General features: G+C 36.9%; 5 protein-coding genes across 6 annotated transcripts; 4 read left to right on the top strand and 1 right to left on the bottom strand.

Moving 5' to 3' along the window:
- The first annotated feature begins 12,618 nt into the window (after positions 1 to 12,618).
- LOC137822488 (expansin-A11) lies at positions 12,619 to 14,661 on the top strand. The gene is made up of 3 exons (XM_068627385.2): positions 12,619 to 12,863; positions 13,089 to 13,410; positions 13,971 to 14,661. Exons 1-3 carry the CDS (start codon positions 12,722 to 12,724, stop codon positions 14,275 to 14,277), a joined length of 771 nt encoding a protein of 256 aa, XP_068483486.1. The 5' UTR covers positions 12,619 to 12,721; the 3' UTR covers positions 14,278 to 14,661.
- An 880-nt stretch (positions 14,662 to 15,541) lies between these two features.
- LOC137821931 (Single hybrid motif superfamily protein) lies at positions 15,542 to 19,962 on the top strand. The gene is made up of 6 exons (XM_068626739.2): positions 15,542 to 17,252; positions 17,336 to 17,384; positions 17,486 to 17,612; positions 17,801 to 17,871; positions 17,982 to 18,054; positions 19,486 to 19,962. The coding sequence occupies exons 1-6, from the start codon at positions 17,066 to 17,068 to the stop codon at positions 19,597 to 19,599; spliced, it is 621 nt and encodes a 206-aa protein (XP_068482840.1). The 5' UTR covers positions 15,542 to 17,065; the 3' UTR covers positions 19,600 to 19,962.
- An 11,361-nt stretch (positions 19,963 to 31,323) lies between these two features.
- LOC137822993 (la-related protein 1C) lies at positions 31,324 to 36,297 on the top strand. 2 transcript variants are annotated; one of them, XM_068628057.2, is made up of 6 exons: positions 31,324 to 32,438; positions 32,649 to 33,222; positions 33,299 to 33,443; positions 33,536 to 33,626; positions 35,332 to 35,403; positions 35,641 to 36,297. In XM_068628057.2, the coding sequence occupies exons 1-6, from the start codon at positions 32,064 to 32,066 to the stop codon at positions 35,677 to 35,679; spliced, it is 1,296 nt and encodes a 431-aa protein (XP_068484158.1). In that variant the 5' UTR covers positions 31,324 to 32,063; the 3' UTR covers positions 35,680 to 36,297. The 2 variants fall into 2 exon arrangements, with proteins under 2 accessions (XP_068484158.1, XP_068484159.1); XM_068628058.2 differs by having other exon boundaries at positions 31,651 to 32,438; positions 35,529 to 35,735.
- A 24,463-nt stretch (positions 36,298 to 60,760) lies between these two features.
- Positions 60,761 to 61,300, bottom strand: LOC137822105 (uncharacterized). Its single transcript, XM_068627006.2, has one exon. The coding sequence runs from the start codon at positions 61,298 to 61,300 to the stop codon at positions 60,761 to 60,763; it is 540 nt and encodes a 179-aa protein (XP_068483107.2).
- Positions 61,301 to 69,240: 7,940 nt separating this feature from the next.
- On the top strand, positions 69,241 to 70,005 carry LOC137822104 (uncharacterized). Its single transcript, XM_068627005.2, has one exon. It carries the CDS (start codon positions 69,241 to 69,243, stop codon positions 70,003 to 70,005), a length of 765 nt encoding a protein of 254 aa, XP_068483106.2.
- Positions 70,006 to 71,856: the final 1,851 nt, after the last annotated feature.

The raw sequence follows: 71,856 nt of genomic DNA, 5'->3' as shown, positions 1-71,856 counted from the left end.
ATTTGTGGCTGCAATGAAAGGTGAGTTTGAAATGTCTATGATGGGAGAACTGTCTTTCTTTCTTGGATTGCAGGTTAAGCAAACAAAGGACGAGATCTCTCTATGTCAATCAAAGTATTGCAAGGAGATTCTCAAAAAATTTGAAATGGAGAGTTGCAAAGAAGCAAGCACTCCAATGCCATCAAGCTGCTACATGGATGTTGATGCTGCTGGAAAGGGTGTAGATCAAACCAAATACAGAGGATTGATTGGCTCTTTGCTATATCTAACAGCTAGTAGGTCGGAAATCATGTTTGTGGTGTGCCTTTATGCAAGATATCAAGCAAATCCTAAAGAGTCACACTTCAAAGCTGCAAAAAGAATTCTGAAATATCTCAAAGGAACATCAACTGTTGGGTTATGGTATCCTTCTCACTCTCCAATTCATTTAATTGGTTATTCAGATTCTGACTTTGCAGGTTACAAGCTAGATAGGAAGAGCACAGGTGGCACTTGCCACCTTCTTGGCTCAAGCCTAATCTCATGGCATAGCAAGAAACAAGCATATGTTGCTCTCTCTACTGCTGAGGCTGAGTATATAGCTGCTGGAAGTTGTTGTGCACAGATTCTGTGGCTCAAACAACAACTTGCAGACTTTGGATTACAAATCCACAAAGTCCCTTTGATGTGTGATAACACAAGTGCCATCAATCTTATCAAAAATCAGATTCAGCACTCAAGGACCAAACATATTGAGATAAGGCATCATTTCATCAGGGATCATGTAAGCAATGGAAACTGTGAAGTGAAGTTTGTGGAGACCAAACTACAGTTAACTGATATCTTCACTAAACCACTACCAAAAGAGAGATTCTTCTTTCTAAGAAATGAGTTAGGTATCCTTGATCTTAATAATGATGGCATTGAGCTCTTCTCTTTTACGGTTTTTGGGTGGTTTGCGGAAGCTTAATGGGTTGTAGGTGGATCAAGGCTCTCCTAGGAGGTTTGGTAGCCTTGGAGGTGCATGATAGGTAGGGAAATAGGAGAGGTTCGGCCAACTCCCTTTGGTTGGTGAAAGGGTTGAAGATTAAAGCCCTAAATCTAGAGAGATTTAGGCAAGGAGTATGAATGGCACCAATTTGGCAGCATATTAATACTGAAAATAATCTTGTGAGAACATGAGGTAGGCTCCTCCTTAAATAGCATTTGGAGGACCAGAAATGTAAATGCAAATGAAGAGGAAATGCTAGCCAAATTACATGCAAGTGTGAGCACATGGAAGCACATGGGAGACATGAGCACATGGGAGAAGTGGCGCCTAAATGGAGGTAGGTTCTAGAATCCTTCCTTGTGTGGTTGGTCTATAACTTATGCCCATTAGGTCTAGTTAAATGGGTCGATCCTAAGTTTACTTAGAAATGGATATTTCTAATTAAACTTAGGTTTAGCCTTTTAAGTACCACTTTGCATGTTTCATCACATTTACAAAATGACTTAAACTATGCTACTTTGACTAGAAAAGTAAGAAGAACTATCACACACTAGAGTCTGTGTAAAAATGTGTCCTCTTGACCCCTCTTTGACCACGACTCTAGTGGTTGCCTCAATGTGGCATTTTAGTGGCCTCTCAAAGGATTGGTGTTGGGGCCTCTTCCATCATCCCCTCCCTCTTGAAAAGGATTTGTCCTCAAATCCAATGCTTCTTCTTCTTCAATGTTAGGGGGTGAATGTGGTTGGATGGTGTCCATCATCTCCTCCTTCTTGAGAAGATCTATCCTCAGATCTACAGATTTGATCTCAGATAGCAGCCTCTTGCTTCTTCAACTAGGCTTGCCCTCTCGGATCAAACATCCACCTATGGGAATCATCAAATAAAGCATAAGTATTAGTTTGAAAATCAATTTGACTATGTTGCCATTTTTTTTCTTTTGTTTTTGGCAACTTTTTACAATATTTCTCTTTTGGTCGTTGTATGTGTTCCCTAATCCTCTTATGCATTTTAAAATTTTCAATTGTTGTTACTTTTTCCTTAGGCATAAATCCTTTAGGAAATGGTAACAACTCAAAAGAGAAAAGAGGATTAAGTCCACATACAACTTCAAATGTAGAAATAGTAGTAGTCTTGTGGACTACTCTATTGTATGCATGCTCAATATGGAAAAGATACTCATCCCAAGAGTTGTGGTTGTCTCTCATGATTACTCTAGGCATAGTAGAAAGAGCTATGTTTTCAATTTTATTTTGACCAGAGGATGATAAGAATTTGAAAAATACAACTTAGTTCCAAGTTTTTCTAAGAGAATCTTCAAATAATGGTTTTCAAATTTTGGAGCTCTATCCAACACTATGCTTGAAGATAAACCATGAAGACTTATCACTTCTCTAAAGAAGAGTTTATCCATATCCATAAGAATGGAATCAAAACCTTTTTGTTGTCCTAGGGAGCCCTAATATTTTTCTAGGCTTATGTCTTCCCATGGATCATTTGCAAAAGGTAAAGGAGTATAGAGTTCATGAGACATTGCCTTAGATGTATTTTTAAAACAAGAAATGTATCTAGGGTAATGTCTTTGAACATCTTTTCTCATGGGTGACAAGAAGCATATTTTCAAAGGTATTTTTAATTCTTTTGTCTTGTTGAATGACCTTGTGGGAAGGAACACTCTTCTCCCACGCCTTTTGTTCCCTAAGACTCCTCTTTTTTTCTATTTTTCTTTTCTCTTCATCCGTCTTTTGTTTCATTTGTATTTTGATGGCATTCTCATGGAGCTCTTCTTGGATGTTGTGAAAAATGGTGCGGAAGCTATGGATTGAGATGTGCAAGATCCTCCTAGGAGCTATGGTGATCTTGAAGGTGCATGATGTGTATGGAAAAAGGGAGGTTCGGCCAGCCCTATGGTAGGTGATGAAGATGAAGATTAGGTCCTAGAATCTAGGCAAAAGCAATGTATGGCACAATGTGGGCAGCATAACATTACTCTCATTAATCTTCCAAATACAAGTGATGGGCTTCTCCTTTTATAAGCTAAGGAGGCCGTAAATCCTAAGCTAAGAGAAGATGAAATGCTTCCTAAATGAAATGGAAATTACTCCACATGGAGCACATGGGCACATGGCCGGCCATGTGAGGCAAAGTTCTAGAATGTGCACAAAATCTAGGGTAAATCACATATAAGACAAGTTTATGCTTTCTAACACTACACTAACTACTAAGCCACCCCTAATGGGCCTCCATGTAGCATGTATAAGTTCTTCTCTCTCCAATCCGTTGCTTGACCCATTTGTGCGTGAAGGTGCTTGGTCATAGACCTAGTGATAGGTCCTAGACGGTCTAGGCTTCCTCCTAGACGCTCCCTTTGTAGCCGCCCCTCTTCTTGTGCTAGACGCTCTCCTCTTGAGTCTAGACGCTCCCCACATGAGTCTAGACGGTCTAAACTTGGAACTTGGCTTTCATAGTGTGGTGAGCTTGGCCCTCCTCCATCATATTTGATCTCTTACCACTTGGGAGTGTGGTAAAGGATTAAGTACAAACTTTTTATGCTTATGGGTGAAGGAAATCTCGTTAGTTAGACCATCATGCAAGGTTTTCTTATCAAATTGTCATGGTCTACCTAATAAGATATGACAAGCTTCCATAGGTACTACATCACATAAAACTTTGTCCTTGTAGTTACCTATAGAAAACTTGATTTCCACTTGTTTATCTACACTTAGTTCCCCATTCTCATTGATCCATTGTAACTTGTAAGGTTTAGGATGAGGAACTACTTGTAGATTTAGTTTCTCAACCATCCTAGTGCTACAACAATTGCAGCATGATCCACTATCCACAATGAGAGAGCATATATTTTCTAAAACATTGCATCTTGTATAAAAGATGTTCTCTCGTTGTGTTTCTATGGATGCACTAGGTTGATTGTTGAGGGTTCTCCTAATCATTAATAAGTCCCCCTCTAAAGGATTTACCCTCTCATCATCTCCCCCTTCCTCTTCTTTTTCACTAGGCTCATCCTCACCACTAGTGTATTCATTTTTATCTTTTAAGAACAAAGATCTTTGGTTTGGACATTGTGCTTACACATGTCCTCTTCCAAAACATTTAAAGCATTTGGTGTCCCTAGCTCAGATGGGTGGGGTGGAGGTATCCTTCACTAAGGGTTTGGTAGTTTCTTTTGGTTGCTCTTTAGATGTGCTACCTTCCCTTTTAAAATCTCTCTTGAGATAGGAGTTAGGATATGAACCTACTCTTTGACTTGAAGCTTTTCTTAAATTTTGTTGTTCAACTTTAATACAAAGTTGAATCAAATCATTCAAGTCTTGATAGGGGAGAAGTTCAACCCTATCTCTTATCTCAAGATTGAGCCCACTTAGGAACCTTGCTGTGGTGGTGACCTCTTCCTCTCTAATAGAGGCTCTCATAATGTAAAGCTCCATTTTTTGCCTATACTCTTCCACACTCATATTTCTTTGTTGGAGTCTTTGGAGCTTGTCCATTAACTCCCTATTGTAGTAGGAAGGTATGTGGCGACGTCTTAGAGCTCCCCTAAGGTCATTCCAATATTCTATGGGAGGCTCCCTATGAAGACGTCTATCTCTCTCTAGAGAGGTCCACCAATACATCGCATTTCCTTGAAAGCTAAAGGTGGCTAAGGGTACTTTCCTTTCTTCACTCACCTTATGGCAAGCAAAAAGTTGTTCTACCTTCATCTCTCAATCTAGGTATACTTCTACATCTTCTTTACCATAGAAATGAGGTAGATCTACCCTATCCTCCCTTGGGCTTTCTTGCTCTCTTCTTCTACTTCTCCTAGGGGGTGGTTGATAGTAATCATTGATTCTAAGACTTTCCTCCCCTAGAGAATCATGATCTTTGGAGTTAGATGCATGAGTATGTGATTTTTTTAAATTTTGAGAATTCTCATCCTTTGCTTTAGTCAATTCATTAATTTTGGCCTCATTCTCCAATTGTCTATATGAAATTAATTGAACATCCTTGGAAAGTTGTCTTAAAAGAGATTTTAAGGACTTCACATCACTTTCAAGAGACTTAGAGGAGTGAGAAGACATGACTAAAACTTTGTGTTTAGAAATGCTTTACTTTAAGAATGAAGAGGAAAGTTAATGAAGGTAGTTTTCCAGGTAAGAGAGGTGAGTCACTAAGGACTACTTAAATACCAAGTCTTGCCTTAGTCAAAAATTATCCCTGAAAATCTTCACACAATTCTTTCTTTAGGTAAATCACTTAGAACACAATGAGGATGTAGAAATCAAATTTTATGCAAGAAAACAATGCAAAGCTATCTAACAATTAAAGCAATTTATCAAAGCTTTAAACAAAGATAAGCATAAGCAAATTAAAGCAAGATTAAACAAAATATTGACGTAAGGAAAAACTAGCTAAAACAATTAAGGCTAACCTAGAAAGCTTAAACTAGTCGTTTCCTAGGTGAGGCTTCTTAGACACTTTGAGCCTTGGAAGACACACTCTCCGTCTAATTCGTGATTAATCCACTAATTAACAAGAGTGAAAAGTAATTACAATTCAAGAAATGCAAAGAACTTAAATTGCACAAATTAAATTTCAGCAAGGCACTCCTTTGACTTGTTGTTACTCTTCTTTGTTGTGTCCTTCAAAGTGTATGGTGTATTTTGGTATTTGTGTTTGTTGCTGCCCCTTGCCTTGATCCTCTTATGATTTAAGCAATTAAATTCTCCAAAACAGTACCTACCAAGTAGAGCTAGACTCTCCTCAAGTCAATTTCCACTCAACAAGCACCAATTGAAATTTATCCTCCAACAATATAGAGATCAAGAAAAGAAAGCAAGAAACAATTAAATTTTAAAAACAACACCACTGCAATTGGAATTAAAGATATGACACAACTAGAAAGAGTTCAGAATGAAATTGTACAAGCAAATAAAATAGGCACTCAATAAAGGATGGCACACAAAAGGAACCTAAAGATTGGCACTAGATTTGATTTGAAAAACCAAAACAGCACCACTGAAAATATTGTGGTTCAGAAAGCGTGACTTCAATTATTTATGCTGAGCTGGCTATTTTGTATTTGCTTCTGAAACTTTAAACACAAACAATTCCGTTTCTTAACAAACTTTTGAAGTTGGTTTCACTCCAATCACATGCACCAACTAATTGTGATTATTTTTCTAAAATCAGTGTCCAATTACCGCCAGTTGTAGCGCCATAATGCACACTTTTTTGTGTGATTTATCTTTTTTTTTCTATTTGTTTTTTTCAACTGATTCTTTTTGTCTTCTTTTGCTAACACTTCAAACCACTGAAATCCATAATCTCATAATTTTCTTTTGACGTATTTAATTTTCATAAAACAAAACAGCCATAACAGAATTTGTTAAAAACAGAGGATTCTAAAATCTGGAATTCAAAACATAATGAGATACTTCAAAAACACAATTGAATGAATGTGATGGAATTTGTATGGATCTAGCATACAAATATGAACTCAAACTAAAAGGAAAAATGCACCAAAGGAACAAATCAATTCAGAATTCAAATTAAGCACTCAAATCAAAACAGGAAACAAATGAATCAAGAAAAGTACTACTAAGATTTGTTGACAAATTTTGGAATTACATGACTAGACAAAACTTATAGATCCAGAAAATAAAATGACTCAAACACATCATATGAACCAAATAGAAATTCAAGCAAGACTCAAATATCCTAAAATAAAAACAACAACACAATTCACCATATATAGAATCCTACACAAAATTGAAAATAAGATGCTCAAGCACAAATTGAACAATTTCTACCGATTGAAATGCTTAGAATAGCATCCAAATCAAATTAAAAAATGTAAAACAGCAAGACAACTTGAACAAAAGATGAACAACATAAAGATAAGAAGAACTCAAGCAGAAAAATGAAAAGAGACACTTATCTCTTGAAGACCATAGCTCTAGATACCAAATGATGGCATTGAGCTCTTCTCTTTTACGGTTTTTGGGTGGTTTGCGGAAGCTTAATGGGTTGTAGGTGGATCAAGGCTCTCCTAGGAGGTGTGGTAGCCTTGGAGGTGCATGATAGGTAGGGAAATAGGAGAGGTTCGGCCAGCTCCCTTTGGTTGGTGAAAGGGTTGAAGATTAAAGCCCTAAATCTAGAGAGATTTAGGCAAGGAGTATGAATGGCACAAATTTGGCAGCATATCAATACTCAAAATAATCTTGTGAGAACATGAGGTAGGCTCCTCCTTAAATAGCATTTGGAGGAACGGAAAAGTAAATGCAAATGAAGAGGAAATGCTAGCCAAATTACATTCAAGTGTGAGCACATGGAAGCACATGGGAGACATGAGCACATGGGAGAAGTGGCGCCTAAATGGAGGTAGGTTCTAGAATCCTTCCTTGTGTGATTGGTCTAGAACTTACGCCCATTAGGTCTAGTTAAATGGACCGATCCTAAGTTTACTTAGAAATGGATATTTCTAATTAAACTTAGGTTTAGCCTTTTAAGTACCACTTTGCATGTTTCATCACATTTACAAAATGACTTAAACTATGTTACTTTGACTAGAAAAGTAAGAAGAACTATCACACACTAGAGTCTATGTAAAAATGTGTCCTCTTAACCCCTCTTTGACCATGACTCTAGTGGTTGCCTCAATGTAGCATTTTAGTGGCCTCTCAAAGGATTGGTGTTGGGGCCTCTTCCATCAAATAATCTCTCCTAAATCTGTTTTGATACATGTTAAATTCTATTTGTGAAGACAAATAGGGGGAGAATTAATTGGTTCTTGCGTATCCTTATTTGAAGCTGTTTAATTCTATTAAAATCTCTTCTATAAAACTGTTTTTTGTTGTTGCTGATAGAAACAACCGATTGTTTCGAGTAAACAACCGATTGTTTTTCAGGATTTATGCTTTCAATATGTGAAAATCTAACATGTTGTTGTAAGAAGCATTGGACTGTATATATGTTATTTTTGCAGGTACTGCTTCAGATTCAATCAGATCAAACACAAGCACCAGGGATTTGTCTTCATCAAATAGCGGGAGATTGTTGAACCAAGTGGTGTTCAAGCTTTGAAGAATCCAAACCCTTTGAAGGATGATGAAGGCTAGGATGTGCTTGTTGTTGCTGTGTTGTGTTTTAGATAGGATCTGGGGTAGATTTAATATGTAATCCACTCTTGATTGAATCCAAAGCATAAGCACTCTTAATCCTTTTAAAAGAAAAGTGTTTTTCAAGAAGTGAAAAACAACCTGTTGTTTTGTCGAAACAACCGATTGTTTTATACTTAGGTGTTTTTAGAAAAGGTTGAAAACTGTTTTTATGGTTGACTTGCTGTCAAAACCAAAACAACTGATTGATTCGTGGAAACAACCGATTGTTTGTTTTGGTACCATAACAGAAAACTGTTTTGTGCTTTGACTGAGCATTAAATGATTTTCCAACTATTTATGATCCTGCCGGTTGACTCGAGTGCAAGAGTCTTGCCACGTCAAAGGTATCTTCTCTCGATCAGCTTCGCACCACGCTAGCCTTCGATCTCCACGTCTCAAATCCTTTCGAGAACCTGAAGAAAACAAAGACACAGAATGGCGCCGCTGCGGCCGATCGCGCTCCGACGCTCAAGTCAGTGACGGAATCACCAAATACTAAGAGAGAAAAGCTAAACTCAAGGAACCGTGCAAGTATTCTCTCAGCGTACTCAAGTGTTCTCAAAAGTGTAAAGAAGTGTTCTAAACGCGCGTACCTCAGAAGTTCGTTAGAGTTCCTTATATACATGAGCACTTTCTCTCTCCTGACGGTTACACCTCTGGACACGTGGCTCACATCCAGCTGTACACGTGTCACCATCTGGAGCCACCTTCTACTTGAGCGTCACCTCTACTCTTCAAGCTTTTTGACTAAGTTACCCATGCAAGGAGTAACTACAGCTTCCTTGGAGCATGACCCCTTAAGCGGCGAGTACGGGGTGTCACCATGTACACCTTCTCTGTGGTCTCGCTTGCTTCTATCACGATCTGCTTCACTTGCACATCGTGCATGTTCTGGTAAACTGTTCCCTTGCCTCGACCTCTGGCCAGGGAATGATCATCTGATAACCTCGTCCTTCGTACTCGTACCCCTTGAAAGCCCTAAGCAAGCCTTTCTGATCTTTCGGCGATGTCCCCCTTTAAGCGGTCTCTGACCACTTGGTCGCCTAAACTCACATACGGCGACTATGACACAAACCTGGTGACCGCCGGTTATACATGCTAGAGATCGGAGAACGCCAACTCAACTATTGGCGACTACACAGACTTCCCGATGTACTTCCCTTCTGTCAGCCAGGTGTTCTGCTCAACACGCCTATATTATCGCTTGCTGCCACGTCATCACTTCCGACTACCTGATCGGTACAGTTTACACTCCAGTTTTTAATGCTTTGACCAATCTTTAAATGCAATGAATAGTTTGTTAAGATTTGATAACAAACAACAACTTTGAATATATACAGAAAAATAGATTTGAGTTTTTCACAACTTTCTGATTTTGAAAGAGTTGAGATTGCTTAGAGATTGAGTTTGATCAAAGAGTGTGAGATAGGATTTTCTCTTGTATTGATTTCATATTTGTTTCTGTAACAAGTGTAATCCTTGTATCTGTTGAAAGAAACCTTGTGTGTTTGCTGAGAAGTGTTGTGTGTTCTTGAGGGGATCAAGATCAGCATTCTTAGTGTTGGTGTGTTTGACCAAGAGAAGTGTGTGTCTTGAGGGGATCAAGGTCACTTTTTTGGTTGTGTTGTAAGTGATCTAGGGTTGATTGCTTAGTGGAATTCCTCAGTGGTTTCTGAGAAGACTGGATGTAGCTCTGGGTTTAGAGTGAACCAGTATAAATCTCTATGTGCATTTTCTCTATCCCTTAACTCTTTAAATTCAGTTTTTATATTTGTAAACTGGTATAAACAACCGATTGTTTCTGCGAAACAACCGATTGTTTTTCTGGTGCTATGCTTTTTGCTTTTTGTTTTGAAAAACTGATTTCTTAATCAAGATATTCTCGAAGTAATTTCATTCAAGGCTTAAAAGTTATTGAAATCCCTCTTTAAACCATTCACCCCCCCCCCTCTAGTTTAAAGCCATACATTCTAACATAATCTACCCCATATCCTATTCTAAAGCACCTCAGCAACATCAAGCACATCCAGCCTTCCATCAAACTCAAAGGATTTGGATTCTTCAAAGCTTGAACACACTTGATTCAACAATTTTTTCCTCTCTCAAAGCCAAGAGATTAGAGAAAATTGCTAAGTCACTCATATCACTGTCTTAGGGCTTGCTTTAGTCCATATAGTCCTTTTTCAGCTTGTGCACATGATTAGAATGTTGCTGATCTTCAAAGCCGAGAGGTTGGGAGACATAGACTTCTTCATTGATGAATCCGTTCAGAAATTCACTCTTCGCATCCATCTAAAAGTGTTTAAAGTCACTCATACAGGCAAATGCAAGCAATAATCTCACAACTTCTAATCTAACCACGGGAATAAAGTTTTCATCATAATCAATACCTTCTTCTTAATTATACCCTTTGGCAATCAACCTAGCTTTGTTTCTAGTTATTACTCTAGATTCATCCAACTTATTTCTAAACACCCAACTTAGTTCCAATGACATTCATGCAATCAAATTTAGGAACAAGAAACCACACATCATTTCTAGTAAATTGATTTAGTTCATCATTCATAACAGCAATCTAATTTTCATCTTTAAGAGCATCACAAATGGTTTTAGGTTCAATTTGAGAGACAAAAGTCATGTGTTTGCATAAATTTGAGATAGAGTTTCGAGTGAAGACTGGTGACTTTTTACGGCAAGTGCACCGTGTTGTTAGAAGTAATAATGTGTCCTTGAGAACGGATATCGAACCCACAAGGAACAGTTGAATAATCAAGTAAAATATTCACTAAATATAAAACAGATTAATAAAAGTTAGTTGAAAGTTGTTATGATGGCAATGATTAATAAGAAAACAAGTAAAAGGGTTTGTTATTTCAATTGGAAAAATAGGGATTGGGTTTCATCTTTCTCACTCTTTTGTATTTTGATTAACATGACAATATTGTGTCCTTTGATTAATATTGATGTTCGTATAAAAATCATTTATATCGATTTCTCGCATATAAAATTATTAAGATGTTTCCTAAATATCGATTTCTCGCATATTTATAAAAATAACTTATCGTTAAGATTAGACATTGATACCAATTAACATTTCAAGTCTATTCCCAGCACTCAAAATTAAGTATTATCGTTTAGGTCAAAATCCTAAAAATACTTTCCAGTCAAATTTAAGATTCTAGATTATGTAAACCAAGCATTTAGAAGCAAAACAATAATAGCAATCATCAATCAAGAATAGAATATTATGTTTAGATATCACCTCATTACATAAGAGTTTGAACAGATTACTCTCAATCCCAAATGGTTGAATTAGCCATACATGATGACTATTACACGCAAGGAGAGCATGAAAAGAAGATTCAGGATGTTTCTCCTTGATGACTGTCTCCTTTAATGTTTCTCACACCTCTTATTCCCCCAATTGGGTTACAACTCACTCAATGGTATTTTTCTCTCAATCTTACACACTAGGGTTGTGCCTCAAGCCCCCTATTTAACCTAAATTATTTGGGCTTAAATGGGTTCTTGCTCAAGAAGGATTAAGCTTGCTTAAGCAAGTAAAACGTCAAAATTGACCAATATTGTTGGAGAATTCTCGCTCAAGCAAGAATGGGCTCGCTTGAGCAAGATGCTCTGATGCTCAGTTGGGTTTTTGTGGGCTTGGTGCGTGCCGGGTCTTCCAGTTTTCCCTTTTTAACTTACATTATTCTCCTTTTGCCCAATCATCTCCATTCTCCCATAGAATCCTGAAATTAACACAAAATTTGAAAATAAATCGTTCATATTTAAATAAAATTTATAAAATATGTAAAAATGTATAAATTCATACGACAATATTACATATGAATTTTTGTTTGTAACTATGATTGACGAAATCAGTTACTAAACACAAGTATTGATCATATATATAAAACAAAATATATATTTTATTTCACAAAATATATATATATATATATATATGTATACATGTGAACGCTGGTATTCTTTGATCGAATCGACGGTGATACGCCTATAGTGTTATAGTGTTGCCCTTCATCACGGCCGTGAGAATCTGAATTGGTCAAAATAGGAGATGTGGATATGGTAACATTAATTATGACATTGCCAAGCATTTGCATGTGATCATCAGAGACATTTGCTCCATTGCATAAAAATACTATCTGTCATTTTATCCGGAAATAGCTACAAACCAACAAGTCAAACGAAACCATGGAACTAAAATTGGGAAAAGTTTGTGAAATGAAAAGAAAAACACGACCAGCTGGGGATGGGTAATTAATTGTTGGTGTTTTTAGATGCCTTCACAGCTCTTGTGGGAGAAAGCATGTGAGCAAAGAGGGAATTGTCAGATAAGAGAACGTGGGAATAATTGAATGACATCTGTTCACACACATAAATTTAATAATGTAATAAATGATAATTCACATGTGCCATCGTTGCCTTAGCCACTCTGGTCCCTTATTTAAAGACTCCTAATTTGGTGCTTAGAGATGATAATAAATGTTCCTTAAACAAATACAAATTCTCTCACTCACTGCACCCTTCTCTTTCAATTTAGTCTTCACCATTCACTGCTTAAGGCAACATACTAATGGCCAGTGTCATGTTTGTTTTGGTCAGCTTCCTCGTATTATTATGTTGTTTCTCAGTTAACATTTGTGCCTTCTCACCTTCTGGATGGACCAGTGCACATGCCACCTTTTATGGAGGTAGCGATGCCTCTGGGACAATGGGTGAGTCAATGTACACTTAACATTTTTTTTCTTCTATATTTTATTCCCTTACGTATGATCCTTGTAACAATATCAGCATGATGCTAGCTAGCATGATTGAGTGTAGTTTAATACACCAATTATATTTGGTGAAAACTGTGCTTTGCCATGTCACTAGAGATATCCCAAAAGAATCTACATTTATTTTTTTCCTTTTACTGAAAGTTTGCATGTGTGAGAGTGCAGGAGGAGCTTGTGGGTATGGGAATCTGTATTCAACAGGGTATGGAACTGATACAGCAGCACTGAGTACTGCCTTATTTAACGATGGAGCTTCATGTGGGGAGTGCTACAAAATCATGTGCAATTATCAAGCAGACCCCAAATGGTGCTTGAAGGGAACATCTGTAACCATAACTGCCACAAACTTTTGCCCTCCCAATTTTGCTCTGCCAAGCAACAACGGTGGGTGGTGCAACCCTCCTCTCAAACACTTTGATATGGCTCAACCCGCATGGGAAAAGATTGGTATCTATAGAGGAGGGATCGTGCCCGTTTTGTTCCAAAGGTTTGAACTTTATTCAACATCTTTGTCTAATAATAGGACAAAACACTTAGATCCAGCTTTTTATAAGTTATTCTTTATTCAAAATTGAAGTTGAATAAACAAAGTTAAAACTATTATACATTTATGACTGGATCGATAATCGGACAGACCGATATAATAATAGTATGATAAATAATTTTATTAATCTATTAAAAAGTAAACTTTTAAACTTAACTCAATTTTATAAAATCAAACTTATAAAGTAAGATTTGCATTCCCTATGAAATGTCAAGAGTTGGGGTGTTCGTCCATTAAAACGGTAAGTGAGCTGGTTGAGAACGAGATCTCTAACAAATATTCACCTTTTATAGCGGTGGTTGTAGGAGTGGTGAGAAAAACTCATTAGATTGAATATATAAAAATGAAAAAAATTTACAAACTTATTAAAATATTTGGTTAAAGGTAATAATATAATGTTAGTTTATATATTAGATCATGAATATTTGTCCAGGAACTTTATAAAGCTGTAAATATATTTAACCTAATTGTTAGATACATGATTAACTTTGTCTTACTTGCAGGGTTCCATGCATGAAGAAGGGAGGGGTTAGGTTCAGTGTGAATGGGAGAGACTACTTTGAGCTTGTGCTGATCAACAATGTGGGAGGAGCTGGATCTGTTCAATCTGTGTCGATCAAAGGTTCAAAAACTGGATGGATGACTATGTCAAGAAATTGGGGAGCTAATTGGCAATCCAATGCCTTTTTGAATGGTCAATCTTTGTCTTTCAGAGTCACAACAACCGATGGTGTAACCAAACTTTTTCAAGATGTTGTTCCATCCAATTGGGCTTTTGGCCAGAGTTTCCCTACCACTGTTCAGTTTTAAGAGTTTTCTCATGGACGAAAGGGCAGAGGCGTGCCTCTTATTTTGCTGGAGCAGCCCGCCACCACTCTTCTCTTCTGCTTTTCAATTTCGTTAATATGGTTAGATCCAAGCCATGAACTTGATGGCCATAATGAAGAAGCCCAAATACACATTCCACTTGCATGAATCATAAGTGTGAGCCAAGTAGAAATAAACATTTTCACAGTTTTAATCATATACTATATATATATATATGAACTGTAAAGTGCTGTGTTGAGAGAATTCGGAACCCTCAAATTCTGTGTTATTATAATAAGTCTAGAAGCAATGTGCTTTTGGCTAATTTGTTCTTCAGTTTCATCACACAATCTATTTTTTATTATAAGACAAAATATTTATACGAAACTTATTATTTTATGTTTACTTTTTACAATAATACTGTTTTTTTATTATGTTATATTTTAGACTATTACTGTTTTTATAATTATGCGGCAACATCTAACATTTTATTTTCTTTTTTCAATATTTTTTTCATCTTGTATCTAGCATATATGTTCTATATGAGATTTATTTAGAGAGTCTCTCATAAGACAAACATGAAGAAAAAGTAAATTGAATTTTCCATAAGTAAAATTAGCATCTTAACAAGTTAAAATATTTTTTTTTTTACAAATGAACTTATATATATAAATTTTAATTTATAAATTAATCAACTTCCTTTTTTTCCGTATTTTCCCCTTTTCGTCTTTCACCATGTTTGAAAGTCTTCTACTGTGGTTCCCTAGTATATCGGTTGCATCTTCTTCTCCTGTTTACTCTTTGTAATTTATATAACAAATTATTTCTCTTTCATTTTCTTTATCTTAAAAATATTTATGAATAAATTTATTCAACCAAGTGCCCTTTGGTGTGATAGCAAGTTCTTAGTTTTCCTTTTCAAAACAAAACTTGTGTAGCAGAAGAGGGATTAAAATAATTTTAAAATGAAATTGAAAGCCCTTTACCTTTTTCTTAATAAATAAAAAAATCCTATTTGGAGTTTTAAGTTTTGAAAAGTCTTGACATTTACCATAGTCTCCTTTTGTGTTTGTGTTCTCTTCCTTCTGGTTGTCCTGTTCTGTGCTACTCTTTGCTTATTTATACTTATAATGCTTTCTTAAATATCAAAGTATATAAGTGATACTGTATCTGGGTAGCAGATTTCATTTCATTTCATTTTTTTAAATGGTTAACTTTAGGATTTATTGTGAGTCTAACAAGTTTTTTGGATCGACAATGTTATTTTCGTGCAAAAAGTATTTTTTCACCATAGTGATGTTGGTAGCAATTTTTTTTAACAGAGTTACTTAATAACAATTACTCCTCATTCACCATGAATTGTAAAAAGGTGCATGATCATGCAGGTTATTTCTGAAAAATGAGAAAAATGTTTATGGGTAAAATACAATGTGATTCTCATTATCATTGTTAACATTTACGAGTTTATTAAAGGAAAGGAAAAAAATATATAAACTACCCCGACAATTTTAAATAAGATATTATTTTTAACAGTGATTAAATTAATTCCAATGTAACTTATTCTTTATTATTAAAATAGTTATTATTTTTAATAGTAATTGAATAAATTATTAGATAAAGTATACTTTTTTTTATAATAAACTAATAATGGAGAAAATAATTATTTTTAAATTTTATCAGAATAAATTTTAAAAAATACTAAAAAATATTAAATGTTTCATTGTTTTAATTATTATTATTATGAATGTTAACTTTTATCGTAATTGATTCAATTTTTTATTAAAAAAATTAACTTTTATCGTACTTGATTAAATTAATGTTAAAAATGATACTATATATGGAATTAATTTAATTTAATTTTAAAAATAATTTATATGGTAAATAATTTAATTAAGTAAAAAAGAAACTTAAAGAAATAAGTTGTATTTGTAGATAAAAAAAAGTGGGAAGTTTTAAAAACAATTTGGGGTGTCAATAGCACCCCCAACTGATTGAAGGCGGTTTCTTCCTCCACTCCTATATTTTTCTTCCTGCATCTCCACAATTTTATAAATTTCAAAACTCACCTTCACCTTTTATTTGAAATCAGGATCTGGAAGAGTGTTACATATGCGTTAATCTGGAAGTGAATCATGTTGCTTTCTAGATGAGGGGGTGTTCCGAAAGCAAAATTTGCTTAAATTGTTGATTTCTGGATTGCTGAATCTAGAAGCCTAATTTCTATTACGGATTGGTAGATCTGAAATATTTTTTTTTCAATTATGGATTTCTGAATCTAAATGCATATTTTAAATTATGGATTGGCGGATCTAGGATGATTTTTTTAATTATGGATGTTCTGCATTTTTTATTTTGGATGAACACTGTCATTCATGTACTACCGGAAGCACCAATCCAAGAAGATACCAGTGTCAATCCAAAATTTTACCAGAAGTGCCAATTCAAAAATTTACCGGATTTCATAATCTGGAATAAAAAAATAAATGTATAGTTTTTATATATGGACGGTTTTGTCTTTGCATAACATTGTGGAGGTGCAGGAAGAAAAATGTTGGGGGTGCAAGAAGAAACTGCCCCGATTGAAGTGTACGAGGCCCATTAAGATTTTGGTGAACAGAAACACAGAATCTGGAATCCTATGTTGTCACTTTGTTGTAAGTAAGTACTAAATGAGGAGTGGTTCTGTAACCTGTGTTACGAATTACGATAGTGTTGCCCTATCTATCTAAGTCTGCTAGTGCAAGGGGATTTTGGAGTACTTTTTGTCACTTAAATTTGAACAAAAATTAAAATGTCAACCATAAACAAGGACAAGATCATCGATGAATCGAACTGTTCAGAAACCGAAGTACTGGATGAGAATAAAGAAGAGGAGGAAGATGAAGACTTACAGAAGCTTCTAGTCCCTGACGTGCAGAATCTTCCCATCACTCCTCCTTCCGCCGTCGAATCTAACTTTGCCACTTTCTTCGCCCTAGGTAATCCTATTCACACTCACGTTACATTCTTTTCATAAACCCTAAACCTCGGTAATTAACTATGTAGTTAATTTGAAGTTCAGATTTTATGAAGCCAGCTCACGATCAGTACGTTTACAGGCACGCCAATGGGTATACTATCCATTCCTTTGAGGTTTTACTTCGAATTGGATTGTGTTGGTATTTTCTTAAAAATATAATCATTCTCTGTAACTGTTGTTGTTACCTTAAAGCTTGTGTGTGATTGGGTTGGCTCCTTCCCACGTTGCTTTCAAGGATGAAGGTGGAATCACAGCCGTTGATTTCAATGTTGGGAAGTCTGATCGCAGCGAGATGAAAGTCACTGGAAAGCGGAAGAAGGTATATTTTCCCAATTTGGAATTTTCACATTTTCTTGCTGTCTGTTTCTGGAAAGTCATATAAAATGTTTCTCGAAAGCAGAAGAACATTGACACTGTTTCGTGAAATTCTGTGCGTTTCAAAATGGTTTACTTTATGGAATAGCTTCTTATCCTTTCATTATTAAATTGGGATATCTTTTCGTGCAGAATGCACAACACTTTGAGTCCAATACTGCTTTGTGTAAAATATCTACCAAGAATGATACTTATATTGTAAGGTAAATTCTCTATTATTTGTATATTCTGTTTGCGGTTGTGTGTTTAGCCAATTCCTCTTCTTCCCGGGTCTCCTTCAAACTCTCTAATAGCATAACTTGTGATTTTTTAGATGTTGCGTCAAAGGCTCCCTCTTGGAAGTGAATCAACAATTGATCAAGCAACCAGAACTGCTTAATGTTTCGGTAAGACTAACTATGCGCTTATCCAGCCTGATTTTTTCATTGCAGATAAACCTTTCTTATAACAGGAGTAATTATTCCGAATATCAAATCCGATAATTATATAGTGTGTATGGCCCCTTACATTTTATATTTTACGACAAGGCCAAATTCTGTTTGATTTGCTAACCTTCTTCATTATCAAATCTGTCTGTTATTATCTTTTCTAATTGAATCCTTCCAATAGGCTTCTAGTGCTTAAATGGGGGGGGGGGGGGGGTTAATTTTTTGTTTGAAGTTTCGGTGTGAAGTATAGGGACTTTCTACAACAACAGTACTGGATATATGTGCCACGTTCAATGCTGTTATCTGTGCTGTGGTTGCCTTTGTATTTGACATAAAAGTGCATTCATTGGTGTAAACGTGTTATATTATCACTAGACTAAACACTATAGCTGATAGTCAGAGCGTAACACTTTATATACAAGAACATATCGGTCCAAGCGTTACTATTTGATTATGACTTAGTGCACTGGCTTATATCATGGTATAATTGATACACCTTACAACAATCTAAGGAAACAACTACTCCTAAAAAAGCTATCCATATTTTTTGAGGTTCCTCCTACTTATAATGTCAATGTATTGAGAGCTGATATGGCTCATATTTGGGTCCCCGGAGGCTTGTAGCCCTCTTGGTTTATTTTTTCTTTCTGTGATTCACCAGGAAAAAATGTGTTAGACCCCTTGTATGTGCTTGTGCTAGAAGAGGGAAAGTTGGGAATAGTGGTCCAGTAAGTCCGCACCTGATTGTTAAAATACACTTAAAGAGTTAATGACCAACGAGAACCTGATCATAGCAGATATGGCAATCGAGAATACAATGTATTAGGATTGGACTATATATAAAGGGAGGTAGTAGGTAGAGTTGTGGGGCATATTGGGATTAATCAAGAAATAGGTGGGAGAGTTCAGGTATCTTGAATACTTCAGAGTAGAAACTAACCCCTTGTTTGGTAGAGAGGAGAGGGAAACAATATTGGCTGTTTGGTTTAAGAGAGATTAAAAATGGTGAGACTTACTCTATTATTTCTCATATGTTTCTATTCATATCTCTCACCTATATCTATACTCTACCAAGCGACTAAATATTCAATTTTATTCCTTACTTTATTCTTTTCTATTTTCATCCTCTCTAATTTCTTTTTCTAAACCAAACACACCCTAATGACAGAAGGAGACAAAATGGTTCCTTTTATCGTATTATTCTTGTCTCTGATTCAGTATTCTTTTGATACTGATTATGACCGTGTTTGTAACATATATCGTACACGACTGTGTTGTAATCTTATCTTCATCCCAATGCGCTGTGCTAATTCTGTGAACTATTTATCTGTTTTTATTTCTTTTATTCTTTTGTCCCTCTTTATGAATTTCTTTTCATCAATACTTCAGGCCGACAGAGAAGGATACATTGCTATTATCATGCCAAAACCTGGCGATTGGCTGAAGATCAAGGCTTCCCTCGTTAGCCTTCAGGAGTACAAGAAATTGAAGGAAGTTAGTTGAATGAGTAGCGTACCCAATAAGAATGGTGCCATATTGAAAGGGCTTGCATGATTTCCCCGCATGATCCTTCATCAGAGGGGTTCCAAATGCCACAAACTGGATGAAATTGAAACATATTTAGGTGCAGAAAATGGTGAGAAACCGCTTTCAGTCCTAAATCCGTGGCATTAGTGCTTACCGAGTGGCTGGACGATTAGATAAATCTCTCAACGCAATGAAAACCAAGAATCTCATTATATTGGAGCTAATGGGCGACCTTTCATTAGGTTTTTGTCTTTTTTTATATATATTTTGTTATTTTATTTTTTCTTTTGAACAATTTAAATTAATAAAAAAAGAGTGATGATGATATGACTTATGCCACTTTCCGACCATTTTTTAAGATAATTACTGGCCAGTTTTCCCTTTTTTTTAATATAAATTGTTATAGCTTTATAAGAAAGAAAGTGATGGGTGAAATTGGCTGATTGTAAAAACTGAGAACAAAAGTAATTGTTTTTAAAGTACATGATTGAGACTAATTTTAACCAAAAATCAAGAGATTTGAAGTATGTTGCGTAAAAAAATATAGAAGAAAAAGAGGGAGATGAACTTCTTTTTTAAATTTTAAATAAATAATCTCAAATAGTTTTACCAATTATAAATTATTGAAGTTGCACATGTATAAATTAAAAGTCAAGCCAAAATTTGTAAGCTTTTTCCTCCGAATCGAAGAAGTATAACAGACTTTCTTGGCAACAAAATTAAGAAAAGTGGAGAAACTGAACAAAATTCTTGTTATTTGATGTGAAACGGGTTTTCCTCTATTTCGTGTTTTTTTTTTTCGTGTTTTTGTTTTCTTCTGGCTGTGGAAATGCTTAGTTTTTGTTTTCTTTTGCATTTAATTTTTTTTTCGTTCACTTTTATGCTCTGTCAACCTTCATTTTAGTTTTTTCGTTTTCTCATTCTGTTCACTTTTTTTCAATCTGTTCATTTGCAGTTTAATCTGTGCTTCCAGTTTTGCGTTTTTTTATCCAAATTTGAAAAGGTTCGTGTTTTTGTTTTCTTATGATTGTGGAAATGTTAAGCTTTCGTTTTCTTTTGCATTTATTTTTTTTCTTTTTCGTTTTTTTTTGTGCTCTGTGAACCTCCATTTTAGTTTTTTTTTTCCATTCCGTTTATCTTATTTTGTTCACTTTTTTTGTAATTTGTTCATTTGCAATTTAATTTGTGCTTCCAGTTTTGCGCTTTTGATCCAAGTTTGAAAAGCTAGTTGTGTTTGTGTAAAAAAAATTCAATTTCAAGATCATTAATTAAGTGTAATGATGTATTTTTTATTAACTAAGCACACTTCATTTACAATTCCAATATCATTATTATTAATTATTAATATATTAATATTAATAATATTAATTAATATTAATATTAGCTTATTATAATATTTCTAATTCTAATTATAATTACTTTTTAAAATTAAAATTACAATTAGAGTATAATGGGTAGTGTTGGATAGAAGGTGAAACACTTCTTTTGCATTTTGATATTTACCCATTCTCTACTTTTGCTTTGTTCTTTCTTTTGCATTCTAACCATTCTCTTTTTTTGTGCGTTATTCTACTATAGCAAACTACCACCACACATCATGCCTCCATTCACAAGCAAGCTCATGGTTATATTTTATCTCTTTTTTTTTATCTTTTAACTCTTTTTTTTTGTCTGCAATGTTTTCCCTTCATCTCTTTTCTGTTCACAGTTTCAAGCTTTTATTTTTTCATTTCATCTATTTTATGATATTTTTGTACACTTTTTTTTATCTTATTTTTGGTTTTGTGCATGTTAATATTATTTGTCAATTGTTATTGGTTTTTTATTTGTGGTTTTTCGTTTTGATAATTATGTTTTCTCTTGCCTTTTTGTCCATTTTTTTTCTATTTTTTATTTAGGTTTTAGGGTTTTTGTTTTTGTTTTGACTAACACATTCATAGTTTTTACAACTATAAAACATGTTGTGGATGATGATGATTGGTGGTATACTACATGTATCTGTAACAAGGCAGTTTACCCCGACTCCAAAAATGTTTTTTTTTTAAAAAGTGCAATAAGCATGTAATGAAGATGTCCCTTAGGTACACGCTTTAACATATGTGTTATTGATTTATTCTCCAATATTGATTGCATTACAGTACTCATGTGTTGGTTTCAACATATTGTATTTGTATGTCAGGTATATATTGCAACTCCGTGTGATTGATGACACTGATTCTACACCATTCATGCTTTTTGACAAAGAAGTCAACTCACTCCTGAATAAATCATGTGCTGAAACTTTTGAAAAACATGAAAAGGTTATCGTTGCACACCTTTAAATGAGAATTATATATATATATATATAGCCATGCATTGTTAATTTGAATTTCATTTTTATTTTAGAATGGAATGTAAGAAATTATGTAAATTAATTTCTATAAAGTGACTCACATGACTTAGAGTTTGGACTTTGGGCTCGAATATGATTTAATAATAATAATAGAATTAAATGGTCCATTGGTTAACGTGAGAAATATATGTATATGATATGCTTAATGAAAATCGACATCTGATGGAGATTGGGAACTAAAGGCTATAGGGTTCCGTCTCTACAAATAATAGTTGTTTCACTGTTAACCATCACGAGAGTGTGTGACAAGAACCAAATTGTTAAGAGATAGATTGGAACAAAGGTGATAAAGTAACTGCTCAAGTAAGATCACTCATGGATCAAGGTTGCGTTCATAATAATGTTTAATCGTGTTTTACCTTACATGTGGTATAAGAGCCTCATTGCTCATTTTTGTGATTCTCCATTAATGCTTTTCCAAAAATCAAAGAACCCTAATTTTAAAATTAGGGTTTATGGATTAAGGTATACATTAACATAACACTAATCTGCACCCAACGCCATTAACGACGTTAGCACCCTGTACCTGAACCCATTATTAAAGTCGCTGCCGGCACGAAACCGCAAGCCACCGTTGCTCGCGTTTTTCTCCGCCGCCGCTCGTCCATCTCTGTTGCTGGTATTGCTTGCAGCGACGACACGGTTGGTCGCGACCTGGTTCGGCGTCAAGGATAAAGATCGAACCCAAGCGTGGCGGTTCGTCGGTTGGTGCAGTGGTTTCTATGCTCTTTGGTGGCGTGGACGACGTCGGGGTTGAAAAAGGAGAGCGTGGTGGCGGTGGCGTCGGGGTTGGAGAGGAAGAGAAACGGCATCGCGCGGTGATCGTTTGGTGGCGCGGTGGTCATCTTCCTAAATGGGATCGAACACCATTGTGCGTGCAGCACGCAGTGGTTCGTGGCTGGAGGCGCACGGTGGTTCGCGCAGCACGGTGCTTGAGGGGTGGTGGTTTTTTATGGTGGAAATGGGAGTGTGCAACGTGGCTTGGCGGCAGGGTGGTTCATGGATCCTTAAAACGTCGTTGTTGGTTCATTAAGTGATTAGGATTTCATGATAAAGTGGAAGGAAATTATATTATAATATAAAATAATGGTAATTGTATTATAATATAAAATAATGAAACAATGTACGAAAAGAATTAGTAAACCATGTACGAGAAATTCTCTGCACCTAACGCCATATTTTTTTTTTATGTAATTTAATTTGCATTAAATTAGAGTTTAATTAAAATTAATTAATTCCACCTTATGTTATAATGGAATTTAATTTGTATTAAATTAGTTTTCATTAAATTAAAGTTTTAAAGAATTTTATTATGTTATAATGTAACTTAATTTTCATTAAATTAAAGTTTTAATGAAATTTTATTATGTTATAATGTAATTTAATTTGTATTAAATTAAAGTTTAATTAATTGATTGAAAGTGAGGGATGAAAAATTATTTTTTCCGCTTTATGTATTATTTTTAAATTTAAATTTTGAAATTATTTGTATGATAGATTTGTAATCATCAAAGTGATCAAATCTTTATGTTTTATTTAATTCGAAATTATGGATGAATTTTATTTCAATTTGTATGATATATTTGTAATCATCAAATCTTTATGTTTTGTTTAATTCCAAATTATAGATGAATTTTATTTCAATTAATGATATAATTTCTGAAATTATTTGTATGATAGATTTGTTAATCACCAAAGTGATCAAATCTTTAAGTTTTATTTAATTTCATATTACTGATAAATTTTATTTCAAGTACCTATAGAATGGATGCTAAATTATTTAAATATGGGTAAATGGAAATTCATTATTATAAGACATTTTTGGATCACCTAAAGGATGATTAGTTGTCCTTATAATTAATGGATATGATTGTTGGTAGTGAGTATGTGTTATTAGTTTTGCTTGTATATCCAAAGATAACAAGTGTTTCTAGTTAATGCATATATCTTGCCAAATAAAGTTAATACTATTAGCATCATTATGTTTTGTGTATTAATGAATCTCCCAAAGGAGAACATTAGTATACATAGAATGTTTTCTGAATCTGTATTGTTTGTTTAGTTTATGACTCAAAGTATTAATGTTAAGCATGTATGATTGCAGTATTTGTTCCTGTAGCCTTACATTCGCAAGCTACGTCTGTTCCAGTCTTTAATGGTCTAAATTTTTCTGACTGGAGTGAAAAAGTCCAAATTCACTTAGGTGTATTGGATCTTGATTTGGCCATTCGAATCGAGAAACCTACTGCTATTGATGATAGTAGTAATGAGGAGAAAGCTCATTATAGGGCTTGGGAAAAGTCAAATAAACTTAGCCTGATGTTTATGCGAATGAGCATAGCAAACAATATTAAGTCTACTCTTCCTAAAACCGAGAATGCAAAAGAATTTATGAAATTTGTGGAATAGCGCTCCCAAAAAGATGATAAGTCTCTTGATGAGACATTAATGAGTACATCAACCACCATGAATGCTTATTATGTATATTTTGAATCAAACTTAACTGAAGTTTCACATAATCTTGGTGGATTGTTTCGGAATGCACAACTCAGGTTTCTAACATGATGCAAGGATTCCTTTCAACCTGAACCATAAAGCCAAATGAAAAGTTTGTCTTCATGGGGAATAGAGAGAAGGTTCCAGTGGAAGCAGTCAAGACTTATCGTTTAATCCTCGACACTGGATTTTATTTAGACTTAATGGATACTTTTTATGTACCTAGTATATCTAGGAATTTAGTTTCATTGTCTAAACTTGATGTTGTCGAATACTCTTTTAAATTTGGGAATGGATGTTTCAGTTTATATCAGCGTACCTATTTGATTGGATCTAGTACTCTTTATGATGGATTATATAGATTGAATCTCGATAATCTATATGCTGAAACTCTTATGACCTCGCATCATAATGTTGGCACTAAATGTAGTTTGGTGAATGAATGTTCTACTTTCTTGTGGCACAAACGTTTGGGACATATTTTCAAAGAAAGGATGGAAAGATTAGTAAAGAATGAAATACTTCCAAGTTTGGATTTTACTGATTTGAATGTATGTGTGGATTGTATTAAAGGCAAACAAACAAAACACACAAAGAAAGGAGCCACTAGAAGTACTCAGCTTCTTGAAATTATACACACTGATATATGTGAACCTTTTGATGCAAGTTTTTTCAATAAAGAAAGGTATTTTATCACCTTTATTGATGATTTTTCACGTTATGGTTATGTTTATTTACTGCATGAAAAATTGCAAGTAGTGAATGCCTTGGAAGTTTATATTAATGAAGTGGAAAGGCAATTAGACAGAAAGGTGAAAATTGTCAGGTCAGACAGAGGTGGTGAATATTATGGAAAGTATGATGAAAGTGGACAACACCCTGGTCCGTTTGCTAAGTTCCTTGAGAGACATGGTATTTGTGCTCAATACACAATGTCAGGTACACCACAACAAAATGGTGTTTCAGAAAGGCGTAATCGAACCTTAATGGATATGGTTAGGAGCATGTTAAGTAAGTCAACTGTACTTGTTTCATTGTGGATGTATGCTTTAAAAACTGCCATGTATCTATTGAACAGGGTTCCTAGTAAGGCAGTTCAAAATACACCTTTTGAATTGTGGACAGGAAGGAAACCCAGTTTGAGACACCTGCATGTTTGAGAATGTCAGGCAGAAGTTAGAATATACAATCCGCAAGAAAAGAAATTGGATGCAAGAACAATCAATGGATATTTCATTGGTTATCCAGCAAAGTCAAAAGGGTATATGTTTTACTGTCCTACCCATAGCACAAGAATTGTTGAATCTGGCATTGAAAATGGTGAAATCAGTGGGAGTGATACTTCACAAAATGTGGAGATTAAGGAAGTCAGAGTACAAGTTCTTTTAACTAGTACTTCAACTTCAAGTATTGTTGTTCCTAATGTAGTTTAACCACTCAACGATGAAGAAAAACAACAAATTAATGATCATGAAGTTAACAATGAACCTGTAGTAGAACAACCACAAGAAATAGTATTAAGAAGATCTCAAAGAGAAAGAAAGTCTGCTATTTTGAATGATTATGTGGTTTATCTACAAGAGTCAGAAAATGACTTAGGTATTGATCCAGTTTCATTTTCATACGCCATCAATGATGATAATATGATAAGTGGTTAGATGCCATGAAAGATGAGCTTAACTCAATGGCACATAATGATGTATGGGACCTAATAGAGTTGCTAGAAGGATGCAAGAGAGTCGGGTGTAAATGGGTCTTTAAGACTAAATGTGACTCTCATGGCAATATCGAACGTTACAAGGCCCGACTTGTTGCCAAAGGTTTTACTCAAAAGGATGGCATTGATTATAAGGAAACATTTTCACCTGTTTTTAAGAAAGATTCCTTTAGAATTATCATGGCATTAGTAGCTCATTATGATCTCGAGTTACATCAGATGGATGTCAAAACTGCCTTTTTGAATGGGGATTTAGAAGAGGATGTTTATATGGACCAACCAGTGGGGTTCATTGAAGAAGGAAAAGAACACATGGTGTGTAAACTTAAGAAATCAATATACGGGCTTAAACAAGCTTCTAGGCAATGGTATCTTAAGTTCAATGATACTATTGTGTCCTTTGGATTTAAGGAAAACATCGTTGATCGATGTATATACCTGAAGGTTAGTGGGAGCAAGTTTATATTCCTGATTCTGTATGTTGATGATATCTTGCTTGCAACTAATGATCTTGGTCTATTGAGTGAGACTAAGAAGTTTTTCTCTTATAACTTTGAGATGAAAGATATGGGTGAGGCATACTATGTGATAGGAATAGAAATATTTCGTGGTAGATCACAATGACTGTTAGGTTTGTCTCAGAAAGCATATATTAATAAAGTTTTAGAGAGATTCAGAATGGATAAATGTTCAACATCTCCTGTTCCAATACAGAAAGGAGACAAATTTAGTCTCATGCAATGTCCAAAGAATGATTTGGAACGGAAACAGATGAAGAATATACCTTATGCATCTATTGTTGGGAGTTTAATGTATGCTCAAACTTGTACACGACCAAATATTAGTTTTGCAGTTGGTATGCTTGGAAGATACCAGAGTAATCCAGGATTGGATCATTGGAAAGCTGCAAAGAAAGTTTTAAGATACTTGCAAGGAACGAAGGATCACATGCTTAATTATAAAAGATCTGATCATCTTGAGGTGATTGGATATACATATTCAGATTTTGTTGGCTGTGTGAATACACGAAAGTCTACATTTGGTTATGTGTATCTGTTAGCTGGAGGAGCGATTTCATGGAAAAGTGCGAAGTAGACAGTCATTATTGCATTCACCATGGAGGCTGAATTTGTGGCATGCTTTGAGGCCACAGTTTAGGCTAATTGGTTGCGGAATTTTGTTTTAGGACTTAAAATTGTTAACAGTATTGCCAAGCCTCTGATAATTTATTGTGATAACTCCGTAGCCGTTTTCTTTTCTAAAAACGACAAGTATTCCAAAGGTGCTAAACATATGGAATTGAAATACTTTGTCGTTAAAGAAGAAGTTCAGAAACATAGAGTGTCAATAGAACATATTAACACTGATCTTATGATTGCTAACCCTTTAACAAAAGGGTTACCGCCCAAAACATTTATTGGTCATGTTGTAAATATGGGCATTATGTCTACTAGTGAATGATGAATGTTGTTATTAATGCTTATTTGACACTCTGAGCTCATAGATAAATAAAGTTTCTGAAATTTATGTTTTCTACTTTATGTATATGCATGTAAATTATGTTGTGGAAAACAAATTATGTTGTTATTGATGAAAATAACATTATGTTTGAACCTATTATGGATTTCACATTATAAAGTCATATTAATGAGAAAGAATGATATAGTAGTACATGGAAGGAAATGTGTTATTTAAATGACATGTAACCGCCATGACTCTTATTATTTTTGTATCCTTGATTTTGATTAATGATAGAACCAATTTATGTAAGACCTTTTAAATGTGCATTTATGTAATTATTAAATCATGAAAGTATTATAACTCATATGAGTCAAGTGAGAGAATGTAAGAAATTATGTAAATTAATTTTTATAAAGTGACTCACATGACTTAGAGTTTGGGCTTTGAGCCCGAATATGATTTAATAATAATAATAGAATTAAAGGGTCTATTGGTTAACGTGAGAAATATATATCTGATGATATACCTAATGAAAACCGACATCTGATGGAGATTGGGAACTAAAGGCTACAAAGTTATGTCTCTGCAAATAATAGTTGTTTCATTGTTAACTATCACGAAAGTGTGTGACAAGAACCGAATTCCTAAGAGATAGATTGAGACAAAGGTGATAAAGTAACTCCTCAAGTAGGATCACTCATGGATCAAGGTAAGTATCTATTCTTTTTTTATTGTATGATTGTGTGAGAATCATGATATGATAAGATCTGTATGTGAACATTATTGTATGCGTTCATAATCATGTTTAATCGTGTTTTAACTTACATGGAACTATTTGAAAAGAATTTGCAGAAATATTGGAGAAAATTTTTTTGTTCAAGGTTGATTCAAAAATGGATAAAGACTTCAGGTTTAAGCAAACCTTTAGGTAGTGTTTGCTTCTTGGGGTGGACGGTGTAGTCGACGACGGATGTCCCAGTCACCCCCTTGTTTGGATCAGCTGATTAATGAAAGTACGGGGGTGAGGGAGTAGATGGCTGGAAGGAGAAGGTTCTTTCTCACAAGTGCAGAGAAAGAAGAGGGAGAAGAAAGAAAACCACCTAGAAATGTGGTAATGACGTATGTGCCCTCATTTCTTTTATAAAATTTCCTATGAATTAGTTATTTTTTATCTATTTTTTCCTTATTAATCAGAATTAATAAAATACGAAATTTTAGGCTTTATAATAATATAATATAATAATATAATAAATAATAATATTATAAATATTTATATATTTAAAACAGTAATTTTTTTATTAATATTAATAATATAAATGTTTAAATATTAAAATAAAAATAATATGTAAAATTAATTTATAAAATAATAATAATAAAAATAAATTTTTAAAATAAAGATAAAAATATAAATTAAATTAATTAATAATAATTAAATAAATGTATTAAATAATGATATTATTAATAATTATTATTTTAATTTTATATTCTTTTATTTATAATTAAAATTTTATATTATTTTAATTAACTAAAATGTACACAAAATTATTTTTTTTATACACCAGGATAAATTTGTAATCTTACAATTTATACCATTAAAAATAATTAAAATGTCCTTACAACCATTACATCATTCACCAATTTCAATAAACTTTTTCACAAATCCACTCTAACATACCTTAATCCAAATAACCTCAACTTTCTTCACACTTCCACTACCCCACACCCTCAACTTTTCACTCCCCCACACCCTTTAATCCAAACAAAGCATTAGAGTTAAAAAAATTTGTGTAGATGAAGACATCATTCAACGTTTCATTAGTGACAATAACAACTCATTAATAAGTTATGATGTCGTGTACTATGTCTGTAATATAAAATAAAATGTTTGTTATGTACTGATTTTTTTATATCCATATTTGTTGGTAAGGAAATATATGATCAAGATGGTAATAATGGAAAAGGAAAGTTGGCATTGACTGGTGCTTCCTTTGAGAACATCGTAGAGGTATAAATAAATTGTTATAAACAATAACATTAGTTAAAAACATTCATTTTGAACGTGTGTATTGAAACAAGATTTGTTCTTAAAGTTTGTGAGTGAATGCAATGAGTCACAATCTCCACTTAAGAGACAATCTCCACCATTGGTGCAAGTTGCAGAGGACAATTTGCCACTAAAGACATTCAAAAGAACTGTTAAAATTGAGAATTGAAATGTTATTTAAAACATTGATTTACTGATTTTACTATTGGATTCTTTATGAGACGACGTGGGGTCATTTGACCATAATTATATTATCATCTCTCTAGTGTTAAATAAGTCTACACTAGAATCATATTAATTTGACAGCAAAACGACAACTATCACCCAATTTAGTTGGTAAACCCGTTGTGGCATAATTTGACCTTTTATACAACCCCAAGTAAAGGTACGTTGTTTCTGAGACTAAAACTGAATACTTTTTGAATTTTAGTAAGCCCTTTACAGACTTGACCGTCAGAGTGCAATCAATAGGTAGGGGTCAATCTGTTTTAGTGGAGTTACGTTCTAGAACAACAAGAGATAAAACAGATTCTTGAAGATACAGGCAGAGTTAGAGCTTGTCACCCAAGTCAATAGGCAAGAAAGTCAATCGATAAAAACATTAATTTATAATTTTATTTATAATTTTTAGGTTTAGATTGTAATTTTATTTTGCATAAACATTATCGTAATTTGATATTAAAATGATAAAGAGTAATAGAGTAAATTATAAATAATTAATTATATATATATACAAATGTTTCCTTGCAAATTTGTTCTCAACTTTAAAAAAAGTTTAAAACTTAAAAACGTTTTCAATTTCCTTGATTCTTTTACCTTTTCTTTTGGTTACCGTGCTTTCTTCATACACACTAAAAGTCTTCATTTCTTTGCTTGGAAACAAACTAGGCGTAAGTTTCTCCTCTAATTTTTTTTTATGTTTAAGATGTAAGCTCAAAACACTTAAAAAAAGCAAGCATAAATCACTTAGAAGACAACATTATTAAAATATTGAAAAGAATGTTTTGTAAACAATATTTTAAAAAGTATCCGTCTTAAAACCATTAAAATACTATAATTGTGAAAATAATTATAGGAGTTATCAATTTTATATATTAATAATGTTCTTAAAAATAATTTCACACACTTGAGTAAATGAGTATTATTATGATACACTAAGATCTTAATTTGTCTATCATTTTCAATCTTTTAGGTCTTCTTAGCTTCTCGATTATGATAATCATACATATGCCAAAGTTAGCTTCTTATACTGTTTTACTTATTTAGGCCAATATCTTCAATAGGCTCGCGATAATGATTCATATAAAAGTTTAATCTTTAATTAGTTTCTATAATCAGAACTTATTTCTAACATTATTTTGTTCACCTCTGAAATTAGTAAAATGAAGTGTTGTGTTTTGACAACATACGGAAAGATAAAAAAGATTGACTTCTATAGATCGAAAGGCTAAAAGTCCGACTGATTAAATATAAGCCAAGAGATCGTCTGGTTCACTAGGCCCAGACTCATATCCAAATGTGACCTTCAATTTTTGTTTGCACATATACCGACTGGTTGGTCGATAAGCTGATAACCCTACTGATTCAAATAACAAAGTTCACAACACATTGCATCTAAAATAAAAAGAAATTTAGTGTGATTTTTTAATTTAATATAAAATATGCTCTTTCTTCCTTGTAATTTTTTTAGAATGTTCGTTCTAATAAAATCAATATTAGAAGGCAAAATAATTTTTACCCAACACTTTTTCTAAAATCGGGTGTGTAAAAAAAGTGAAATATATAAACTCACAGAAGAGTGAGAGAGAAAACGAAACTGAATTTACAATTTAGTACAAAAGAATGAATAGAGTTTTACTACCTACGAGAGGGTAATACAGTAAACAAATACTTAATACTACCTATTAATTTAAAAATAAATGACATAAGGGAATTAGGTTTCGTAACAGCTGGGCAAGCTGCTGCTGCTGCTACACTCCGTTTCCACCGAGTTGTAAAACAGAGAAGAAGAGGAGAGACGGAAGAAATCGCAGGTGCGCGCCGCCGAGAGCCAAAACGAAAACGGACGCACAACGTAAGACTGAAGAGAAGATCCTGCTATCTGGAATTTTATCAGGGCTTCCGTGTTCCACAATCACAAACCCTAACTCATTCTTTCTTTTTAATCTCATTTTCTCGGTTCTTTAATTTATTTTTTTGATCGAATTTTCGTCGATAACCTTCACTGATTTGTTGATTTATCCGTGGATTTATTTATCTACGTTTATGTTTATACACTGATCATTCATCTGTCTATCTACCTCTCTGTGAAACTGCAACCCTAATCGGCAATGGTTACTACCACCGTTGATTCATCCTCTAATCATCACTCACCTTCTGGTGCTGCCGATACCTATAACTTCCCGCGAAAAAACCTGCCATCTCCGTGGGCCCAGGTCGTTCGCGGTGCCGACTCTGAACCTAACCATCAATCACCGCCTTCTTCTTCCTCTTCCTCTTCCCTCGATTCTGTTCATTCTAACGGTCCTGCTTCTGATGCCGTTGATACCGCCGTGAAACCTGTGTGGAAGAGACCGTCTAATGATGCCACGGAAATCGGGCCTGTAATGGGCGCAATATCTTGGCCCGCTTTATCCGAGTCCACCAAGCCCACTCCTAAATCGACATCTGACTCCATCGATGATGAATCACTCACCCATCCTAAGGTTCGGTTTCTGTATCAAAACCTAGTTCTTTGTTTGGTTTATACTCTTCAGGTTCTATTAATTTGACGGAAGAAACAAATTTAATTATTGATATTGCTAGTTTTAGGGTTCATATTGTGGGAATGTAGTTTCTAGGTTGTAGGCATTGTAACCAATTTATGTTTTTTTAGGAAGGACGCGTGTTTACTGAAAATAGTTGTCTCTTTTCAGGGTCTTGTTGTTTCAGACTCTCCTCAGAAACAAGCTTCTGCTAATGTGAAACCTAGTCCTGCAATAAACTATGGTATGGGTAATAGACAGAGGTCAATGAAGCGTGGAGGGGCAAATGGTAATAATGTTGGCTCTGGTCCTGTTCAGAACAACTTCTCTGGCGCTTCCCCTCATCTTCCTCCACCGCCACCCTTTCCCGTGCTTCAGATTCCTCCTAGTACATTTGCACATGGGATACCTGGGGTTCCAGTTCCTTCTCCTAGAGAACCTTACAGAAACAAAAACTGGGAAACGAGGCCTCCGCTCGGAGGGTTTATGCCGCCAATGAATGAGAATCGAAGTCCCTCTCGCCGGGGAAATGCTGGACATCATCCACGTGGAGATGGATCCTATCACAGCAGTTATGGCAACAGGCGCGATCAGGATCGTGGAGGATATGCAAATACTAGAGATAGTCATGTAAATCATCAGAGGATGCCTCCAAGGGGATTAATGAGGCCTCCGCCGCCTAATCCTGCTTCATTTATGGGGCCTCAACCTATGCGACCCTTCGCAAACCCTCCTGGGTTTCCTGGTCAGTTTTTCCTTCTTTTATTTTGATTATATCAGTACAACAAAACGAATCTGATGCACCATCTCTTCCTTTATAGAATTCTATTATTTCCCAACACTACAATTTGAACCCTTTGGGGGCATGCCGTTTTTAACACATGCACCTCCTCCTGCAATGTTCTTCCCGGTTGCGGAAACCCCTCTCACCAATACAATAGTCAACCAAATTGATTATTACTTTAGGTAATTTATTCTGTTCTTCGTTATTTACTATCTTGTTTCCCAACAAGTCCTGGCTGTTGAATTTTATATTCATTGCTGATTTTTTTATGCAGTGATGCTAATTTAGTGAGGGATGAGTATTTAAGGTCCAACATGGATGAACAGGGATGGGTTCCTATTACTTTGATTGCAAGCTTCCCACGTGTAAGTTAATTTTTCTTGATCAAGTAACATTTCAACATATTTTTCTGCTAACTCTTAGTACGTGATACAATGTATAATATATATATATATAATATATATATATATATATATATATATGCATAAACTACCGTTTCATATGTTAAACTTATGTATAGTGGTGATTTTTTATGATCTTGATAATATGTTTCAACGATTTTAGGCACATACTAATAATCTATTTGTTGTGGATTTACTTAATAGATTGTTATTTACCCATAAGGAATTTTTGGCTTTCATGGCTGTTGGTAATGTTTGTTACCTTACAATAAGTAGGTTTGGCAGTTGAAATTGAAGATAAAATATAACAGAATAATAAAGATGAAAAAATGGATCTACATGCCGCTTATAAGAAAATATTCTGTTTTTTTCATGTCCAAATTGGCTAGCTTTTTGTTCGGGTAAATTTGGCTTTCATACTATGCTGCTCTTTAATACCTTGTTGACTATGCTCTAAGCTCTACATCTCATAAGTGAAGATTCACCTTCCTGGGAGTTTTTCATAATAATCACCGTTGTCAGTGCACCCTGTTAGCTTGAAATCATACTGAACATGCACAGTTCATCTCTATAAATGATGGAAAGGAACTGTTCATGAATGGTTTGGATTTCATAAAGCTCTGAATATTGTTTTAAAATATGTTTATTTATAAATAGTTTATTTAGTTATTATTAGTAGTGTCACAATTTTATTGTTCTTTTCCTGAAATTTTTGTTGTCAGCATATACAATGCTATGTAGATGACAGTGCGTGGAAGTTAGATGTTATTAATGTAGCTTTGGAACTTCGTACTTTGTGTTTGTATATTGTTGACCAAAATAAGTTATTGTCTCATTTTCCTGTGCAGTATATTAGCTAATTGAAAAGCCTGCATTTATCTTTCAACTGTCATTTGGTTCTTTGGTTGAACAGATGTTGGGTGGGGCATAATTGTAGTTGTTTGATTTGATTGAGTGGGATAATTTTGTGATTCAGAGCTATATTGTATGAGATTCAATTGAGAAAAAAATTAGATTATGATTACAGTGGGATGAACATTGTCTGGCAGTTTCCTTTCTAAACTGAATCTCATCTGGAAGCATATAGTCGTTGCTCTTTTGCGTTGTTTACAATACTGATGGAAGTGAAAATGTACCTTTTCTTACTGGCATAGATTTGATGCAGTAGAACTGAAAAATGCTTTGTCCATCTAGGCGTACAAGTATGCTTGCATAAATTTCGTCATCTAATTAACAGCTGTGTGCTTGAATGGTTTGTTGGAATACTATTTACTCATTTATGTCCTTAAGCCAACCTCCACTACCTGCCCCGTTGGTCTTTGTGTCATTTATGCCCTTATTTACTCGTTTAGTAGCTTTTCACTAATGGTAAATTATAATATTAATCTATCGTTTGATTCGAAGTTTCAATGGATTAGATGAAGTCTACAGTTCAATTCAAAAGCCAATTAAAGAGAGGGAGAGTTATCTTTGTTTATTCTTATAACTCATGTCAATGTATGCGTGCGCACACAAACATAGATAAAGAGAGAGTAGCTTTGGTGAACTTTCACGGATTTTCTACTGTTAAGATTCATCTATATGTTTTGGAGTGATTGCATTAAGCTTTCATGAATGATAGGTATCCTAAGTTTGTTTTTGCTCTAAATAGATATTATCTTTTGTGCAGGTTAGAAGTTTGACAAGCAACATTAAGTTGATACTGGAATCACTGAGAGCTTCCACTGTCGTCGAAGTGCAGGTGAGTTCTGATTTTATTGTATGGTGTCACTCCTTCAGCTTTCACTGAAAACACTTTCTACGCATCTCATTTCTGTTCATTGCCATATTAGCATTTGTTATATCTGCCCTTCAAATTTGATTTAGGGTGACAAGTTGAGGAGGGTTAGTGAATGGACCAAATGACTTATCTTAATTAAAGCTTTTATTCAATTTGTTATCTTTTTAATGTTATTTTTGCCCTTCAAATTTGCTTTAGGGTGACAAGTTGAGGAGGCGTAGTGAGTGGACCAAGTGACTTACCTCTACTAAACTTCGAGCCAACTCTGGTTCAATGTCCCCCGAGCAGATTAAGTACTAATAACCTAGCATGTAATTTTGAAAAGATTACAGTAGATTGATGAAGCTACTACAGATAAAGTTAATGTTGAGCCTACCGCAAATGATGATGATGATGCAGGAGATTTCTCTACTCAGTTCAAAGTCCCAAATGGCGATGCTACTGTGAGCAACAATTAAAAACTCAACTAAGTTTATCTACTCCATCCCAAAATACTGGGCCAATTCTAGTTTCTGGCCCCGTGTGACCCTTCAATTTGAAAGGGTTTTTTTTTTTTAAGGGGATGATAGGAAGTTTGATTTCTTTTCTACAGTGACGGGTCAGCAGGTGAATGAAATAGGGAAAGAAATATGAATTCTTTGGAATTATTAGTATTATTATTATAGTCTAAAAGAAAAGGAAAAAAAAAAGTTAATGAGACAAGAAATCAAGAATTTTGATGGAGGTAACTTTAAGGATTTATTTTTTTATTTCGGGTTGTACAATTTTATGTTTGTTGCGGCTGAATTATTCTTTATTTTCTGGTGGTATATGTGGGTAAAGGATTTTGAATGAATTGAACTGAGTTGACTTGAACTGGTGCTATTTCTGTCATGTTTGTTCCGTCTCTTTCACATATGCTCGCCCAAATAGGTGACGAATTTTTTATACTTTGCTCGTTCACATATTATTATTAGGTGAATTGCTATCTTTTTTTTTAGTTTCTCCTGAACTTTGATGTAAGAATTTAATAGAGAAATTGAACTTTATGTTTTGATTACGTTGATGTTTTATTTTTTTATTAAATAATACTTGCATCTTTTATCTATATGAAAATTATTTTACAAACTAAACCTTAAAATAAAATAATCACAACTTGAAGAATCTTCTGCAATTAAAAAAACTGATGATTTAGTAATTATGTTATATATATATATATGTATATATATATAATGATTATATATATATATAATGATACAGAATTATGCTGTTATTTAATACTAACCTGTCCTCTAACAATATAAAAGTAATATTTTATAATAATATTTGTACCGTCGGATCCTTCAAGGAAGAAAAGTCAACAGGTCGACCGCTCGTGACGTCGCCCTAAAGTAAGACGTCCCCAAGTAAGACATCGTCCAAGCAAAGACATCGCCTAAAGTAAGACATCGCCCAAGCAAAGACATCGCCCTAAAGTAAGACATCGTCCAAGCAAAGACATCGCCCAAGTAAGACATCGCCCAAGAAAGACATCGGGCCTCGACAGTTCAGAACAGTAGCAAGGAGAAGAGAAAGGTGGCTTCAAGGAGAAGAGAAAGGTGGCTTCAAGGCCATAAGTTCTAGTACCAGTAGGGGGTAAACCTGATTCGTGAAGTATCCACGCCACTGCTGGGAGACCCTGAGACAGATACGACCCATGAGAAGACCATGACCAGGGGAGAACCACGTGCATGATACGAGAGAAAGGTAGATACACCCCCAGGGCGAGTGACTGAATTGGCACCCAAAAAGTCAACCCACGTGACAGAAGCACTTCGTAGAAAAGAGGGCTCACACGATGGAATAACCCTAAGATGGGTGGCGGCGTTGTGGGACCCTCTGCACAGAATAACGATCAAGTCAGAGGGGCACGTATTGCCACGTGCTCGTTAAAGGTTTCAGGGAAAGTTTGCCAAGGTACGCGTTAAGTAAGTTAAGATTCGTATATTCCAAGGAATGTTTTTATACGCTTTCAATGCACTTTAATGCGCTTTAATGATGAGAGGTGTATAAAAAAGGACCTTGGGAGCATTTGAAAGGGGGAGAGTTTTAACCTAATTGATGGAGGAGGGCCAAGCACACCTACCCAAGCAAGCCAAGGAGAGCGTCTAGACCAAGACCAAGACCAAGACCAAGGTGAGCGTCTAGGACGTGAAGGTGAGCGTCTAGGACGTGAAGGTGAGCGTCTAAGACGTGAAGGAGGGAGGCTACCCTTGGAGCTAGACCGTCTAGGTCCCCTTACAAGATCAATGGCCAAACATATTCAAACACAAGCAAATGAGGCCACGGATGGAAGAGAGAAGGCTTTGTATATGTTTGCATAAAGGCCCATTGGGGGTACTTAGTAGATAGGATAGTGTAGGAAGCATTTTGGATGGAAACCTTCTAGAAACTAGGGTTGTGTATGGCCGGTCATTGCACCCTAGAATTTAGATTTAATTTTGGTTTTCTTTTCCTTGTAATGTAGCTTATCATTTACGTCCCAAATTAGCCTATAAATAGGAAGGCTAACTCATTGTATTTGATAAGTTTAATTGAGTAAGGTTATGCTGCCATTTTTGTGCACAAGCTTTACTTCTCCTAGAAATCTAGGCTCTAAACTTCAATCCTTTCACCTTCTCCCTTGAGCTGGCCGAACCACTCAAACACCATACTCATCATGCACCTACAAGGCCAACACAACTCCTAGGAGGGTCTTGATCATCTCACCCATTGCTTCCGCACCTTATTTTCTACTTTGATTCAAGAAGAACACATGAAAATGCCATTATTTGGTATCATGAGCTTTTGGTTCTTCAAGATGAGTAACTTGGTCTTTTAATTTCAGTTCTTCTTTATTTCATCTTTGTCATTTCAATTCCTTACTTGTCTTGCTGTTTTTTATATTTTAAATTGTTCTTGGTGTGCTTATGGAAGATCCAACCAAAGCACAATTGTTCAATTGATCTTGAACAAATTCTGTGCAGCTTGTGATAGGATTCCTTACACCATTGTGTGGCTGTTTTTCTTTTAGGAAATTGAGTCCTTATTGCTTTCTTATAATTGCTCCATTTTATGCTTTGAGTCTTTATTTTCTGAATCTATAAATGTTGTGTCAAGTCATGTGAATCCATATTTGTCAACAATTTTTAGTAGTCCTATTATTGGCTTGATTGTTTCTTGCTTTTGGGTCTCTTTATATTGCTTTAATCTGCTGTTATTTTGATCCTTTGGTGCTTTTTTATTTTTAGTTTGAGTTCATAATTGTGTCTTAGTTCTTACACAATTTCCATTCTTACATTTCCATTGTGTTAATTTTGGTTATCTTGCTGTTTTCTTCCAGTTTTCCAGATTTCCCCTGTATCATCTCTCTGTTCTGGGCTGTTTTGTTTAAAAAAATATTTCCACCCATTAGGAAAATTCTGATTTTCTGGAAAATGCAATTTTAAAGTGTTATAGAAAAGACAAAAAAAGAATGAGGTCAAAAGAAGCAACAGAAAAAAAATGATAAATCTTACAAAATCAGAGTGCAAATCTTGAGCGCTCCAGCTGGCCTAACTGCACACCAAATTTGCAAAAATTATTAAAAAAAAATGGTGCATGCGTTTTAGGTGATTCCAAAGCCAAAATTTAGATAAGATCCTGAATTTTCTTGCATCCAAATTTCAGAAATAAATTTTACAATTACAGCTCAGCATAAATCGGGGAACAAACACGTTTTCTGGCCCACAACATTTTCCAGTGGTGCTGTTTTTTTTATTTGGTCATCTAATCTAGTGTTTTTCTTTAGGAATTCCTTTTGTGTGCCAACTTTTATTGAGTACCTTTAATTGTTTGCTTTAATTTCTTGAATCTCTTTCTAAGTTGTCATATTATAAATCCTTTTGGTGGTACTGTTTTCTTTCAATTAAATTTGTTTCTTGCTTTTGTTCCTTGACCTCTCTTTTTGGGTGCTGGAATTTAATTCTCTCGTGGTGCTTATGTGCATGGAAATTGACTTGGTTTAAGGTTAAGCCCTTGTGAATAGGTGCTGGAAATTGGAGAATTAAAGCCAACTTTCTAAGGAGGAGTCAAAGCTAAGGCGAAACAAGCTTCTTGAAACAAACACTACAAACACCTAGAAGATCAACAATCAAGACAACAAAGAAAGTGCACTAACCAAAAAGAGGAACAACAAAGGGGGTTTTCTTATCTCCTTTACAACTTGGTTTATTGTTAATTACCTCTTTTAAATTACGTTTTAGACGGTGAGTGTGTCATCAAGGGCTCAAAGTGTCCAAGAAGCCTCACCTAGGGCCGAATAGCATAGTAATTTTGCTTAGTAATTTGTTGCTTGTTTGAACTTGTTTTTCTTTTGTTTCGGTAGAAACGTTTTGCATGCTTAGTATTGTTTAATTTTGTGCTATACCGACTAGCTTTGCTGCATATTTAGTTTACATAGTTTTCTTGCTTTTTGATTTCTCAACTTTTTGTGTTCTAAGTGTATTACTAAGAGAAAATTTTGTGTGAAGTCATTGGAGGAAAGTTTTTGGCAAGGAAAAGGCTTGGTACTTAAGTAGTCCATTGTGACTCACCTCCCTTACCTGGAAAACTCCCTTCTCTAACTTTCCTAAACTTTCTCCAAGTAAAACACCTATATACACAAAGTTTTAGCCATGTCTTCTTCTTCTCACTCTCCAAAGTCTATAGAAAGTGAAGTAAAATCTTTGAAAACTCTTTTAAAAGAAGTATCCCAAGCGGTACAATTGATATCTTTTAGACAATTGGAGAATGAGAACAAAATCAATGAGTTGGCTAAAGCTCAAGAAGAGAAGTCACAAAAATCACAAAAATAAAAAAAACTCATGCATTCCATTCTCAAAGTATTGAGTCTCTAGGGGAGGGAAGCCATAGAATCAATGATTATTACCAACCACCCCCTAGAAGAACTAGGCAAAGGGAACAAGAGGTGCCAAGGGAAACAAGAGTAGACTTACCTCATTTTCATGGAAAGGAAAATGTAGAAGTATATCTAGATTGGGAGATGAAGGTAGAGCAACTTTTTGCTTGCCATAGGATAAGTGAGGAACGAAAAGTACCCTTAGCCACCCTTAGTTTCCAAGGGAATGCCATGTATTGGTGGACCTCTCTTGAAAGAGATAGACGTCTTCATAGGGAACCTTCCATTACATATTGGAATGATCTTAGGGGAGCCCTAAGACGTCGACATATACCCTCTTACTACCATAGGGAGTTGATGGACAAGCTCCAAAGACTCCAACAAAGAAATATGAGCGTAGAGGAGTATAGACAAAAGATGGAGCTCTATATGATGAGAGCCTCTATTAGAGAGGAAGAGGAAACCACCATAGCTAGGTTCCTTAGTGGCCTATCACTTGAGATAAGAGATAGAGTAGAGCTCTTACCTTATCAAGACTTGAATGATTTGGTTCAACTTTGCATAAAAGTTGAGCAACAAAACTTGCGCAAAACCTCAAGTCAAAAGGTGAGCCCCTATTCTAGCTTTTATCCCAAGAAAGAGTTTAGAAGGGAGGGTAGTACATCCAAGGAAAAACCAAAAGAGCCTACCAAGCCCTTCACCAAAGAAACCTCAACCCCACCCATCCGAGCTAGAGATGTCAAGTGTTTTAAGTGCTATGGTAGGGGGCATGTGCAAGCACAATGTCCAAACCAAAGGACTTTGTTTTTAAAAGGTGTAGACGAGTACACTAGTGGCGAGGATGAGCCTAGTGAGAAAGAGGAAGGGGGAGAGGATGAGAGGGTAGCTCCACTAGAGGGAGAATTGCTTATGATTAGGAGAACCCTCAACAATCACCCTAGCACATCCATGGAAACACAAAGGGAGAACATCTTTCATACAAGATGCAATGTTTTAGAAAATATATGTTCCCTCATTGTGGATAGTGGATCTAGTTGTAATTGTTGTAGTGCTAGGATGGTTGAAAAGCTTAAGCTACAAGTAGTTCCTCACCCAAAACCTTACAAACTTCAATGGCTTAACGAAAATGGGGAACTACATGTAGACAAGCAAGTGGAAATCAAGTTTTCCATAGGGAACTACAAAGACAAAGTTTTATGTGATGTAGTGCCTATGGAAGCTTGCCATATCTTATTAGGGAGACCATGGCAATTTGATAAGAAAACCTTGCATGATGGTCTCACTAACGAGATTTCCTTCACCCATAAGTATAAAAAGTTTGTACTTAGTCCTTTACCACATTCTCAAGTGGTGAAAGACCAAATACAAATGAAACAAAAGAGGGATGAGGAAAACAAAAAAAAAAAGAGAGCTAGAAAAAGAGAAAATCCTTAGGGATAGAAAGGCGTGGGAGAAGAGTGTTCCTTCCCACAAGGTTGGTCAACAAGAAAAACCTCTTGAAAATGTTTTTGAAAACTTGCTTCTTGTTGAACAACCAAGCCTTATCTTTTGTAAAGGAGCACTTACATGCACTGCCACAAGTAGTGAACTCATGGTTTTACCTCCTCAAGTAGAAAACCTTTTGAGTGAATTTGAAGATCTATTCTCCCAAGAAGGACCCATTGGGCTTCCTCCTCTTAGGGGGATAGAACATCAAATTGACTTTATACCGGGGGCAAGCCTACCAAATAGGCCTGCTTATAGAACCAACCCCGAGGAAACAAAGGAGATAGAATCACAAGTTCAAGACTTGTTGGAGAAGGGTTGGGTTCAAAAGAGTCTAAGCCCTTGTGCTGTACCTGTCTTGTTGGTGTCAAAAAAAGATGGAAAATGGCGTATGTGTTGTGATTGTAGAGCAATCAACAACATCACCATCAAGTATAGGCATCCAATCCCGAGGCTTGATGATATGCTTGATGAATTGCATGGGTCAACTCTATTCTCCAAGATTGACCTTAAAAGTGGATATCACCAAATTCGAATCAAGGAGGGTGATGAGTGGAAAACCGCTTTTAAGACCAAATTTGGATTATACGAGTGGTTGGTGATGCCCTTTGGGCTTACTAATGCTCCAAGCACATTCATGAGGCTTATGAATCACACCTTGAGGGATTGTATAGGTAAATATGTAGTAGTTTACTTTGATGATATCTTAGTCTATAGTAAAAGCCTAGAAGACCATCTAAGTCACCTTAGGGAAGTTCTTCTAGTTCTTAGGAAAAATAGTCTTTTTGCCAATAGGGATAAGTGTACCTTTTGTGTAGATAGTGTAGTTTTCTTAGGTTTCATAGTTAACAAAAAGGGGGTGCATGTAGATCCCGAGAAAATCAAAGCCATCCGCGAGTGGCCAACTCCACAAAATGTAAGTGATGTAAGAAGTTTTCATGGGTTAGCTAGCTTCTATAGAAGGTTTGTACATAATTTTTCTAGTCTAGCTTCTCCTTTGAATGAACTTGTGAAAAAAGATGTTGCATTTTGTTGGAATGAAAAGCATGAGCAAGCCTTTCAAAGGCTCAAAGCTCAACTCACCAATGCACCCATTCTATCTCTTCCAAATTTTTCCAAAACTTTTGAGATAGAGTGTGATGCATCGGGGGTAGGCATAGGTGCGGTTTTGTTGCAAGGTGGACACCCCATTGCTTATTTTAGTGAAAAACTCCATGGTGCCACCCTCAACTACCCCACCTATGACAAAGAGCTCTATGCTCTTGTGAGAGCCCTAAAGACTTGGGAACACTACCTTGTGTCCAAAGAATTTGTTATCCATAGTGATCACGAGTCTTTAAAATATTTAAAGGGCCAACACAAGCTCAACAAGAGACATGCTAAATGGATGGAATTTCTTGAACAATTTCCTTATGTAATCAAATACAAGAAAGGGAGCACCAATATAGTGGCCGATGCTCTTTCAAGACGGCACACACTCTTTTCAAAACTAGGTGCCCAAATTCTTGGATTTGACCACATAAGAGAGCTTTACCAAGAAGACCAAGAACTTTCATCCATCTATGCTCAATGTCTACATAGAGCACAAGGAGGTTACTATGTGTCCGAGGGATATCTTTTTAAAGAAGGAAAACTTTGCATTCCCCAAGGAACACATAGAAAACTCCTTGTCAAAGAATCACATGAAGGGGGACTCATGGGCCATTTTGGAGTTGATAAGACTCTAGATCTTTTAAAAGCAAAATTTTGTTGGCCACACATGAGGAAAGATGTCCAACGACATTGTTCTAGATGTATCTCATGTTTAAAAGCAAAGTCTAGAACAATGCCGCATGGACTCTACACCCCTTTGCCGATTGCAAATGCTCCTTGGGAAGACATTAGCATGGATTTCATTTTAGGACTTCCTAGGACTGCAAGAGGCCATGACTCTATTTTTGTGGTAGTGGACCGTTTTAGCAAAATGTCCCACTTTATTCCATGCCACAAAGTAGATGATGCTCAAAATATTTCTAAACTCTTCTTTAGAGAAGTGGTGAGACTCCATGGTATCCCTAGAAGTATAGTGTCCGATAGAGATCCCAAGTTTATAAGCCACTTTTGGAAAACTCTTTGGGGTAAACTTGGAACAAGACTACAATTTTCAACTTCTTGTCATCCTCAAACGGATGGTCAAACCGAAGTAGTCAATAGATCTCTTGGAACTATGCTTAGGGCTATCATGAAGGGAAGCCACAAATCTTGGGATGAGTACCTTCCCCACATTGAATTTGCTTACAATAGAGTAGTTCACAAAACTACTAATACTTCTCCTTTTGAGGTCGTATATGGTTTTAATCCTCTCACGCCTGTGGATTTAATACCCCTTCCTAATCCACAAGATTTTGTGCATAAGGAAGGAGTAATCAAAGCTGATTTTGTCAAGAAAATGCATGAGAAGATTAAAATCCAAATACAACAACAAAATGAGAAGTACACAAAATACAACAACAAAGGGAAGAGAGAAATAATTTTTGAGGAAGGAGACTTAGTTTGGCTTCATCTTCGAAAAGATAGATTTCCAAATCAAAGGAAGTCCAAACTACGTCCCCGAGGTGATGGACCTTTCCAAGTTCTCAAGCGCGTCAACAACAATGCATATAAGTTGGACCTACCTCGTGAATATGGAGTACATGACACTTTTAATGTAATTGATCTTTCTCCATTTGTAGGTACCAATGACGATGACGAGCTGGATTTGAGGACAAATCCTTTCCAAGGGGGAGGGGATGATGGAGGAGGGCCAAGCACACCTACCCAAGCAAGCCAAGGAGAGCGTCTAGACCAAGACCAAGACCAAGGTGAGCGTCTAGGACGTGAAGGTGAGCGTCTAGGACGTGAAGGTGAGCGTCTAGGACGTGAAGGTGAGCGTCTAGGACGTGAAGGTGAGCGTCTAGGACGTGAAGGAGGGAGGCTACCCTTGGAGCTAGACCGTCTAGGTCCCCTTACAAGATCAATGGCCAAACATATTCAAACACAAGCAAATGAGGCCACGGATGGAAGAGAGAAGGCTTTGTATATGTTTGCATAAAGGCCCATTGGGGGTACTTAGTAGATAGGATAGTGTAGGAAGCATTTTGGATGGAAACCTTCTAGAAACTAGGGTTGTGTATGGCCGGTCATTGCACCCTAGAATTTAGATTTAATTTTGGTTTTCTTTTCCTTGTAATGTAGCTTATCATTTACGTCCCAAACTAGCCTATAAATAGGAAGGCTAACTCATTGTATTTGACAAGTTTAATTGAGTAAGGTTATGCTGCCATTTTTGTGCACAAGCTTTACTTCTCCTAGAAATCTAGGCTCTAAACTTCAATCCTTTCACCTTCTCCCTTGAGCTAGCCGAACCACTCAAACACCATACTCATCATGCACCTACAAGGCCAACACAACTCCTAGGAGGGTCTTGATCATCTCACCCATTGCTTCCGCACCTTATTTTCTACTTTGATTCAAGAAGAACACATGAAAATGCCATCACTAATTCTCACAGTTACATAGAGCATAGACACACAGAGCACAAACCCTAATTGTTCTTGACGACGCACCCTGTGAGCACAAGGCAATTAGGGCAACACAGTTTTAGCCCTTCAGTACAGTTTTCGACCACCCTCAGTTCAAGTGTTTTGATACGGGGGTGAGTCACCTTTTGATGTTTCTCGCTAGCTGACTTGATCGTCGGAGTGCAAACGGCCGCGAGGGCGTCCCTTTGTTCACTTCTTTTCAGGTACTCACAGACGAAACAAAACGAAGGTGCCCTAACTCGCGAGGACAAGCCACGCGCGAAGACGATTCCAGTCGACCGACGGGAACAATATTGTTTGATGTAAACAAATAAATCGTTATAAAGCAAACTAAAGTTTATAATTTTATTATTATATTTGTGTCCTTTTAATAGTGGTGAGCATGGATAAAATAAGAATAAATATTATTTTAATAATATTACGAAAAATGTGAATATTTATTTTAAAGCTAGAAAGTATATAAATATCAAGAAAATTTAAGAAGTGAGTATAATTTATTTTATTTGCAAATGTCTTCTATAACAAGTCTGGAAAGTTCCTGAGAAGGAGAAATTTTGAAAATGCAAAGTGGAAAAAGGATGTGATAAAGCCAAAACCACGACTTTTCATAAACTAACCACAAGTAGCCATGTGCTCAGAATATTAAAATGGCATTTGTGGAATAATTCCGCTGTCCTGCATTCACACGTAAGATGATAGGTGCTATGTGGTCCACTATCTGAGCAAAATCAAGTACAATTCAGATTTATTAATGTTTTAAATTAGGGTGATGATATTTTTGCATCCACTAAATAGAAAACATTTATTTAATAATTCAAAAATAATAATACTATACTAATATTTGTTTTAATTTAAATTGAAAATTTTAGTATATATTCTTATATTATCAGAATGGGTTATGAAGTGGATATATTTTTTTTAAAGAATTTCAAAATATTATTTTTCTTTAAAATAAATTACACTATATAAAAATTAATTGAAAATTAAATAAGAATTACTTATTTTTGTATAAAATCCGTTCGGATTAAAGTATAATTCTCATTTAGATAGAAAAAATATAAATTATTTGATTTTGTCAATATATAAAAGTTAATAGATAAAAATAAATAAAATTAGTTATAAAAAAATTAACTTAAGTTATTTTTATATTAAATTTAAATAGTAATATTTTTCTATTTATTTTTTATAATTAATATTAATATTATATAAAAAAAATTATTATATTTTTATTAATAATATCATTTAATATTTTTACTTTTTTAATATTATTTTATTTTACTATATCATATTATATAATTAATTATATTATATACGTTACAACTATATATAATCAATTATATATTATATGTTAGATTTGTAACACATAATCGATTATATAATAATATTTAAGTTAATATATTTTAAAATTAATTTAATATTTAAAACACATTTTTAAAATAAAATTACTATATTTTAAAAAATATTATAAAATTTAAATTAATAACATAAATGATTTATTTTATATTTATAAATAATTTATTTATTTATTTAAAAATAGAAATAGAAAAAATAATAACTTTAAAAAAATTGAAATCGATTTCAATAGTTATAATTATTTATTTATAAAATAATAGTGAATTCAATTACAATCTAGCTTCCTTCATAGTTTTTAATTTCATTTTCAAATCAGTAATGATAAAAAAAGTAAGGATATTATTTACATAATCAATTTCCTCGTATCTCTATAACCAATTATCTGTATAATCGATTAGGCTTAATTTTTTATTATTAGCATAATCTAATATACAAGTCATCCTTCAAATTCATATTCGTATGTTTTCATAAATACATAGAATCAACACTAGTGTCTCTTTCACATTCGTCTAAATAAATAGTATAAATAAACAGTGTAAATTTCTCTAAATTTTTGTCATAGTCAAAATAGTTTGAAAGTGTGAACTGATTTTTTATAATTACGTTAATTAAATATTACCAAAATAATGTGACTAAAGTGATAATATTCACCTACATTAGGTGAGTACAATATCATTTCATCCTATATTTTATTAAATATTCTCTTAAATTTATATATTTACTAGACAATACTTCTCAGCTCATGTTTGGTTATGAGAAAAGAAAAGTGGAGAAGAAAAATATAAAAAAATTACTTAAGATTAAAAAAAATAGAATGTTTAATTGTTTGGTAGAATATAAATATATGAAAAATAAATATAAAATATTTTAAAATGGTGTAATTGCAGTATTTTGAGAAAGAAATGTTTAATTATTTGATAGAATATAAATATATGAAAAATAAAGATAAAATATTTTTAAAATGGTGTATATTTATTATTTTGGTAGAAAATAGTAGATTGACGTTATTAATTTTATAAATCGTCGATGTATTACTCATAAATTTTATTATATAATAGCGAAAACACAGGTGCAACGCTTCTTTATCTGCATTTTTCTTTTTACAGTTGATTGAATATTTTATTAATAATAAAATAAAATAAAATAAAAATATAACTAAATTTAAGAAATATTTAATATATTTTTTATATAAAATATGTTAGTGAGTATATTTCTAGTATATTTCTAGTATTGTTCTTTAGTTAATATTATCATATCTTATTGGACATACACCTTCTGTTAAGACTTTTTATTACCTATTATTATTAAGGGATTATGTGTCATGCATTTAGGAAAACATCTATTATTTAGGAATTAGGTGTCATGCATTTAGGAAATCACCCACAAATTCATATGTGGAGTTGTTCGTGCCGGTGGATTCGCTTTGCCGGTTGACTCAAACGACAACCTTTGACCCTTCTATCTCCGCCTGAGAATCGTACTTCCTTGATCAAAGAATCTCTCACCTGCAAAGACAAAGGGGCACCTTGACGGTCGTTTGCACTCCGACGCTCAAGACAATATAAGGGCAAAGAAACACCAAGTGTATAAGTAGTTTCACTCTTAGAAACCGTGTACCTTGCTAGGGTTATTGGCACCATTTATATAGGTTAAAACTAGGGTTTACCTTTGTGCTATTATCCTTGTCTAGGGTTCCTTAGGGAACGTCCTTGCGCTGCTATTTACATAATCTTAGCGTATTTGGCACATAGAACTTCCCTTAACTGGAGTGCAATGACTAACAGAATGCCCGCCTGGGTACCAACTTGTGCACCTAGTCTCTGGCGCCATCTGTTTCTGCAGGTGCCCTAACGTGCTATGCATGCAACTTTCCTTGGAAACCCTAATCCTAATGGGCCTCAGCGCCTCCAAGGATTATTCTCTCGTGCCACGCCTGTATGCGCTATACACACCACGTGTATGGATCCCTCGTGACTTAGACTTTTCCCTTATCTGATGTTGTAACTAATAACTTAGTATAATTTTAGGGTCCACCTTACGTGGCCCACTATAACGTTTAGACTGCCGATGTCCGATCTCTCCCTTTGTTGGCGAGGTCTGATGTCGATCCCCAACGTCGGGGTCTATGGTACCGATGTTCGAAGATTGACTAATCTCCTGATAGGTGTGTCTGGGGCCCCCCTTACGTGGCCCACTTCCACTATCAGGCACCGATGTGCGATGTTTGAGATCAGTCTCTGGAATCGATGACCGAGGACTGATCGGGACACAAGCCCCCCAGTCTCGAGCTGTAACTTGTTTCAGCGAAGAGACTGAGTGATCGCCTTGGGCGACCTACGTGGCACTAGGTAATGGGACGTGAACAGTACACCGAAGTGATTTCTCACCATACTTTTTAAATCAACGTACACGTGGCAAGATCAACGCTATCGCTTGTTGGCGCTTGCACTTCTTCGTATACTGTTCAAACCTTTAAACCCTTACGCTTTCTTCATTGTTTCATTACTTTCACTTAAGCAAATCATTTCTCAAGCATTTCTTCGAAACACTCTCTTTTCTCCTTCCAAAACTCAGAACTTCAACCCCTGTTTGATCAAAAGTATGAACTTTATGTGTTGATTGCTCTTGCTTTATGATTTCGCTGCCCATAACATGCTTATAACTGTTTTGGGATTGTTTACGTTTTCTACATTTTAGGTTTTCTACACTTTACATTTTCTCTGTTCTTTGCTTGGAGTCTCTGTTTTCTGGGTTTTGTCGAGTCACACCATCGTCTCCTTCTAAACCCTTGTTTTCTCCATTCCTTTCTTTCTTTTTAGATGGCTAGAATGAAAACAACACCGAACCCTCCACCCCCTATTAACTACAAAACCCTTTACCATTGGGCCCCTGAAGCCCTTCTGGCTGAGACTTCTCAGTTGAACTCCCACAAGGACATTGATACATACAAACAAGGTGAAACCCAAGACAAATTCCATGTCTTCGGAAAGGAGCTTGACGTATACCTGAAGGTCCATCCTTGCAGGAAAGGGGTCCCCATATGCGCTGATGATTGGGCGGATCCTGACGAGCCATTTTTCTTTATATACACTACCATCTTCAAACGGCTTCGCCTCTGTCTCCCTTTCTCACAGTTCGAACGGGCCCTCCTCACAGAGGTCAATGTGGCCCCTGCCCAACTGCACCCTAACAGTTGGGCCTTCGTTCGGGCCTTCACAATTCTCTGCGATTACTTTGGCCACCCACCCTCCGTGGACATCTTCCTTTATTTCTTCGAGACGAAGAAACTGGGGAAGAAGCTGTGGCTAAGTTTCAATGGCGTGGCGAGGAGAGTCCTCTTGAATCTTTTCCAACAATCTTACAAGGGATTCAAGAAGAAATTCTTGAAGATATGCTGCAGCATCCATGACCCTACCCTACTGGACGACTTCCCTCTTTACTGGGTAGAGAAACCGGGAGTCAAGAAACCCAGAAGTCTTGAGGACTTGACTCCTTCTGATCGTGAAGCGGGCCAACTTTTCTCGAGCTTGGGCGTGGTGTTTGACACCGCCAAGCTGATTAAGCTTGAATTCTTTGTCAAAGCTCTTAAGAGCTATATTGGTACTGTTCTTATTTCAGTTTCATTTTTGCCTTTACCTTTACTTGTTCATTGTTGTCAACTGCATATCTTTAGTTCTGATCCTTCGTTCCTTGTTGTTTCTGTGCAGACATGGCTATTAAAGAAGGAGCTGGCCGATTTGCTATCCAAGCGCAGGGCGGTTGCTACTGGTGTGGGCACCTCTACTCCTGCTACCCTTCCTTCCCCTACTGCTTTCGCGCCAAACTCATCAGCACCAGCCCCCGTTGATAAACAAAAAAGGGTGGTGGGGGAGACAGGCTCTGAGGATGAGGACACCGATTCGGGCCTTGTCTTCAAGAGACCGAGGGTGGGCGAAGTCGTGGCGCCCTCTCACTCTGCATCTGGTGGGCTTACCCCAGCCTTCAGGGATAACCCTCCAAGCGCTTCCTCCCCACACGACCTTATTGTACATGAAGGTGGGGGGGAAAGCACCCCTGAAGACCAGCAAACGCCTCCTGCTTTCGAGCTCCCTGCCCTTCTCCAACAAGCACTTAAACACTTTCAAGACAAAGAGATGGTGGAAAGCTTGGGTGGCAACCTCCTCCAAGACCGCGTGGCCCAGGGCCTTGGAGGCTTCCTCGTCGCGTCCAACCTTGCTCTGTGTAAGGCGCACAAGAAGCGCAAGCTGAGGCAACAAAGGTGAGGGAAGAGCTAGCCCTCAAAAAAAAAATTCTTCTCCAATCGCGAAACCGCCATGTATCAGGAGCTAACGAGTATTCGTCAAACCGAGAAGGAGGTCAAGAGGCTTCTCTTTGAGAAGTCCCAGGAAGCCCTCCAATTGGAAGCGAAGATCTTGCATCTCCGCAACAAGGTGGTCGATCTGGAGGAGAAGGTCGAGGGGATGCAGACCCAAATGGCCAAGCTAGAAGAGAGGCCACCCAACACGAAGTCCAGTTGGGGCAGGTGGAAGGGGAGCTGGCTGAGAAGGTCGAGCTCTTCAAGAAGACCGAAGAGGAACTCAACAATGACGTCGTTGATGCTTATGACGAGGGGTTCCAAGATGCCATGGCTCAGTTTGCCTGCGTGCATCCTGAGGTGGATCTTTCCCCTTTCGATGAGTCCAAGTGTGTCGTTTGTGGGCAACTCGTGCTCAGAGAGCAACCATCTTGTAACTTAGTCTTCTTGGTGGCTCGTGCCTTGTACTTATGTATATATTTATGAGCCTCTGCTCTTTTAATCTCTTTGTCTTAACTTCTTTCTCTTCCATCTGCTTTAACTTCTCTTGTCTTTTGTTGTCTTCAAAGCACTGGTGACATGTACACAAACCCTCGACCTAGTCTTTGTCGTACGAGGACAAGGAAACTCCTCCTGCTGTTTTGATTTTCCTCTTGTAAGATAAGGGAAAGGTTTCCCTGTTGATCTCTCCTCTGCCCTCTTTGGGTCATCGGGCAGGCCTTGTTAGTAACACTGGTGAACCCCACTGTTCTCGACCTTGCTTCGTGAGGATGAGAGTGTATTTTTCTGTTGAACCATACCGTTCGACCTTGGTGTTTCTGTGCAAGAGGGAGGCTCACTGAGGAACCATACTATTCACAACCTTAGTGTTTCTAACCCAAGTGATCGGTTCTTACTGACCTCATCCTTGCTGTACAAAGTCAAAGGACAGGTCTGAATGACTGACCGCAACCTTGCTGTAAAAAGTCAAGAGATAGGTCTGAATAATTGACCGCAACCTTGCTGTAAAAAGTCAAGGGACAGTTCTTTAACGGTTGAACCATACTGTTCTCAGCCTTGGTAAACTTACGCAAAAGGGAGGCTCATCGAGGAACCATATTATTCCCGACCTTGGCATATTACTTCAAGGGAGAGGTTCATAACTGCATTGCACACATATTTCTTAACTGAATAATCTAAAATTTTATTTGGGTGACCTCGTTAAAAAAAACCCTTATAAGGGAAAAAAAGTGTCCCCTTAAACCGTGTACAATGCAAAACATCTTTAACTAAAACGCGTTCCAAGTACGAGGGATCGTGTCACCTTCTAACGTCTTAAGCCTGTATGCTCCATTCCCAAGGGCCTCTGCTACTCTGAAAGGACTAGTCCACTTGGGAGATAACTTGTTTTCTAGCTGGTACAAGTGGGTCTTTCGCATCACTAGGCCGGAGACCTGGAATTGCCGAGGTCTTAGCTTGGAGCTGTATTTGTACTCCACCCTCCTTTTCAAGGCTTCAACCTTAATCTTTGCTTCCTCCCTTACTTCGTCCAGTAGGTTCAGGTTCACCTTTCTCTCTTCATTGGACTCTTCGACCACGAAGTACTGGAAGCGCGGCGAGTTCTCCTGGATTTCTACTGGAATCATTGCGCCCGAACCGTATACCAAGCTAAAAGGTGTTTCTCTGGTTGTGGACTAGGGAGTAGTGTGGTAAGCCCACACAATTCTAGGAACTTCTTTTGCCCAAGTCCCCTTGGCTTTGTCTAGCCTTCTCTTCAGATCTCTGAGCAAAACTCGGTTGGCAGACTCGAACTGCCCGTTCGTCTAGGGGTGTTCAACTGACACGAACACCTATTTTACTCCCAGCTCTGTATATACTTGCCCAATTGTTGGCTTCCAAACTGGGTACCATTGTCAGACACCAACCTCTTCGGGATTCCAAAGCGGAACACTATGTTCTTCAACACAAAGTGTTGGATCTTATGGGCTGTGATTTGCGCTACTGGCTCAGCCTCTATCTACTTTGTGAAGTTTTCTATGGCAACCACGAGGTACTTCATCTGCCGCACTACTAAAGGGAAAGACCCCAGAATGTCGATCCCCCAAGTATGAAATGGTCATGGGCTATAGATCGACCTCAGCTCCTCTGGAGGCGCCTTGTGCTAGTCAACATGCAATTGGCACTACTTGCACCGCTGTGCATACCTCGTGCAATCTTCCCTCATGGTGGGCCAATAATATCTTGCACGAATGACCTTTGACGAGAGGGATTGACCGCTGATATAGCTACCGCATATCCCTTCATGCAGTTCTGCCATAATGTGTGTGCATTGCTCGCCATTTACACATACCAGGATAGGGTGGGTGAACCCATGCCTAAACAACTTTCCATCAATCAAGGTGTACTTGCTCAAATTTTTCTTGATTTTTCTGGCTTCTGTTGGCTCTAGCGGGAGTACTTCATCAGCAAAATAGCGTTGGTAGGGTGTCATCCAAGTTTCTCCTATTTCAACTTGGTAAAACTGCGACGACATCTCCCCAACAACCGGGTACACGCTTATTCTGGGCGTTTTCACCGTCTCCTGCGTTAACGACCGATGACTCCTACTCACCCCTTCCAATGTGCTGATTTCTTGGACTTCTGCCATATTGTCTGCCATATTCGTTGTCTCCTGAATTACTGTCCTCTGCCTGCTCCCCTTGCCCGAACTGGCGAGCTTTACAAGCAAGTCTGCTCGGGCATTCTGCTCTCTGGGCACGTGGGCTAACTCGAAAATCTCAAACGTCTCCTTCAGAACTTGAACATACTCTAGGAATGCGGCCATCTGAGGGTCTTTAACTTGGTACTCCCCCGTGACCTGGCCTGTGACTAACAAGGAGTCACTCTTTGCCAGCAAACCTTTGGCTCCCATCTCCTTGGCTAACAACATTTTAGCGATCAGGGCCTCATACTTTGCTTGGTTGTTACTGGCCTTGAAAGCGAACCGTAGGGTCTGCTCAATTAGCAACCCATCTGGTCCTTCCAAGATGACACCAGCTCCACTACCTTGTTGGATTGAGGAACCATCTACAGAGAGCACCCATCAGAAACCTGCTCCTTCTTGGTGCGTGGCTACCGAGGAGAACTCTACTACGAAGTCAGCATAAACCTAGCCTTTAATGGGGCCTCTAGGCTCATACCGCACATCAAACTCAGATAGCTCTAACGCCCATCGCACCATCCTGCCTGCCACATATGGCTTTTGTAAGATCTTGCGAATTGGAAGGTTTGTCATCACTATCACGGTGAAGCTCGCTTCTCATCGCTATTATCGCAACACACTTCTCAGGATTCGCCACTATCCCACGCTCGGTGAGTAGGAACCCCAAGAACTTGCTTGCCTTTACCTCGAACACACACTTCTCCGGGTTCAACTTCAGCTTGTACTTCGCTATCGTGGTGAATAACTCTTCCAGGTATGCTACGTGTTGCTCCCTTTGCTGGGAGGTGACCACCATGTCATCTACGTACGCTTGGACATTCCGCCCTAGCATGGGCGCTAACACTATGTCCATCAGCCTTTGGTAAGTGGCACCTGCGTTCTTTAGCCCAAAGGGCATCACCTCATAACAATAACAAGACAGTTTTGTCATGAATGTTGTCTTGCACTCGTCCCTGGGGTGCATCATGATCTGGTTGTAACCAGAAAAGGCATCTAGGAAGCTGAGTAATTTGCACCTGGACGCACTGTCCACCAAGGCGTCATTACTGGGCAGCGGGTAGGAGTCCTTCTGACAAGCCTTGTTAAGGTTTGTGAAGTCAACGCACATCCTCCACTTTCCGCTGACCTTCTTCACTAGCACCACATTGGCCAGCCATTCAGGGTACTGAATCTCCCTAATGTGGCTAGCCTTCAACACTTTCTTCGTCTCTTCGCGAACGACTTGACGTTTCTCCTCGTTGAACTTTTGTCTTCTATGGTGTACAGGTCGGATCTGGGGGTCCATGGTGAGACGAAGACACAAGAAGTCAGGATCTATGTCAGGCATGTCAGAGGCAGACCACGCAAAAGCATCAAGGTGTCACGCTATGACTTCGGCAATCTGATCCTTTTTCTCTTGGCCTAAAGATTTGTCAAGCTTGAACATCTTCCCACCGATCTCCCGTTCTAGCACATCTTCGGCCGGTTCGGGTCGTCTCTCTCGGGCGATCTCTGCACGGGTGACCCTTTCTTCCCTTGGAGGGTGGGTAGTAACAACGAACACCCCTCTCTTTGTCTTGAGGCTATTGTCGTAACACTTTTTAGCCTCTTTCTGGTCAGACTTGATGGTGATCACCGTACCCTCAAGGGAAGGCAGCTTCATCTTCATATGCCTCGTAAAGGCAATCGCTCCAATCCTGTTCAAAGCAGGTCTACCTAACAATATAATGTAGGCTGATGGGGCGTTAACAACAAGATACCTGATGTTGGCAGTGCGTGAAGTTATGTCGTTCGTGAAAGTCGTCCTCAATTCTATATGCCCACGCACCTCCACCTGGTCTCCAGCGAAACCATACAAGCACCCAGTATAGGGCATCAACTGGTATGGAGACAACTGCAACTTGTTGAAGGTCGACCAGAACATCACGTCGGTCGAACTTCCTTGGTCTACGAGGACGCGATGCACCTTTCTCCCTGCTGTGACTAATGAAATCACTACCGGGTCATTGTCATGGGGTATGACATCCTGGCGGTCGACCTTGGTGAAGATGAGGTCGACATCGGGAGTCTGATCTACCTCCTGTACCTCTATGCCATCACCTCTCGCACGTACTTCTTCCGCTGGGAGGAAGTGCATCCTCCTCCTAAAAACCCTACAAAGATTGTGTTAATTTCACCGTGAATGGGCACCTCGTGCCCCTGATCTGCTCCCGCGGCCACCAACACCTGATCATTCTACGATTCCTGAAGGTAATCCTTCAAGAAGCCACTCTTCACTAGGTCATCAAGTTTGTGCGCCAGGGCCAAGCAATTGCGTATGTAGTGGTCATGATGTGCTTGGTGAAATTCGCACCAAGCGTTCTTGTTGGGCACCAAGATGAAGAAGAGATAGAGGCCGAAGTTGAAGATGCTCAGAGGATTATTAGTTCATCATCCTTTTTACCTCAAAGGATTACAAGGAGCAAATTTAAAGAATTAGGAAGTAGTGGTCAAATGTTTTCTCTTTTTGTAGTATCTTTTGTATAAAATTTAAAAAATTTTAAGATAGTGTTTAGGTAGGTGCTAAGAGGGAAACCTAAAGATACCTCTTGTGTAAAGCATCTTTAGATATTAGCTTTAGAAAAATCTAGAAAGGTATCCCTTCCTTCTCCACTTTAGGCGCTAGAAGTGGAAGAGTTGCAAGGTAACCTTGGTAAGCTTCCTTTGTAAGCTTCTTGTACATTCATGACCGGTCCTTCTCCTACAAAAGGAGGGCTTGAGTCTTTCTAATACAGATTTGATATTTTGAGTACAGAAATTCTCCCAAATTGGTGAGTGATTGAGAGACTTGTGTCTTCTCTTATTCTAGTCTTATCTTGAGAGCACTCTTGGAACCTTAAGTGGCGGCATCTACACTCATCTTGAAGCTTTGCATCCTTCAAGTGGCGTGTTCCTCTCCAAGGACTCCAACCACATAAGTTCTCTTCTCCTTTCCATCTTATTCATCCATTTCCATTCTCAAATAAACTCTAAAACATGTCTTAGGTATTTCTAGTCTTTTTAATCAGTTCATTTGCATCTTTTCTTATTTTTGTTCGGTTCATTTGATTCCTAGGATGTTTTAATCGGTTCATTTGCTTCCTATCTTGTTTTCGTTCAGTTCATTTGATTTCTAGGTAGTTTTAATCGGTTCATTTGCTTTCTTACTTGTTCTAATCGGTTCCTTTGACATAAAATAGGTTTCCATATGAGTTTGGCTTGGTTGCTTATGATTTGGTGAGTTCTTGAATGATAAGAATATTGATCGAATTCTAGAAAAGTGCCTAATCATATTCCAACTCAAGTTGAATCCATAACATGTCCTTGAAATATCTCTATCATGTTATTGGAATCATATCATGAGTCTATCATGAGTTCTAAGAAGGCTCTTCTTATCTCTAGCCATGCGGTCAACAAGGTAATAGTTTCTCACACTCCTATCTTTTTAGCTATTCCTAGACCTCTTGAGTTAGAAAAACTTGAGGGTAGTCCACATTGTTTGGATAATTTGGTAGAGGAATTTCATGATGTGTTTCAATATCCTCCTAAAGGGCTTCCCCCTTTAAGAGGGATTGAACACCAAATTGATTTAATTCTGGGATCTTCTTTACCAAATCGTCCCGCATATAGGACCAACCCAAGTGAAAAAAGAGAAATTCACCAACAAATAAAAGATTTAATTGGTAAAGGGTGGGTTCAAGATAGTATGAGCCCTTATGTCATGCCTATCATACTTGTCCCTAAAAAGGATGGGTCATGGAGGATGTGTTCCGATTGTAGGGCCATAAATAACATTACAATAAAATATAGGCATCCCATCCCTAGGCTTGATGATTTGTTGGATGAATTGCATGGTTCCCAAATTTTTACCAAAATCTATCTTAAAAGTGGGTATAATCAAATTTGTATTAAATCGGGAGATGAGTGTAAAACCACTTTTAAGACCAACTTTGGCTTGTATGAGTGGTTAGTTATGCCATTTGGTTTAACTATTGCACCAAGTACATTCATGCGTCTCATGCATCATGTTTTAAGACCATTCATTGGCAAGTTTGTGGTTGTTTATTTTGATGATATCCTCATTTATAGCTTGTCTTTGATTGACCATAAGATGCATGTTAGACAAGTATTAGAAACCCTTAGTAAAAACCACTTGTATGCTAACCTTGCTAAATGTATGTTTGCACTTGATCATATAGAATTCCTAGGGTTTGTTGTGAGTATTAAAGGGGTGCATGTAGATCAATCAAAGGTGGTAGCAATTCAAAATTGGCCAACACCCACCAATGTGAATGATATACGAAGTTTTCATGGCCTTGCTTCTTTTTATAGAAGGTTTGTGAAAGACTTTGGTACAATTGCCGCCCCTCTAAATGATATAGTAAAAAAGGATGTGGTTTTTCAATGGGGAGAAGAGCAACAAAGGGCTTTTGATATTTTTAAAAAAAAATTGACTAATGCTCCCATTTTTTCCCTTCCTAATTTTACTAAAACTTTTGAGATAGAATGTGATGCTTCAAGTATAGGCATTGGGGTTGTTCTCCTTCAAGAGGGCCACCCCATAGCTTATTTTAGTGAGAAATTGAAAGGTAGTCATCTCAATTATTCCACTTATGATAAAGAATTATATGCACTTGTTAGAGCTTTGTATACTTGGCAACATTACCTTTTTCCTAAGGGGTTTGTGATTTATAGTGATCATGAATCTCTTAAATATTTGAAAATCCAAAACAAGCTCAATAAGAGGCATGCTAAGTGGGTAGAATTCCTTGAGCAATTTCCTTATGTGATCAAACATAAGCAAGGCAAAATTAATATTGTGGCCGATGCACTTTCTAGATGTTATGCCTTGCTAAATCTTTTAGGCTCCCAATATCTTGGGTTTGATCATATCAAGGAACTTTATCATGATGACCTTGGTTTTTCTCTTATATATCAAGAGTGTGCTAAGGGTGGACACAAAGATTTTTTTTATACAAGATGACTTTCTTTTTAAAGGAAAAAGACTTTGTGTGCCCCAAAGCTCTATTAGAAAATCTCTTGTTAGAGAAGCACATGAGGGTGGATTAATGGGACATTTTGGGGTCGTCAAAACTTTAGATGTTTTACATGAGCATTTCTTTTGGCCTCATATGCAAAAATATGTTCATAACTTGTGTGATAAATGTATTGCATGTCGTAAGGCTAAATCTAGAGTGCAACCCTATGGTTTATATACCCCTCTTCCTATCCCTTCAATGCCTTGGGTTGATATTTCTATGGATTTCATCTTAGGACTACCCAAGACATCCAAGGGTAAGGATTCCATCTTTGTGGTAGTGGATCGTTTTTAAAAAATGGCACATTTTATTCCTTGCCACAAAGTGGATGATGCATGTCATATTGCAAATCTCTTCTTCAAGGAAGTGGTTCGTTTACATGGACTTCCTAGAAGTATAGTATCCGATAGGGATTCCAAGTTCTTGAGTCACTTTTGGAAGACCTTAAGGGGGAAACTTGGTACTAAACTATTATTTTCTACTACTTGCCACCTCCAAACCGATGGTCAAACTGAAGTGGTCAATCGAACTTTGGGACAAATGTTGGGATGCTTTATTTCCGGGAATCCAAGGGTTTGGGAGGATTTACTACCACATGTTGAGTTTGCTTATAATCGCGTAATAAATTCTACCACATCCCATTCTCCTTTTGAGGTTGTGTATGGATTTAATCCCGTCACACCTCTTGATCTTCTTCCTATTCCTATACTTGATGATGTATTATGAAAAGATGGTTTTGAAAAAGCTTCTTTTATATAAGATTTGCATAATGACATCAAGTTAAGAATTGAGAAGAAAGTTGGCAAGTATGTTGAACTTGCCAACAAAAGGAGAAAAGCATTATTGGTTGATGTTGGTTATTGGGTTTGGCTTCACTTGAGGAAGGATCGTTTTCCTAATCAAAGGAAGTCCAAACTTATGCCTCGTGGGGATGGACCTTTTCAAGTCCTAAAGAGGATTAATAATAATGCTTATGAGCTAGATATGCCTGATACGTTTCTTAGGAGTCATACCTTTAATATCAATGATCTAACTCCTTTTTCTGTAGGTCTTCAGAATTCGTGGTCGAATTCTCTCCAACTCGGGGAGTATGATGGAGATCAAGATGAAAAAGAGATAGAGGCTAAAGTTGAAAATGCTCAGAGGATTATTAGCTCATCATCCTTTTTACCTCAAAGGATTACAAGGAGAAAATTTAAAGAATTAAGAAGTAGTGGTCAAATGTTTTCTCTTTTTGTAGTATCTTTTGTATAAAATTTAAAAATGCTTAAGATAGTGTTTAGGTAGGTGCTAAGTGGGAAACCTAAAGATACCTCTTGTGTAAAGCATCTTTAGATATTAGCTTTAGAAAAATCTAGAAAGGTATCCCTTCCTTCTCCACTTTAGACGCTAGAAGTGGAAGAGTTGCAAGGTAACTTTGGTTAGCTTCCTTTGTAAGCTTCTTGTACATTCATGACCGGTCCTTCTCCTATAAAAGGAGGGCTTGAGTCTTTCTAATACAGATTTGATATTTTGAGTACAAAAATTCTCCCAAATTGGTGAGAGATTGAGAGACTTGTGTCCTCTCTTATTGTAGTCTTATCTTGAGAGCACTCTTGGAACCTCAAGTGGCGGCATCTACACTCATCTTGAAGCTTGGCATCCTTCAAGTGGCGTGTTCCTCTCCAAGGACTCCAACCACATAAGTTCTCTTCTCCTTTCCATCTTATTCATCCATTTCCATTCCCAAATAAACTCTAAAACATGTCTTAGGTATTTCTAGTCTTTTTAATCGGTTCATTTGCATATTTTCTTATTTCTGTTTGGTTCATTTGATTCCTGGGATGTTTTAATCGGTTCATTTGCTCGGTTCATTTGCTTTCTTACTTGTTCTAATCGGTTCCTTTGACATAAAATAGGTTTCCATGAGTTTGGCTTGGTTGCTTATGATTTGGTGAGTTCTTGAATGATAAGAACATTGATCCAATTCTAGAAAAATGCCTAATCATATTCCAACTCAAGTTGAATCCATAACATGTCCTTGAAATATCTCTATCATGTTATTGGAACCATATTAGGTTTCCCCGCGCCCTTCTTCTCCGTTGTCATCTCGTGTACCCTCATGGGCTGAGGTCGATCTGTTGCTCGAGGTCGGATAGGACCAACGGGAACATGTTTCTCTGTCACTCGATCGTGTGCAGCGATGTGCGCCAAAGCCCGATGCCTTATCTCGGTGAACGTCTTCAGGTAGAACCTTAGCAGCGATTCACTGAAAGGTCCTGACAACATTCCCTTGACGAAGGCGTGCACCTTCATGGCCTCATCCGTGGGTTTCAACCTCACCACCTGGATCCTAAACCTGTTCAAGAATTCCTTCAAGGACTCCCCCTGGTACTGTTTAATGTCAAAGACATCATAAGAGAGTCGAGTGGGGGCCCTGTTAACAAGGTATTGTTCCCTAAACAGTGTGGTGAATTGGTCGAAGGTAGTGACGTGTCCATCTGGGAGGATGACGAACCACTCCAACGTCACGTCTGCCAACGTGCTCATAAGCAGCTTGCAGTACACAACGTCAGACCCTCCGGTGAGCATCATCTAAGTGTGAAACACCGTGAGATGGGCCTCTGGGTCCTCTACACCTGTAAAGGTGACCTTCGGACCCAGAGATGTGGTTGGCAACGTTGTATCCATGATCGCCTGAGAGAACGGGATGGGATGTGCCCTAAGTGGTACGGGTGGGGCACGTTCATCTACCGCGCGCTCCCCTGTTTGTTGCAAATCCCTGCGCAGTTCTTCGTTGTTCGCACGTGATGCAACAATCTCCGCTCTAGATGCCGCCACTGCCTCTTGAAAGGCACACATGGTCTCCAAGAGTTGTTGCGTGGTAACGTTGTCCCCTCTAGGGGGTATGGCACCTATGGCTACAACATATCGTTGGTAAAAACTCTCACAACGATTGTGAGTGGGACCTTGTTTTAACGGGCCCGACGGTGGGCGCCAAATGTTCCTACCGGTTGACTCGCTTCGCCAGTTGACTCGAATGGCAGCCTTTGGCCTTTCTATCTCCGCCTGAGAATCGTACTTCCTTGATCAAAGAATCTCTCACCTGCAAAGACAAAGGGGCGCCTTGACGGTCATTTGCACTCCGACGCTCAAGTCAGTATAAGGGCAAAGAAACACCAAGTGTATAAGTAGTTTCAGTCTTAGAAACTGTGTACCTTGCTAGGGTTCTTGGTACCCTTTATATAGGTTGAAACTAGGGTTTACCTTTATGTTGTTACCCCTGTCTAGGGTTCCTTGGGGGAACGTCCTTGCTTCGCTATTTACATAATCTTAGCGTATCTGACACATAGAACTTCTGATGGCAAATTCATGAAGTTCTTCTTAGAATCATGAGAAAGATGGTGCGGAAGCCATGGATGTGTGTGTGCAAGATCCTCCTAAGAGCTATGGTGATCTTGAAGGTGCATGGTATGTATGGAAGTTGGGAGGTTCGGCCAGCCCAAGGAAAGGTGAAGGATGTGAAGATTAGAGCCTAGAATCTAGATAGAAGCAAAGCTTGGCAGCATAACTTTACTCACAATAATCTTGCAATACATGAGGTTGGCTCCTCCTTTTATAGGCTAAGGAGGACCATATTTGATGACCTAAATGCTACACAAATGTAAGCCAAATGAAATGTAAATGTGAAGCACATGGGTGCACATGGCACATGGGTGCACATGGTCCTTTATTAGTAAAGGCTTCTAGAAACCTTTAGCTAATCAAGGTTAATGCTTCCTTAATTCTAATGTGCAGAAAATTAAACAATTGTCCACATTTATGCTATTTACACCTCATTTAAAGCTAAACTACACTTGATGGGCCTTCACGGAATATGTGCTATTAGGCCTTTTTCCATTCATAGCTTGATCCAAGTCTCCTTGTTCTAGACGCTCCTAGCTTGATCTTTAGATGCTCCTAGCTTGGTCTTAGACGCTCCTAGCTTGATCTTCAGACATTCCTAGCTTGGTCTTGGACGCTCCTAGCTTGGTCTTAGACGCTCCTAGCTTGGTCTTAGACGCTCCTAGCTTGATCTTTAGGCGCTCCTAGCTTGGTCTTGGACGCTCCTCGCTTGGTCTTGGATGTGTTGAAGATGGTTGCTGCTCCTTCAAGATTGTGTTTGATGAAGACTTATATGTACATTACATTTGTATTTTGCTTTGCTTTAAGTGTGTCTTAGGTAGTGCTTAGAGGTTGTCTAAGAGTGGGCATTTTGCTGAGTAACTCATCTCATAACCACTGGCCATGTGATAAGAACAAGCATACGTTTTCTTAAACTGTTTTTCACATGTTTTACAAAAAACACGTTTACTGCATAAAAATAAATCTGTTCTTTTCTAAATAAACAGATTCATTTTTACACTGATGCCTTGGCTAAGTCTTGTAAAAATTAGATTTTGTGCATCAGGTATTTTGACTAAGTCTTCTTCTTTTCAAAACGACTGAGTTTTAAATAGTTAAACTTTCTCTGTTTTCGTTTTGAAAAATAAATCTGTTCATCTGTAAATGAATAAATTCTTTTTGCCTCTGGTGCCATGTCAAACTTAAACGTTTTTCAGTTTTATCTCAGCACCAGAATGGTTGACTAAGTCTCCTCACTTAACAAATTCTCTAACTGCTTTTGAAAATAAATCTGTTCATTCTATTTTCAATCTGTTCATTTTATAACAGCTTTAACTGTTTTTCAAAAATCTGTTATAAGTTGGCTTTCTATAAAATGCAAACTTGTTTCTGAGTTTAATATTGATTCATACATTTGCAAAAAACAAGTTTTGACAACAGAGAGTTAAGTGTTTACAAAGGATTAGCATTTGTTCTTCAAAGATTCAAAAATCACAAAGTGCTTGTTCTTGGTTCGATTCCAAAAGCTTGGTGTGAGATGCTGCTACTGTTCTAGCAATCTTGCCTACTGGTTTAAGGCAGATCTTTGTATCCTCAATCAGGTGTAGTCGTTTCACTACTCATTTCTTATAATTGTTTGGTTGAACACTCTTCTTGATAGGTTTTCTTGGAGAGTGTGTGTGTGAGCTGAAATAGGTTTTTTCAGCAAGAGTACCTAAGTTCTTGTAGGTTTCAAGAACAGTGGGAATTGTACTTGGTTGTACTGTGTTTTAGTGATTTCCACCTGGTTTTGGTGAAGACTGGATGTAGCTCAGTTGAGTGAACCAATATAACTGTTTGTGTTCATTCTCTCTCACTCTCTGCAATTTCGTTTCTGCATAATTGATAAAACAGCAAAGAAATAAATCTGTTCAATTGAAAATAAATCTGTTCTTTCTGGGCACTGTGCATACTGTTCTTAATTTCTGAAAAAGTTGTTTGAATCTGATAAGAACATATAAAATCTGCTAAAAGCCACTAGAACAGATTGACTGTGAGAGGTTGCTCAAGAAATTGTCAAAGCTATTAATTGAACCTTAAACAATTGCTTAAAGCTGAGACTTGTTGTTCTGTGATTCATTGTTCTTAATTTATGGAAAACTGTCTGGTTTCAATAAGAACACTGATAATCTGTTAAAGACTAATAAAACAGGTTGTGTGTGATAGATTGTCTCACTAACTGTCAAGCCCTTAACTGAACCTAAATCACACGAATTGGAACTAAGGTTTGCTGGTTTTTGTGTTACACTGTTTTTCAATCTGATATATGCGTGTGTGCATCTGGAAATTCTATCTGCATAATCTTGTGATTAACCTTGCTGAATTAAAAGTTTTTCAAACAAAAACAGTGCTGAAATAAATCTGTTCATTTTCACATAAATCGATTTATTTTCTGTAAAACTGTGTTAAACACTGTTTCTGCGAGAATGTTTTAAAAGGTCAATTCACCCCCCCTCTTGAACTTTGGCACTATTAAACCCAACAATTGGTATCAAGAGCTAGGACTTGTATTTTAATCAAGTTTGTTTGTAATAATGTCTGAATTTAATGTGCTTTTTGCTGAGGGTTCTGCTGTTAATAGACCACCTATGTTCAATGGAATGAATTATGCATTTTGGAAAGTTAGAATGAGAATTTTCATGGAATCCATTGATGCATTAATTTGGGAAGCTGTGGTCAATGGACCTTATGTGCCAATGCAGGTTGTCAAGGATGAAGAAAAGGTAAAGCCAAGATCAGAATGGAATGAGACCGAAAGGAGGAAGGCTCAACATGATCTTGTGGCCAAGAACATCATAACCTCTGCATTGACAAAGGATGAGTTCTTCAGGATATCTCAATGTAAGTCAGCTAAGGAGATGTGGGAAGTCTTAGAAGTGACTCATGAGGGGACTGAAGATGTGAAAAGGTCAAGGAAACATGCGCTCATCCAAGAATATGAGCTGTTCAGAATGCAACCCGAGGAGAGCATTGCTGATGTGCAGAAAAGATTCACCCATATTGTGAATCACCTCACTGGCTTGGGAAAAGAATTTGACAGAGAGGAGCTCAACATAAAGATATTGAAGTGCCTCGACAGAAGCTGGCAACCAAAGGTGACAGCTATCTTTGAAAGCCGTGATCTGTCAAAGTTGGGAACTGCTGCACTGTTTGGAAAGCTGATGGAGCATGAGCTAGAGCTTAAAAAACTTAAAGAGCAGGAAACAACAGAGAGAAAACCCAAAGGTCTTGCACTGAAAGTAACTGAACTAAATGAGATCAAGGAAGAAAAAGAAGATGCTGAAGATGATGATACAATCAGTCTTCTTACAAAAAGATTCAGTAAATTCCTGAGGAAGAAAAGCAAAAATAGGAACCAGCAGAAAAGAAGGTATCCTAAACCCAATGATTCAAATTCCTCTAAATATACTTGCTTTGGATGTGGCAAAACAGGGCATATCAAAACAGATTGTCCAGACAATCAAACAAGGGACAAATCTGCCAGCAAGAAATTTGAAAGGAACAAGGGAAGAAGAGCCTACATCTCATGGGAGGAAAATGAAGCATCCTCAACTAGCAGTTCTTGAACAGAAGATGAGGAGAACAATTTGTGCTTCATGATGAAGGATGAGGAGTCAAATTCTGATTCAGTAAGTAATTTTTCTGCTGATACTGATAACTATGATGATTTGCTTGCTGCCTTCAAGGAAACACATGATGAAGCCAATAGGCTAGCTGTAATATGTATAAGCTGCAAAAGGTAAATAATGTGTTGGCACCTAAAGTAAAAACACTTGAGGAAGAATTGCATAAGGCCAAAACAGATTTGGTAAGCCTTGAACTGACTTGCTTGCATGCCTCTATTAAAAACTGTGAAAACTGCAAAAGATTGGAAAAACAAGTGGAATATTTGCTGAAAACCCTTTCCAATTTCACCAAGGGAAGAGAAAACCTTGAGTCTCTCCTTGGATCACAGAATGCTGTTTTCAATAAGAATGGACTTGGTTATACCCCTGGAAATACAACCAATGTCAAAAAGCTTTCAAGTTTTTTTGTTCCAGCAAAATCAGTTTTTTCAGCTTTTAACAGTGGCAAAAAGGCATCTCACGTAACCTGTTTTTACTGCATGAAATCTGGTCATACATCTAGGTCTTGCATTGCTAGAAAGCATCTTGTTCCTAAGAACTTAGCAAAATGGCTACCAAAGAGAAGGTTTTAATATGTGCTGGACCCTATACTGAAAAGGGTACCATTTGTATATTTTTTATTCTGTTTTGCAGATTGGCAGCAAGAAAAACCAGTGGTACTTGGACAGTGGCTGTTCCAAGCATATGACTGGAGATCTTACAAAGTTTACCAGCTTAAAGCTCAAAGCAGAAGGACATGTAACCTATGGTGATAATAACCAAGAGAGGATTTTGGGCAGAGGAACTATTGGAACAGGGAACTCAACAACCATTAAGAATGTGCTGTATGTAGAAGGACTTAAGCATAGTCTTCTCAGCATAAGTCAGCTCTGTGACAAAGGATACAAAGTGAATTTTGAGTCAAAAGGCTGCACAATATCAAGTAATTCATCTAGTAAGGTACTGTTTACTGGTAAGAGAGTGAATAACATATATCTGCTGAATATCATGGAAACTAACTTTTCAAATGAGTGTTTGCTGTCCAGAAGTGATGAGTCTTGGTTGTGGCACAGGAGGTTGGCTCACATACACACAAATCACTTGAATAAATTGAAATCTAATGATTTAGTTTCTGGTTTACCTAACATTAAATTTCAGGACAACAGGCTTTGTGATGCTTGTGTGAAAGGTAAACAAATCAAATCCTCTTTCAAGTTAAAGGATATTGTCTCTACAAAAAATCCATTGAATGTGTTACATATGGACTTATTTGGTCCATCTAGAGTTGCTAGCTTGGCTGGAAATTTGTATGCTTTAGTTGTTGTGGATGATTACTCTAGATTTACATGGACTCTATTTCTTGCACATAAACATGATGTTTATTCTGCCTTTAAGAGATTAGCAAAAATTCTGCAAAATGAAAATGGTTGCTGCATAAAATCTATTCGAAGTGATCATGGGGGAGAGTTTCAAAATGCTAAGTTTGAGAGGTTCTGTGAGAAGCATGGGATAGCTCATACCTTTTCAGCCCCTAGGACACCTCAACAAAATGGTGTAGTTGAAAGGAAAAATAGATCACTAGAGGAACTAGCTAGAACTATGTTAAATGAATCTAAGCTACCTAAGTATTTTTAGGCTGATGCTGTTTATACTGCAGGTTATGTCTTAAATAGGACCTTAATAAGACCAATTCTTAAGAAAACCCCATATGAATTGTATAAGGGCAGAAAACCTAGTGTAAGCCACCTTAGAGTATTTGGGTGTAAATGCTTTGTATTGAATAATGGCAAAGAAAATCTTGGTAAGTTTGATGCTAAATCTGATGAAGGTGTGCACATTGATTCTTCTACTATAAGCAACCTTTTATTGAAGACTCTATTTAGAAAAGAACAGATTTATTTTTATGCAGTAAACGTGTTTTTTGTAAAACATGTGAAAAACAGTTTAAGAAAACGTATGCTTGTTCTTATCACATGGCCAGTGGTTATGAGATGAGTTACTCAGCAAAAAGCCCACTCTTAGACAACCTCTAAGCACTACCTAAGACACACTTAAAGCAAAGCAAAATACAAATGTAATGTACATATAAGTCTTCATCAAACACAATCTTGAAGGAGCAGCAACCATCTTCAACACATCCAAGACCAAGCGAGGAGCGTCCAAGACCAAGCTAGGAGCGCCTAAAGATCAAGCTAGGAGCGTCTAAGACCAAGCTAGGAGCGTCTAAGACCAAGCTAGGAGCGTCCAAGACCAAGCTAGGAATGTCTGAAGATCAAGCTAGGAGCGTCTAAGACCAAGCTAAGAGCATCTAAGACCAAGCTAGGAGCATCTAAAGATCATTTTCACATAAATCGATTTATTTTCTGTAAAACTGTGTTAAACACTGTTTCTGCGAGAAAGTTTTAAAAGGTCAATTCACCCCCCCTCTTGAACTTTGGCACTATTAAACCCAACAGGATGGTCTAGATGCTCTTGCCTTGGTGTCTAGACGTTCTTGACTTGGCTCTTGCCTTTCATGGAAGGGTGTGCTTGGCCCTCTTCCATCAACTTCCCTTAACTAGAGTGCAACGACTAACAGAGTGGCCGCCTGGGTACCAACTTGTGCACCTAATCTCTGACGCCATCTGTTTCTGCGGGTCCCCTGAGTATTCACGTGCCATGCATGCAGCTTTCCTTGGAAACCCTAACCCTAATGGGCCTCAGGGCCTCCAAGGATTATTCTCTCATGTCGCGCCTGTATGTGCTATACACACCACGTGTATGGATCCCTCGTGACTTAGGCTTTTCCCTTATATGATGTTGTAACTGATAACTTAGTATAATTCTAGGGTCCACCTTACGTGGCCCACTATAACATTTAGATCGTCGATGTCCGATCTCTCCCTCTGTTGGCGAGGTCTGATGTCGATCTCCAACGTCGGGGTCTATGGTACCGATGTCCGAAGATTGACTAATCTCCTGATAGGTGCGTCTGGGGCCCCCTTACGTGGCCCACTTCCACTATCAGGCACCGATGTGCGATGTCTGAGGTCAGTCTCTGGAATCGTTGACCAAGGACTGGTTGGGACACAGTTAGTGGGTGTAGAATCAATTTTTCTCATCTTTAATTGTATGGCTATAAAGCCTAAAGTTTGCACTTTCAATTAAATAACACGAGATTTCACAAAAATAGAGAAAATCTTACCTTTGTGTTCACAATTCGTATTAGAGCTTCGTCATACGGGTTTGATCCAAAATTTTGTAAAGTGTGAGAGAAACAGTTGTGAGTGAGTGTGTGAGCACACCTCCGAGAAAAAGAAACCAACAATTCTCTTTATTGAAAAGAAGAAGGAACATGGCAGAATTGAACAACAACAAATATGTGCAACCTGCAATCCCTAGATTTGATGGGCATTATGATCATTGGGCAAAAATCATGGAAAATTTTCTTCGCTCTAAGGAGTATTGGCATTTGGTAGAGAATGCGATCTCAGTTGTTACTATGTGTCAAAAGCTAAACTCGAGGCCATGGAAGAACAAAAGCTGAAGGACTTGAAGATAAAGAACTATCTGTATCAAGCCATCGATCGAGAAATTTTAGATACTATCCTCAATGATGATACATCCAAAGACATTTGGGACTCTATGAGAAAAAAATTTCAAGGGTCCACAAGGGTGAAAAGAGCACAATTGCAAGCCTTGTGTCGAGAATTTGAAATTCTGCAAATGAAGGAAGATGAAACGGTGAATGAATACTTTTCCCGCACCTTGAAAATTGCTAAAAGTATGAAGGAGTGTGGAGAATGCATTCAAGAGGACATTATTGCTGCAAAAATCTTCTGGTCCATGACCCTGAAATTTAATTATGTTGTGTGCTCAATTGAAGAATCCAACAATTTGGACACTATGACAATCGATGAACTACAGAGTAGTCTTTTAGTTCATGAGCAAAGGATGTTGTATCTTGTAGAGGAGGAACAAGCACTACAGATTACCTATGAAGATAGGGGAGGACGAGGAAGAGGTTCTTTCCGTGGCAGAGGAAGAGCGAGACAGTCAATCAACAAAGCTGAAATTGATTGTTTCAAGTGTCACAAACATGGAAATTTCCAATATGAATGTCCTACCTGGGAGAAAAAAATAAATTATGTTGAGGTGGAAGATAAAATAGATCAAAAGGATGAACTCTTGTTAATGGCTTCTCTTGATTTTAAGCAAGGAAAAAAAGAGGAACGGTTTCTTGACTTCGGGTGCAGTAACCACATGAGTGGTAACAAAAATTGGTTCTCATAATTAGATGAGAACTTTAGACATGCAGTAAAACCTGGCAATAACACTCAAATATTGTGATGGGGAAAGGAAGTGTCCGGTTGAATGTTGATGGAGTCACACATGTAATCTCACATGTATACTACGTTCCAGAACTGACGAACAATTTGCTAAGCATAGGACAACTTCAAGAGAAAGGCTTGTCTATACTAATTCAGAACGGGAAGTGTAAAGTCTCTCACCCAGAAAGAGGACATATTAAGAAAATAGATATGAGGGAAATAGGATGTTTGCATTAACAACTACACAGGCACCTTTGAATTCAAAATGTTTTCAAATGGAACTAAAGGAAGGGTACCAGCTTTGGCACAACCGATTTGGTCATTTAAGCTATAGTGGTTTGAAGACACTTTCCTCCAAACAAATGGTTAATGTGTTGAAGATGGTTGTTGTCCCTTCAAGACATGTGTTTGATAAAGTCATTTGTGTTTACATTTTCTTTAAGAATGTCTTAGGTATAGTTTAGAGGTTGTTTAAGAGTAGGCTTTTTGCTAGGTAACTCCCCTCTTAACCCCTGACCATGTGATAAGAGCAAGCAAAAATTTTCTGAAACTGTTTTTCACATGTTTTGCAAAAACACCCTTACTGCATAAAAAATAAATCTGTTCTTTTCTAAATGAATGAATTCTTTTTTAAACTAATGCATTGACTAAGTCTTTCGAAAATCAGGTTTTGTGCATCAAGTATTTTGACTAAGTCTTCACTCTTTCAAAATGATTGTGTTTCAATAGTTAAGTCTTTTCTGTCATCGTTTTGAAAAATAAATCTCTTCATCTGTAAATGAATAGATTCTTTTTTAGTCTGGTGTCATGTTTATCTTAAAAGTTTTTTTCGTTTTGTCCTTGCACCAGAGTGGTTGACTGAGTCTCCTTCACATAACAGATTCTCTAACTGCTTTTGAAAATAAATCTGTTCATTTTATTTTCAATCTGTTCTTTTTATAACAGCTTTAACTGTTTTTTGAAAATATGTTATAAGTTGTTTTTCTATAAAAAGAAAATTTGTTCCTACGTTTAAAGGTGAATCATACAATTGAGAAAACAAGTTTTACAACAGAGAATTAAGGATTAACAGAGAATTAACATGTGTTCTTGAAAGATTTTACAAATCAAAAGTGTGCTTATTCTTGGTTGGCTCTAAGGCTTGGTTAGAGGTGCTGCTACTGTGTGAGCAATTTGTTCTACTGGTCTAAGGCAGATTTCTGCATCCTCTATCAGGTGTATTCGTTTCATATTTCAAATTCTTGTAAAAGTGTGATTGTAAACTCTTCTTGATAGGGCTTCTTGAATAGTGTGTATGCTGAAATAGTGTTTTTCAGCAAGTGTGCCAAGTTTCTTGTAGGGTTCAAGAACAGTGGTTGTGTAAGTGTGTTTGGTACATTTTGTTTAGTGGATTTCACCTTGGATTAGGTGAGACTGGATCTAGCTCATTTGAGTGAACCAATATAACTGTTGTGTGTTTATTTCTCTTCATCCCTGCACTCGGATTCTTGCTTATTTGTCAATCTGTCTAAAATTGAATCTGTTCAATCAAAAATAAATCTGTTCAATCAAAAATAAATCTGTTCTTTCTGGGCTTGTTCATACTGTTCTTATTTTCTAGAAAATCAGTTTGGTTATGTTAAGAAGATATATGAACTAGTAATTACAACTGAAATAGTTTGATTGTGATAGGTTACCCAATTGATTGAGAAGCTAATAATTGAACCTTTATCACTTGCTTAAAAATTGGAGGTCATTGTTTTAGCTGTTCACAGTTTTCTCTTTAAAATCAGTGTGTGTGGCTTGGAAATTAATCTGCATAACCTCAAGAATA

Source organism: Phaseolus vulgaris, chromosome 9, assembly GCF_051622355.1.
Source record: "Phaseolus vulgaris cultivar YP4 chromosome 9, ASM5162235v1, whole genome shotgun sequence".
NCBI classification, from domain to species: Eukaryota; Viridiplantae; Streptophyta; class Magnoliopsida; order Fabales; family Fabaceae; genus Phaseolus; species Phaseolus vulgaris.
This window is presented reverse-complemented; position numbering and strand designations above follow the sequence as displayed.

Bases quoted from the DNA above. Each gene is read 5' to 3' on its own strand.
- LOC137822488 (XM_068627385.2), top strand. From the start codon at position 12,722: ATGGCCAGTGTCATGTTTGTTTTGGTCAGCTTCCTCGTATTATTATGT. The intron at 12,864-13,088 runs GTGAGTCAATGT...GTGAGAGTGCAG, and splicing joins CGATGCCTCTGGGACAATGG to GAGGAGCTTGTGGGTATGGG. The intron at 13,411-13,970 runs GTTTGAACTTTA...TCTTACTTGCAG, and splicing joins GTGCCCGTTTTGTTCCAAAG to GGTTCCATGCATGAAGAAGG.
- LOC137821931 (XM_068626739.2), top strand. From the start codon at position 17,066: ATGTCAACCATAAACAAGGACAAGATCATCGATGAATCGAACTGTTCA. The intron at 17,253-17,335 runs GTAATCCTATTC...TTTGAAGTTCAG, and splicing joins TGCCACTTTCTTCGCCCTAG to ATTTTATGAAGCCAGCTCAC. The intron at 17,613-17,800 runs GTATATTTTCCC...CTTTTCGTGCAG, and splicing joins TCACTGGAAAGCGGAAGAAG to AATGCACAACACTTTGAGTC.
- LOC137822993 (XM_068628057.2), top strand. From the start codon at position 32,064: ATGGTTACTACCACCGTTGATTCATCCTCTAATCATCACTCACCTTCT. The intron at 33,223-33,298 runs GTCAGTTTTTCC...CTTCCTTTATAG, and splicing joins AAACCCTCCTGGGTTTCCTG to AATTCTATTATTTCCCAACA. The intron at 33,627-35,331 runs GTAAGTTAATTT...TCTTTTGTGCAG, and splicing joins TGATTGCAAGCTTCCCACGT to GTTAGAAGTTTGACAAGCAA.
- LOC137822105 (XM_068627006.2), bottom strand. From the start codon at position 61,300: ATGATGCTCACCGGAGGGTCTGACGTTGTGTACTGCAAGCTGCTTATG.
- LOC137822104 (XM_068627005.2), top strand. From the start codon at position 69,241: ATGGAAGAACAAAAGCTGAAGGACTTGAAGATAAAGAACTATCTGTAT.